Source organism: Vigna unguiculata, chromosome 1 (genome assembly GCF_037176805.1).
Source record: "Vigna unguiculata cultivar grain cowpea cultivar isolate G323 ecotype 2 chromosome 1, ASM3717680v1, whole genome shotgun sequence".
Taxonomy (NCBI): Eukaryota; Viridiplantae; Streptophyta; class Magnoliopsida; order Fabales; family Fabaceae; genus Vigna; species Vigna unguiculata.
In genome coordinates, this window is record NC_140792.1 from 696189 (window position 1) to 756975 (window position 60787).

Genomic DNA, 60787 nt, shown 5'->3' on the forward strand with positions numbered 1-60787 from the left:
TCAATATTTATTATATTTCCTCTTGTTTTTACTTTTATCATTTAAAACTTTTTATATGATTATAAATACTATTTTCAAGCATTTCAGTTTATTAATAAATATATTCATACGTTCAATAATATTAATCTAAACTTTTTTCAACTTTACAACATTAGCTTTCTCCTTTTCTATGTTTTTAATATTTTGGCCTTCTCAACTCTCACACACTCTTCAATTTTTTATGCTATTTTTTTTTTCAAAATTTTCATATATTAATGAACATAACTTTTAAACATTTTAATTTATTGATAAATATAATCATATTTTAAAAATTATTATTCAATATTGTATTTCATTTTTAGATATACTTTTTTGGCTTTTCCACACTTCTTAGACTTTAAACTTCTAAACTCTCTTGGATTTGTATTCCAACAATCGTTTCATATATTTCAAAGATTACATTAGTTTGTTAAAATAGCTAAATTATTATCAGGTTTAATGTTAGTTATACTTAATATCCTTTGAGGTTTTTTCTAGTTGATAAATATCATATTTAAAATCTGAGACTTTGAATCCTCAAATTTCTTCCAGCACCCCCATCAAATTTCTTCTTGCACCCCATCACAGGTAGTAGAGGTAGGAAAACTGTGATTTGGAAAAATATTTCTTAAATTGATTTAGTGTGTTCCGGAAAGTAAAATCTGGTTGATGGGATGCAACTTGATTCTCTCATTGACTTACTTCATTCACTTCCTAACACCATTGTCAAACTTGTGGTTGATCATTTGATTAGTAGTGTTTTAAAACTGGTTGAACTGTTTTATATTATCTTTTATCACATTTGATATAATAGTTATACATAGTTTAAAAGCAGTCTCCTGTATTATTTTACCAGAAATTTCAATTTACTGTGTTAGATTAACTAATTTCAAGTCAACAGAAAAGTTTGATGTTTTGCATAAGAATTTGTTTGATATGAATGAATTCCTAATAAAGCCATGGTTGATCTAAGAAAATGAAGTTTTATGAAAAACTGTGGTTAAGATGAACTGCATAACAGCAAAATAAGTTATGCAGCTCCCTTTAAAATTGTTCTTAGGTCCTTGCTTCAGTTATCTAAAGTAAACTTTGCATTTGTTAGAAAAGATAGAAAATTTGGACTCCCAACTCCTCTTTCTTACTATTGGGTTCTAACATATTATACATGTTCTCACAGATTCAATTTAAAAGTACATTAAGTTGAGGTAAAAAAAAAAAAAAAAAAAACTTGCATTTTATTTGAAAATGTAAAAGAAGGTAAGATTGTTGGAGCTTCTAGCCAGCTAGAAATGGATGCATGGTTTATCTGGTTTTTGGAAAGGCACAACTAATTGACCAATCTGCAAACGAACACTTGAGGTTCAGACTTTGTTTTGACCAACTTTGGAAAGATGATCTTGCATTGATTGAATGTTGTTACAAATATTGTGGGTGCATTCAGACATGATGTAAGAATTTGTTGAGGGGTGTTGGAGTTGGAAGTTTTCATAGGGAAGGGAATCGATGATGATGCACATTATATGCATGGATGGACCACAACTCTACCTCCTCAGTTAGGTTTGTGAGATTCAAATTCACACTCACACTTTTCATGATTTTATCAGTTTCTGTTCTCTTGTTGCTTCTTGTTCTTGTTTTTCAATTTGTATCTAAACAGCTCATAGTTCCTGTGATTGTTTGTGTGTGTTCAAATTAGTGGGGAATTCTGAATTCTTTAATCAGAATTTTAGGATGAAGACTGGAAAATGATACTGCCAAGTTCTGCATAATTTCAAAGTTTAGGAAAAAATATACAATGACTGTGTAAGATTGGTTTACATTTTCCCATATATAAAATTGACTTATATGTACCTGACATCAATCAATTCCCCCTTTAAGTGGAAAATGTTTCAAAATTAATTCTAGTCATTGCAGAATTATCAAAATGAAATTTAGCCAAATTGTATGGTAGGAAAACTAAAATACCTTTGTTGACTTTCGATGGGTGAAATGACAAAACTTGCCTTAGAAAATGTTGTCAGTGGAAACATACGTTGTTGGCCCTCATGATTTGTAATTGAATTTTAACTAAAAACAACATAAACTAATTATATTCAAACATTTAAAACCAAAATATTCAACACTAGGAATCTCAATTACCTTTTTTAAATTTTCAGGTTAAACTATTCTATTTTTAATCTATTTTCAGGTTAAATGAGTTATCTTGCAGTGTTTCTGATACTTCTGCCAATCTCATGTGCCGCTTCTACCTTGGTTGAGAAGAAATTCAATGAATGCTTGATGACAAAACTTGATGGGAATTCTGAATCCATTGAAAAAATAATATTCACCACATCCTCCTCACTGTATACACCAGTGTTGGAATCATTGGAACAGAATCCTAGATGGTTGAATTCTTCTAGGAAGCCTCTTATCATTCTGACACCTTTCCATGAAATAGAAATTCAAGCAGGCATCAGATGCAGCAGACAACTTGGGTTGCAGATTAGAATCAGAAGTGGTGGCCATGATTATGAAGGGCTATCATACCTTAGTAAGGACCCATTTGTGATGGTTGATCTCATCAACATGCGTTCCATTCAAGTTAACCTTGCTGATGAAACAGCTTGGGTTCAGGCTAGTGCATCATTGGGTGAACTTTACTACAAAATCTCAAAGGCTAGTAAAGTTCATGGTTTTCCTGCAGGAACCTGTCCAAGTGTAGGGATAGGTGGACATATCAGTGGAGGGGGACAGGGTGTCAAGTTGAGAAAACATGGCCTGGCAGCAGACCATGTTGTTGATGCTTACATCATTGATGCAAATGGGAATATTCATGATAGAAAATCAATGGGAGAAGATGTTTTCTGGGCCATAAGAGGAGGTAGTGCTACCAGCTATGGAGTCATCCTCGCATGGAAGATCAGGTTGGTCAGAGTTCCACCTATTGTTACAGTGTTCAATGTTGAAAGAACATTGGAGGAATGAGCCAACAATGTTATTCACAGGTGGCAATACACAGCACATGAACAGCATGAGGATCTTTTCATCAGAGAGAGTAGTTGCTCAGAATAGTGGTGACAAATCAAAAACATTTAAAGCAACCTTCAACTCTCTCTTCCTTGGAGGAATAGAGAGGTTGATACCACTGATGAATGAGAGTTTTCAAGAACTGGGATTGCAGGGCAAAGACTGCACTGAGATGAGTTGGATTCAATCAGTTTTGTTCTTTGGTGGATTCAACAAAGATGACCCTTTAGAACTCTTGCTCAACAGAACTACCTCATATAAAAGCTCTTTCAAGGCCAAGTCTGATTTTGTAAAGGAGCCAATACCAAAAACTGGCCTAGAAGGTGCTTGGAAAATTGTTTCTGAGGAAGATACATTAGCCATGCTGTTAATGGATCCATATGGTGGTAGAATGAATGAAACTTCAGAATCTGAAACCCCATTTCCCCACAGAAAGGGAAACTTGTATAACATACAGTACTTGGTGAAGTGGGAAGTGAATAGCAAGGAAGCATCCAAGAAGCATGAAGAATGGGCTAAAATGATTTACAAATACATGACTCCTTATGTGTCAAAATCTCCTAGAGCTTCCTACTTCAACTATAAGGATCTTGATTTAGGCCAAAACAAGCATCACAACACAAGCTACTCAAAGGCTAGTGTTTGGGGCAACAAGTACTTCAAGGGTAACTTCAGAAGATTGGCACAGAATTATCAAAATGAAATTTAGCCAAATTGTATGGTAAGAAAACTAAAATACCTTTGTGGACATTCGATGGGTGAAAGTTAGATTTTGTTTGACAAAACTTGCCATAGAAAATGTTGTCAGTGGAAACATACGTTATTGGCCCTCATGATTTGTAATTGAATTTTGACTAAAAACAACATAAACTAATTATATTCAAACATTTAAAACCAAAATATTCAACAACAATAGGAATCTCAATTACATTTTTTAAATTTTCAGGTTAAACTATTCTATTACTAACAAGATGCAAAACAAGTCATAACAATGCAGACTTTTTTCTCGCTTTAGACAAAAGAGTGATGTCAGTGAATCAAATATGGTTATAATTTGTCAAAGATACTGCAAAACATAATCAAATTATTCTATCAAGTGTCTTGGTCGATGTTGAATCTAATAAGCATAGTTTCTATCAAGAATAATTCTCAATTAAACAAAATCTCAGTGTGTCATAGCCACTGTTTCTGAATTTGACCTGGATTTGTTGAATGCAATAAATCAGCAAAATAACCAACATATACCTTTGACATGTGATGAAGAATGTCAAACATTATAATGACAGTCTAATAATGAAAAAGTTCACCTATGTATGCCCGAGCATTACACATGTATATATTATATATATGTATGTTATAAGATGTAAAATCATTGGTGTTTTCTTTGAAGAAAGAATCAGGGAATGAAATTTTACATGTGAGGTCCAAGGGGCATGCGACTCATGATTTCTTGGTACACTGATGAGCCATTTGGCAGGTTAAGGCCACCAACATGTTCAGGAATAGCCTCCACATTTGGCTCTCCCTTTGGCATCATGAAACCGTAATCGTTTGAAGGATTTTGCTGTTGTTGCTGTGCCAAGAATGGATGAACAGGCATGACAGGGAGCTTGGCTTGCATGTGGCCTAACCCTGACATTGCCAGATTTGATAGCAACGGTTGGTTCATGCCGAAGGAGAAGCCATGCGAATGAGCTAGCTGCTGTCTTCCGGGTAGGTTAAACGAGCCTAGGGACGGCCTCTCAAGCCTTCCCATGCCATTGTGTACTTGTGATGGTTCAGGTCTATGAACATGGCTGTGAAGAACACCGGAAGCTTGGTTGGCATTGGAAGCGTTAGCATTGACATGGCTGCTGGCACGAGCAGCAGGAACATCATGGTTGTGCTTTCCCTCATAAGTGGTGATCACGGATTTAAGATCGTGTGATGCTCTCTCCACATGTTTCCTTACTGTGCAGCCTGCATTTGTGCACTTGTAGTAACTCCTGCAGAAAAACAACTACATTCAGATTTTGACCCCAAAAGAAATTATGTATTGTTCTGTTGTAGAATGACCACCTTGGGTTGGGATTTCCTTTGACAACTTTTTGTCCATACTTGCGCCACCGATAACCATCATCGAGGATATCTACCTCACTGGTAGTTTGTACAACAACTCTAGGCTCACGGATGGCTCTAGTAGCTCCACTCAGGTCAGCATATGATTCCAGTTTCCTGAGAAAATAGATCATTGATTTCAATAGGTAAGACAGAGAAATATCAGTTTTTGAATGAAAAATAAAAGCTAATGGTATGTAAGTACCTTCTCTTAGACTCTGATTCATCTCCTTCCCCATCATAACCTAATGATACACTACCATGAGTGCCTTGATCATCTTCATCTTCTTCGTTAGAAAAAGTAGACGAGGCATCAACTGCCTCTCCTGAATCATTGAGAGTACCACCATTTTGCGTCTGCAAATTGGTGGACTGGTTGCAGTACTCGGGGCCAATAGACGCTGATGATGTTGCTTCAAGGTTTTCATGCTTCCAGTTAGCAGCTCCAACTATGTTTCCCTTTTGCACATTACCCCAGCCGATGTCACCGTCACCACCATTGTGTAGTTCAACATGTTCAGGGTTGTCAACTTGCATGTCAGTGTGAGGGTTAACCGAACCTATACCTGATCGGCGACTTGGAGGAGGTTTTGGATGGTTGTGTGTTCCCTTGTAGATGATCTCAGTTATGTGGCCTTCATGGGATCGTTCTACTTTCTTCTTAACTTGACAGTTTGGATGTGTGCACTTGTAGTAACTTCGAGGGTACTCGCTGCCTTTCACTTGTTTTTGGCCATATTTTCTCCAGTTATATCCATCATCAGATGGTGCACCCCCAACGCCACCAGTCACTGAATCTCCATTGCCTCTCTGATCTCCTTCTTCATCTCCATGCTCTTCAACTGGGGTAGAATGTTCAATGCCACCACCAACAGCATCAAAAGCCCTTTGATCAGCTCGAAACATTTTAATATCCTTTTCAGGAGGCGATTCGGCAAAGTCTGCCTGAAGATGAAGACCATTTTTGTTCTCAGTTTGAACTTTGACAGCATCGACACTTTGAGAATGAAAAGAATTTTCTGACTGAGCTGAAACCTCAATACCAGGATGGGATTGTTGAGGAAGTGTAGTTGGATTTATCTGCAAAACAGAGGACAGACTAAATGACCAAAAAGGAGAAACAGATATAAATATCATTGCCAAGACATACTGTCAAGTGTCAACTCACTACATACAACTCCATACTATATCTAATTTGAATCTAAATATCAATAATTGCATAAAAATGTGTGCTAATGACATGGGAATTTTGTCAGAAAATAGTATATAAATGTTGGTAATAAAAAAGTTATTAGAATGTGCTTACTTTTCTTCCAGCACCATGATAGAAAGAGGAGCCTGAGTCTGTTGCAGGCTTGAAAGCAAAGGATGATGTATAGATATCATCAAAGCCATTATTTTTACATTTTTCTGGAGCATCAGATGATAATTCTGAGTGCCGCATGTTGCCATTTGACATAAACAGAAACTTTCCAGTTGTTGGAGATGGCTGTGCCTGAAATTAGATAAATTAATAGCTCAATAGGAAGCAGAACAACGTCAACAGAACCAGGTATCAATTTCCTACAACAGCAGATAACCACTATTGGTCCATCTGGCATAAAGTAAAAGGAAAAGTGATAACTCAAGACTCTAAAATCTAAATTTGACACCATTTGTGTAGAAAGAACATAAAAAAAGTGCCTCATTTCACAGCATGCATGGGAGTAAGAACCAAAGCAATTTATAATTTCCATGTTAGAAAATGTGAGTAACACTATAAAATGAAAATCAAATCGAATAATAAGCACAGTCACATACCATTACCAAGACAACAGGGTCCTACCCATCATTTTTTTCAAAGTTGGAAGTACCAACATATATTTAGATATAACTCTATGTCTGAATGCACCAACTACTGCACAAAAAGTATATTGAAAAACGAAAAAGTCACAATGGGACATGATTTTTTTTAAGCTGTTCCAGAGTATACTTCAAAATTATGATGTCAGAAAAGATATAACATATTAAACAAACAGCATGCCCCTAATGAAATTTGAGGAGTTTAAGAAAGGACAGAAAAGAAACAAAAGGAAGAAAATGAAAACATGAAAATTCCAGGAAGTGAAACAGAAAGGGTCATCCAAAGGAAAACTTGAGATCACATAACAAAACCATTGTACAAGTTGAAGAAATGACATAGTATGAATCCTCAGGTTGTCCAAACTAAGACAAAAGTACTACATGGAGGAATTAAATACACAGTCATGCAAACTGTTGTCTATCCTACAAGACACAGACATCAGAAGAAATAACAGTGTGTGCTTTGTAGTGTAGCGTAGCATGCTAACAGCCAAATCTAGGATCTATCCTATATTCTTGAGGTTTGAAAGAATAAAAAACAAACTTGATAAACAAAAAACAGCACAAAAAAACAGAGCTCACCAGTGAATTTGCAAGGAACACTGGAGAATCTAAAAGTGTAGTAGGACTGAGACCTGGTGGGATGGTCAAGTAAGGAGACTGAATGTCAGAATTGAGTGAAAGATCAGTAGATCTAATGCCTTCAGTGTTCAACCTAGGAGCATTAAATCCAGCTCTAGCAGCCATTCTTTCCACAAGACCACCTCTGGAGTTAGGCTTTTGCTCAGTCTGAAAACTCAATTGGGCTACAGAATCTCCATCTTGTGCTGCATCCTGCATGTTTCCCTTTCCTGTTTCACTAGGCTCATGTGGTCCTGAAAAGAATTCCCCAGTTCTACCACTCCCAGAATGCTCTGAGATTGATCTTGTTACATTTTCTTCCTCCAACATTCTAGAGAAAAATGTTCTTGGACTTGGGCTAGCAAGACCCCAATCGCCAGAAAGGGCAACATTATCATCAATCCCAGCCATTCAGACCTCACCCCAGGAACACCTCACCTGAAAACAGAAAATTTTCTGAAAATAAGGCAAAAACATAGAAACCCCACCTTCAGCTCCTGCAACGAAAAATGACAAGAAAAAAAGCAAATGATTTTGTTTACAGACATATATGCAATTTGCTTAATTGGCTGACAAAATAAAGGACAACCCTGCCAACATGAATCACCAAGGACAACGCTTTCAACAATAAAAATTTCAAAAATCCATGCCCCCCACTTTTCTCATTCACCATTTGACAAAGTCTCGGAGTTATAGATTAAAAAAAGATCCTATTTTTCTTTCTTCTTCCGCTCCTCCCAACAAGAAAAAAAAAAAACACAAATGGGACAAAAAGGAACCCAATCCGAACAGACAAAACACGACCCAATTCATCAAACGCAACGAACAACAACATTGTTTCAGAATCGTTTAAATCATCAAACAAACGAGGTAAAAACACACAAAAAATAGAGAAAATAAAAAATTAAAAAGCAGAGAGGGAGAGAGAGGGAGAGAAAGAGACAAAAGAGAGAGAATGATGAATGAGTTTACCTAGAAAACAATGAATTATTGAGATTCCTGAAAGAGAACAACCCCGACCACTATAATCACCGCGACAGCAACAACATCAACGGTTGGAACCAGAGAAACGGATCCGATAAACCCGAACCCGACCCAACCAGTTATATGGGTTTTTGTTGGTTCTCTTTTTTTTTTTCCTTTTCTCGGTTAATGGAATTTGATCCCACTATGTTTTCTCACCATGCTGATGTTGTTGGTATCAGTTGTTTGTTGTCTCTGTCTCTCTCTCTGGCTGTGTTGTGTTGTGTTGTGCTTTGTTGTGTGTTTAGAAATAATTGTCCCAAAATATAGAAATGATTGTGCTGTTGAAGAAAGAGGAAAAAGAGGAAGAAGAGAAGGAGAATAGTTACAAAAAGATCCAATTTTTTTTATTGCATAAATGAAAAAATAAATAATTTTGAAAAGGTAAAATTAATTATGGCATTGTCGTTAATTTGGAAAATGAAAAAATGATTAGCACTGTTGTTAAAGCAAAAGGGTATAAGGACTTTGTGGGGAAGGTGGAAGAGAAAAAGAGAGATGATTGAGAAATGGTGGTGGACCTCAAAAATCAAAGGAATCTTTGACACACAAACATATCCTATCTTTAATTCTCTTTTCAGACACTTATTCATTCCCTTTCAATTCTTTCTTTTTCATTTTTATTTTTAATCAATAATAATAACACACCCAAATTCTTGTTTTTGTTTTCTTTTAGGACCTATGTTGCAACCATGGAGGATGTTAACACATTTTTTAATATATATTCTCTTCCATAAATTAAGATTAATTATAGATTACTACATTTCATTACTTTCATGTCTTATTTAATGTTTTTCTTTTCTGATTTTATACCTCTTAAGAAACTTCCATCGGTTATTATACAAACATGTTAAATATTATATATATTTATAATATATATATATATATATATATATATATATATATATATATATATATATATTCAAAAAGTGTGTTATTGTCTCTTTATAATAATTGAAAAAAAAATTGTAACCGTTTTTTTAGTTACAAATAATCCATGAAATATTTTTTTAATTTTATGACAAATATCTTTTATTATATCATCATAGATATTATTTTGTTGATTGAGAATTGGTAAGTATACTCATGTAAAATCTATATGACCATTTAATTATAAATAATTACGTATGACTGGGATCAAAGTGTTTAATTATATTTTAGGGTTTTGGAAAATTTTAGTTAGTATTTATTTTTATCTATGTTAATTTATTGTATAAAATGTGCCTCTCATTTTTGTGGGATAATAAATATATTTGTATCCCTACTAATTACCTATTGATGTGATATTTTAATTTAGTAGATTTACATTATTAACGAAATTATTACAAATTAGGTATTAAGAAAAAAACAAACACACAAATATATAATATGTATTTATAATTCTCTTTGAATTTCACAAAGATTTAAAATGGTGCGGTAGTACCAGATGTACCTTACTTCTTTGTATACACTTTTACAATTAATTTTTAAGAAAAAAAAATAATCACAATAACGACAAAACTCATGAGACAATTAATGAGAAGTTTATTGGAATCTATGTATGCACTTTTATAATTTATGATAAAGGAAAACATTTACAATTTAAAGTATTTATGACAAAGTCGAAGATCAAAACATGTCTCCTTGAAGCTTATGTGTCATGAGTGAGGAAACTTAAAGAACATGAAGATCATTGACACATTTGAAAAATAGTTTTTAGAAGAATTAATTTATGTTTCTATATTTTTGGACTTTGGGTTTTCTTCTAGATATTAGTTTATATTTTTATGTTTGGGGGCTTTTTGCTTTCTTTTAAAGTTTCTAAATTTTCTTAAACTTATATGCCTATATATACAAAGGTACCAAAAAGTAATGTAGACACTTTTAGTCATATATTAAATTTTATTTCCTTAAAGTGAGCATTCTCTTTGTTCTTGGCTTATGCCTCAGGTTCTTATCAAAGATTAATATATTTGTGACGAATCTTCATTTAACTTATCAATCTGCTAGATTGTAGCGCCCTCCATCCTTGTCTTCTCTGATTTATTTTTGTCGTCTGGAAGATTCAGATTCAGAAACGATCACACTTTTTCTTGGATATAATCGTATCAATTTATTTTCACGAAAAGAAAATACCCACAATAACTAAAGGCTGATTCGACACGTAAAATAAGGTTTGTTTGAGTCTGTGCATGCACTTTCACAATCAATTTATAGAAAAAGAAAATAATCACAATAACAGTGAGACTAATAAGACACTTAAAGAGAGTTTCTTGGAATCTGAAGAAAACAAAAATAAATTTATCATTCAATGCAGTAATCTGTGTTGTGTTAGGTCCAATATCAATTAGACAAATGTTCTATATTTGATATCAACAATTATGAGAGTGACAGTAATGACAATAAACACATGTTTTTTAGCATATTCATTATACACTTATGCTCATTGTATTTGTTGGAGTTATAAGGTTGAGCTTAAGTAATGTTGAAAGGGAAAGTGAGAGAGGTTATGCATTCAACTATCCTACTAACTATTATCCACAAGACCACTATTTACAACCTCCGCAACATCATTGAAGCCAAATATGGTTAACATATTGATCTTCCAATCATCAAACAACTTCTCGTCAAAGATCGGTAAGGCCCCCTATATAATACTCTCAGTTCCAGCCATGTCCACTGTGGCTTCCTCTCAAATCATTGCCCTCACTAAGCTTCTTCTAATGTTCTTGATGATTCAAGAAACTCACTCTTTGAAGAATCGCTCACACCATTCTATTTTCTGAACAATGTTTCAAAGAACACAATAAATTATTTTTTCTCACTCACAAGTTCTTGACTAACCTAACTCTCGATACCATATTAAAAACAGGGTTTATACACACAAAAAATATAGAAAATTATACTTTGTAACTCTTATTATTAGAATGTGGGAGAGGTTGCGTGTTCAACTTCTCCACTAACATAATATTTACCAATTGGGCTACATGAAAGCATAGGGGGATTATTAACCACAAACGACCGTATGAGTTAGACTTAAAGTTTACTTCTTAACATCGTATATCAAAGTCATGAGTTTAAGCCTATCCTAACGAAATTTATTGTTTGTTGAACCTATCTTTTCACCCGTTATCGGATTACCCATCAATGTTTAGCCTTATGCTCAAGATGTATATGCCTTGGCATGAGGACTGTGTTGGAGATTCCATATCGACTAGAGATAAGACGAGTTTACAATATATAAGTGGGTGTAAATATTACCTTACAAGTTGATTTTATTATGTTTTGTTATACTTAAATTTTATTTCTTAACACTAATTGTCACACTAATGAGAGGACGAGCTCACAAAGTTAAGAGAAGATAAAGGAAATTCTAGAAAAGGTTATAGGGATGATGATTTTTATAAAATGAAATTCGATTAACTTTAAATCTATTTATGGTTGATCTTTTTATGAATAAAATATTCAAGTTTCATTATTAAAACCATTATTAGTGTTAAGTTATCTTCTAGATCCTTAAAATTTAGATGTATTTAAATCTTTATTAAATATGTTTTTATAAAAAATAAGTCAAAAGAAACTAAATGCAATATTAAAAAAAATAATGTGAAAATAGCAACTTGTTTTCTTTCAATACCAAATAATAGTGAAAATATTATACTTAGATAACTTTTAAAATAAAGTTACAAACAAAAATAAATTAAGAGAGTTTCATATTAATTAGGATAGAAGACTAGTATTTACATTCTTATTATTATTTATGTTATTCATTGAGGTATTTCTTATTAATATTGATTCAAGTTTGGTTTAGTTACAAATTCATTTATTTTTACAATAAATATTTAAAAAACCCATATTGTAAATATTTTTGAAAAGCATGTGAAATAAATAATTTAATTAAAAATATTTCACCACAAATAAATCCTATTAAATTTAAAATTTAAAATGGGGACCATTGGTAGTGTTTATTTGGACTCAATTTTAGGGATTGGGTTGGTAGTTCCAATTTTTGTCACTTTGACTGCCACAATAATTGCTGGCCTTGTAGTCAATAATTTTGAGAAATGAGAAACCATGTGAGTGGAGTTAATTAACACTCATGTTGCATTATTAATTTAACTAATTACTAATTACCCTATTATTAGTGCTGCTTAATTTTACATTACAAAGTTTTTTTATTTTTTTCTGTAACAGTTAAAATAGGGTGAAATGTCACTTGTTCTCTGCTAATTTTGCTTAAGTAAGAATGACATGATGCGGTACCAACGAGATATTATGTACAAGTTCTTTCGGTAATTCTTTTATAAACATGTAACAATTATTAACAACTAATATGTATTTAATTATCCAAAACATTAGAAATGTAACTTTTTTCTTATAGATGTCAAAATGAGTTTCAACTCGTGAGTTAACTTGGCTCACCACGGGTTTGAGTCAGGTTGGATTGAGAAAACTTCAAATTTTTTAAAAGTTGGTTGAACTCAACCCGGCTCACTTAACCCACGGGTTAAATGGGTTCAAGTCGGGTTGAAGATGGGTTGACCCACTTAACCATCAACATTTTTTGACAATTTTTAATTTTTTTTTTTAAAATTTTTTAATAATTATTTATTACTTCTATTATATATGTTCACAATTTCATATTTTTAAATGTTATAATGTTGCTCAATAATATTTGAATAGTTTGAATGTTTAATTAATTTGATTGCCAAGTTATATATGTTGATACTTTAATCTTTAACTATAATCTTTATAGTAAATTATTCAAGCAACCGTCTTATAAACAATCTTTTCTAAATTAGCATGACAAAAATGTATAGTTTTTTTATTTATATTTTGTTGAATAACATGACAAAAAATTTGTAATATTAGTCATGTTTTCTTAGACTACGTGGATACTTTATTGGAAATAATTAATCATATATTGGTGGTGAGCATGATCAAGACATTGGTTCTTGATTTTACTATGATTGTTATCTCACGGGTTACTTAATTTTTTTAAAAATATTTGAATACTAATAAATAAATAAATAATTCTTTTTGTGTGAGTTGGTGAGCCAAGCTACTTAATCCATCAATCCGTGGTGAGTTGAACCGGATTATAAAATTTGTAGTTCACTCATTTTCAACTCGACTCGTGGTGAGCCAACCCGACATGTCTATCTTAAAATGAAATATATTTTATAATAAATTATTTATTTATATAAAATAATCAAAAGAGAGAATTCATGTAATTATTTTAAAGAATTGAACCCAATTATTTTCTATTAGATCTTAATCAAAACTTTGATTTGGTGAAAACTTTATGTTAATAATCTATTAGGACAACCATTGATATAAATATAACTAGACAACCATTGAGCTATTTATCAAACGAGATGAAAGCTACTTCATTGTGAAAAATATAATGGATCATTGTTCTGATTTTTGTTTAGAGAAAATTTCTAAAGTAAAAGATCATTATTCTTATACTATTATAATTTTATTCCATGTGTATATCTTCATCATATTTTAAGTAATAAATATTTTTTTTAATATTTAACAGTGATTCGAAAAAAATTATCTAGATAGTGTGACCAAAATTATAGATGTCACTTGAGTGAGTCAGTTTTTCAATATTTAATATATTACATTGTTAAAGACACAAAATTAATAATTACATCTTTTTAATAATAAACATCACAGTAGTCAACTTTCCTAAATTTATTTCTAAATAGGTACTTCAAATTTTAATGCCATTTCCATATATGTTTAAGTTTTAACATTGCTATAAATAAGTAAGTAAAACTTTAATTTTATTAATGTTAATCCTTAAACATTGTATTTTTCTTTTACATATTACTATATTTGTAAAGATAGAGTTAAGAATTACTAAAAATAAGAAATGTGGACATTTTATTTAACTTAAATATTAATCATTCGTAATCTTAAGGGTTTGTGAATGAAGACAAATTAACATAGCTAAACTTCGGAGTTCTCAATACTAAGCAAAATACTAAATTGCAAATCACAAAAGGGTATATGTTTTCATGATAATAAAAACCACATATGTTTTTTTTATAAATAGTTATAATAAATAAGCACTTTTAGAAAAAATAATTATTTATAAATTAAAATTAATTTGTAGACAGATTAAAGTAATCTTTTAAGTAAATAACATAAAATGGTTTCTACCATTTTTTATTTATTTTCTTTCTCTAAAGTACTTTGAGAAAGTTTAACTTTAATGGTATATTTTATCATTTAAATGTTACCATTTTGTTAATCTTATTATCTAATTTTTCTTTTTCTTGTATTTTACGTCAACCTTTTAATTTTCATGCATTATTAATTCATTGAATTTGTAACTGAATTATAATATATGTCATAAAAAATGAAAATAAAAATTATACATATAACTTTTATCTAGAAGAAAATTATTATTTTTTACAATAATATTACATAACAAAATAATAAAATTATAAAATAATAATATTTATGTCGTAAAACTTAGATTATAAAAAAAAGTATATACAAAAATATATAATTGTTTTGTATGAATGGAGGAATCTTAAACAATAAGCTCCACAAAAAAGGATAAATAGAAAATGACAAATAGATGGATTTTTTGGAGCAAACATATCTTACCAATTCTTTCTTCACATTCATTAGTAAAGCTTTAATTCGGTTTCATGTCTTTCATTAATCATTAATAGAAGAACTTATGGTTTGCTTTTTCTTTTACATTATGATGGTGATCTGATAGGAAAATTTCCTAACTTTGTTTATTAGTAATTTTTATTGAAAAATTTATGGACACCTTTAGCTAATTATGGGGATAAGTTTTAGGTATACATGAAAAAAATCGAAAGAGATGAAAAATAAATAGGTCAATGTTTAAAGTTAAGAAATTATATCTATTGTCTAGAGGGACACATTAAATAATTTTTTCTTTATCATTATTTTCATAACTCCTATTTTTTTTACTCTTATGATTTATTTTCTATGGTGATTTAGTGTGAGTCATTGATCTTTTCAAAGGAAAAGATAGTAGTACATTAATTAAGGATTAAATATGTTTTTTATCCTTTAACTTTAAGAGAATTTTATAATTAATCCATTTTGAAACTTTAGACCAATTTAGTCATTCAGCTTTCGAACTACGTGAATTTAGTCTTTTAAATCAAATTTTGTTAAATTTATTTGACATTTCAAACACGTTTCATAATAGTATTATTCGACTTAACATTAAAACAAAAATATGTCAAATAGTATAAACAACTCAAATACAATTTTGAAATGCGTACGAAACATCAAATAAACCTAACAAAATTTGATTCAAATGACTAAATTCACGTATTTCGAAATATGAATAACTAAATTGGTCCAAAGTTTTAAAATGGACTAATTCTAAAATTCACTAAAAGTTAAGAACCAAAAACATATTTAACCCATTAATTAATGACATACATTAAGTCACATCAAGAAGTAAAAGACGAAAGTAAAAAAGATGAGACTCGTACTGTCACTTTCCTTTGTCAAATTGGTTTAATACAATGGATAATATATTTATCGGTTAAAGTTGATTAATTTGTAAGACAAAGATTGTAATTCAAGTTGTGACTCTATTATTGAGTTGATGATTAAACCCTAAATACCAATTAAGGAACCCAATGTGAAACAACTTATGGTAATAATTTTTTTGAAAATAAAAGCACATTTATTGATAAAAACCAAAGATTATATAACTAGAAATGTTATGTAAGTTTGTGTGTTTAGCTTTTACTGAACAAGCAATAGAGGTGGGTGATGGACAAAGGTTTACTGAAAAGGACATAATAAAGAAAAAGTGGATAGAGATGGAAGATTAAAAGGGCACTCTAGGACCCAATTTTTATTATTGTCTTATGAGTCTCTCTACAATAGGGGAACAGTGCCCAATAATATAGGGCTACTGTCCCTAGAAGAAACAAAATATTTATTTTATATTTTTTAAAATTACTGTTTTATGAAACCAAGAAGATTAAAAAATAATGTGTTTTTTTTTGGGTAGAGAAAAAGAAAGCCAATTTTTTAAGTCCTACAATTTTATTTTTTTTGAAATTTTTACTTAGGAAATTTCAAGTTGTCTGCAGAAATTCCCATGAATTTTATAGCAGAAAAATCCTTAGCAGTTTCAATTTTAACTTTAAATTACTTCATGAGTTTTCTTGTCAATTTTTTTTTGTTACAAACTACACAACACACCTAAAATTGTTTGTTTCCAAATTGTGAGTTTTGGCTATAAATTGTTTCATAACAAATCATTAACAAATTTTAAAATTTCCTGCAATTTGTAAAACCCAGAGAAAATATAACATATAACTTAAAATCGATAAATAGGAAATTTAGAAGAAAATTCCTAACAAGAGTCACTGAAAAAAGTCCACAAGAATTTCAGGAAAATGCTCAGAGAGCACTTTTACAAGTCACCAAATGGGAGAAATTAGTAAAATTAGGGTTTTTTTTTTTCTTTTTTCTGAACTATCATTATAGGTTTGATTTTAGCCACAACAGATATAAGACAGAAAAAATGAAAATTCAGGATGTATAAATTGTTGACAAATGTTTTTTACATGTTACATTTAGAATATTTTCTAATTGACCCATAATATGAAATTTTGTACACTGGCACCATATGAAATTATACTCACCAAAAGTATTTAATTTATTGAATTTATATCAATTTTTTATTTGTTTTTAATTAAAAATTGAAATCTGTTTAACCCTTTAAGAAAGATCATATCATTTATATTTGGAAAATGTTTTTTTTACCACTTACACCCGTTGATAACTCACTTTTTAAGAGTATTTTGATCGTTAAAAAGTTAACTATTGTATTTATAAAAAAAAAGAATTTGAAAAGTGAAATAGTAATAATAAGGTGTGTAAAATTTTGTTGAGTGTGAAAATAACAGTACCCTAGTGGATACAGGGGTGACTGAATTAGACCAGAATTGATTAATCCATCATTATGATTGCAAAATAAGGTAACAATGGGCCAGGAGAACAATATCTCCAATAATTAGAGCAAATTAAAATCATTACACTTGACCTACTAATTAGAGTCTGAATTATTAAATCATAAGTTTCAATGTCAGTGTAAATTTTTGTAAAAAATTATTACTATGGTGAATTATCTACATTTAAACTCTTAGATTCAAAAATTAGTTTTTTTTAAATATGTTTATAATTTTGGACACAAAATTAAAATTCGTCTTAATTTTAACTCAAAATTTTAACTCAAATTTAGAAATTAATAGATATAATTATTCTAATCTACCGATGTTAAAGCTTTTGATTTCAAATTTTGAAATATTTTTAACCCAAATTTTAAAAATTAATAAATACGGTTATTATAATCTAATAATGTTAAATTTCTTGTGTTAATCAGTATGTTTTATACTGATATTTGAGTTTAAATATATCAAATTGTATAAAAAACCTAGTGTTTAAATATGTCTGTATAAATAACCAAATAACCCAACCACTGTATCCGGTTGATTCAAGATACATAATGCAAGGAGCAAAATAGAATCATCACAAGAAGTAGAATTCTACTGCATTATGATGGTGATCTTTCTTTAAAGTTCAAAATATACCAGTCAACATTACATGATTCGCAATTTCGTCCTTTAGATTTCAAAACGAATAACTATGCAAGATGGTTCTATATCTGTATACCAATTAGTCTTCCCAAATGACAGCTAATCCATTTGAAAACAGTGGCAAATACCATTCACAGACAAAATTTTGACCAAACACGTTACTTTAAGTGGCAAAGTCGATCAAACTTTGGACAAATGTGAGCCATGATGAACATTATCTCACACATGAAAGGAATTTTCAGGACCATCTTGCTGTTTTTAAGACTATTGGCATTTTCCTTCTTTTGAACTTTGAGCATCGCAAGCAGCTATAACTATAAATTGAGTTTCAGAAAAATCCTCTTCTGCATTGCCACTCTCCACAATCCTGTAATGATTTTTAATGATAACACTTTTGGTTTCCATTAGTGAAATTAAACTTAAACTCTGATTAGAAAAAATATTTAAGACACTTCTTCTAGATCTTGCCGGAATAGGAATACATAAAAGTTTCAAATTCACTCATATTTTCTTTATATTGTAAAGACATGTTGCCAAACTTGAATATTTAAAGCATTGCATTATTATGATGAAGATTGGTTTCTGCACGTGCTTTGTGTAACAGGAATGGATTAAGAGAATGAAATAGTCTAACTACAAGTTCAATAAGCAGGGTGGTCCACAAAAGGAGTAAAATTAGTTCATCACTTCATGGTGTTTGGAAATATCAGTGACGTGCAATTTATAACAAGTCATAAGACACACATTGTATGCTAGGAAATCAGGAAGCATCAGAGTCTGGGCAAAAAAGCATTACCATTGTATATAAAGGTACAAGTGTAAGTAAAAAAAACATAGCTGCATGAAGACGAGTGCGACCTACTGAGTTCACAGATCTTACATGCGCAACTTCCCTGTGGTTTTTAAGCACTTCAATATTCTAAAATGCGACGAAAATGAAATGATAAAGAACAGTACCACTGAATGCTGGTAACTTCTCCATTCAAGTAATTGCCATAGCACCTCCAGCACTGACACTAGCATAGCTTTCTCTCATCATCATAGGGCAATAGTAGGGAAAAGCTTCCACCAGCTACGGAGAGTACAGTTTAGAGCATTGGGGTATCTGCGTAGATATTAACCCTGTTAACCTTCGACTAGCGAGGCATGATATTTAACCTCCAGGATCATTAAAATGTTAATACAAGAAATATTTCTCCTTATCCTATGAATTTATCAAATATGCATTGTAAAAAGGTTATGAGGATTCTATTTAAAATGAGTAGTCGATAAGAAACCTGAAAAATAGAAACGTGTCTATTATTGACATTCAAATTTCAACCTCTATTTGATCTTACATAACGAATGATCATTTGGTGTTAATCCCTATAATATTATGCAGTTATAGTTCCATACAAGTGAAGAAAAAAGCATGCGCAAATAAACAGTAAAACCGTAGCAGATTTCATTTATATACACAACAGATTCTAGATTTCTACAAAAAATAAAATTTGCCACTTGCAATATGAACCAAAACACAAAATGAGCAAAACTGTGGTAATATCAGAACCCAATGGGAATGACAAACAAGACCGTCGGCAAAAGTGGGGTTGATGATGGAGTAACAGAAGTTCATACGAAAAAAATGTATATATCTACCAGTTTCAAGTGACTGAACACTAAATCAGCACAAAAGTAACATACAAAACTCTGTTTATAACCTCAAGTCTCATCCTTCCATGATTGCCTTGGATCTCTTGGTCTCCCTGTATGTCTTATATACAGAAAAGAAAGTGCAAGAACCCTCCTCCAATTTCAGGTAGGAGAGATAAGTGTCACCAGAATTGTCAATTCTGTCCAGCAACACTCCAAATGTTGAAAACCTTTCTATTTCCTCCTCAACTGTCAAAGGGCTTTGAGTCTGAAGGTAAATATCCTATTTTCATGCTTCATCAATGACACTGTCTCTCAGAGAGAAGCTATCAAGCGTATCATTATCTGTGTCAACCTGAAGCTCTTTGAACATGGCCATCACTTGTATCATGGTCGGCCGACGGTAGGGCCTCTCATCTAGACACTCAAAGGCAATTCTCAAATATTGAAAAAGTTCACTTTCACCAGATGTTTGCACAATTAAATCAGGATCAAGTATTTCATTAATTCTCTTCTCTTTGTAAAGCTTCTTAGACCAACCAACAAGATTGTTGTCATCACCAAACTCGGAAGAGTCGATTGGCCTTCTACCTGATAGAAGCTCAAGCAGTATGACACCATAGCTATAGACATCCCCTTTAGCTGTACATCGAAAACTCTGGTAGTACTCAGGGGGTACATAACCTGGTGTTCCGGCAAGTGTGCTGACAGTTAGATGAGTATCGAGGGCATTGACCAATCTTGCCATGCCAAAATCAGAAACTCTAGCCTCGAAATTTTCATCAAGTAGAATGTTGCTGGACTTCATGTCCCTGTGTATAATGTGAGGAATGCAACTATGATGAAGAAATGCAAGACCTCTTGCTGACCCAATGGCAATCTTTTTTCTTGCACCCCAATCAAGATTTGAACCTCCTCCTTTTGCCCTTTCATGTAAAACAGCCTCAAGACTTCCCCATTTCATGAACTCGTACACAAGAAGCCTCTCCTCCCCAACTTTACAGTAACCCAGCAGCTGAACCAGGTTCCTATGCTTAATCTTCCCAATAGTTTCCATCTCAGCCATGAACTCCCTATCTCCCTGACCCGTCACATGAATGAGCTTCTTGATGGCAACAACACAGCCATCTTTCAGCTTAGCCTTGTACACTTCACCAAATCCCCCAGAGCCGATCAAACTCTCAGCACTGAAACCATTAGTAGCCTCGAGAAGATGTGCGAACGTCAGCTTCCGCAGTGGCTTCTCAAAGGTGGCAACATTGATGCTCAGAGGCTCAGGAAAGCTGGAAAGCTTCCAACTACTGCTCCCCGAAGTGGGAAGACTCTCTATATACTTTTCTCTAATCTCCTCCTTCCTCTGAGACTTCCTCACCCTGTACAAAGCCAACACAAGCCCAAGCGCAAACAAGAGGAAGCAAAGCAAACCAATGACAACCCCAGCTGCTACAGGCTGCTTCTTCTTCCAACCCCCAACACCCACTGAGCGGTTCTTCAAAGCACTACACGATGGCAGCGGCAGGCCACAAAGGCCAGAGTTGTTCTCGTATCTAGAAGCTGGAAAAGTAGTCAACTGACCTCCAGAAGGAATGGAGCCGGTGAGATTATTATTAGAGACGTCAAGGTCACTGAGAAAAGAAAGGCTCTCCAATGAACCAGGGATGGATCCATTGAGACTATTATGTGACAGATCAAGCACCCCAATTGCTTTCAAACCACCAAAACTATCTGGAATGTTCCCACTCAGCCTATTGTGCCCCAAATTCAACACCTGCAAATAGGCCATGCCACCCATATTCCCAGGAATAGTCCCAGACAACAAGTTGTAGGAAAGGTCAAGGTAGATCATGCTCCCATTGGAAGAAAAAGTATACACGGTCCAACCGGAGTAAATCCGCGTCAATGGGCACGAATGCACCATGGGAAAACCTTCAAGCCTCTCCGTTCTGATATCCTCAAACTCAACCAACCCACCAGCACCCCTGCAACTAGTCCCACCCTCGTTCCTCACAAACGCAAACTGCTTCCCTGAAACCTTGCCCGGGATAACCAATCCCGCTTGATCAGCAAGCTCAAACGGGATATTCCCAGTTAGGTTATTGCTATTCAAATCTAACCATATCAACTTCCCACACTTGCCTATCTCCGGTGGAATCCTCCCACTCAGCGAGTTGTTCCCCAGCTGGAGAATCGCCAATGCGTTCAATTTCCCAATCCCAGAAGGTATCGTTCCGGTCAACCTGTTGCTCGCCAGCGACACCCATATCATGTTGGTGCAATTGGCAATTGACTTTGGAATTGACCCAGAAATGAAGTTATTGTTGAGAATCAAAGTCTCCAAGTTCCCTCCTTTAACACAAATTCCTTCTGGGATTTCCCCAGTGAGATTATTCGCCCACATAATCAAATCAGAGAGGTTAGGCAAAGCCCAAACCTCCCACGGAATCGAACCGTTCAAGCTGTTAAAGCTGAAATCAACGGTTCTCAAATTCTTACAATCACCGAGCTGTGACGGCACCGTCCCGGAAAAGTAATTGCCCGCCAGGATCAACTTCTCCAACTCGGAAGGGCAAAAGAACGACGGAACATTGCCGTTTAACCGGTTCGAGCTCAAGTCAAGCACCCGAAGCCGTTTCAGGTTAACAAGCGACAACGGAACCTGTCCCGTTAGGTTATTAAACGCGGCGTTTAGATACTCAAGACTCTGAAGCTTGCTAACCACGGACACGAGGAAGTTCCCAGAGAGATAGTTCCTCGCGAGGTTCAAACTCCGCAGAGAAGAACAGTTCACGAAGCTCAAAGGCAACTCACCAGAAAGCTTGTTCTCGGAGAGATCAAGTTCCACGAGACTTCCACAGAGGCTTCCGAGCTCGCTCGGAATCTCGCCGGAGAATTTGTTGCGGTCGAGAAACAGAGACTTCAAGCTCCTCAAACTCCGAAGAATCTCCCCGGGAATCTCGGCTACGAACTCATTGCGAGAAAGATCCAGAACCTCGAGCATATCACAGCTGCTCAACCCGCGCGGAAACTCGTCCCCGGAGAGCGCATTGCGCGAGAAGCTCAACCGCGTCAGGCTCCCGCACGACGCGAAATCCAGCCGCGAGAAGTTGTTGAACGAGAAATCGAGAACCCGAACGGCGTCATTCACGAGCTGAGGCGGCACCGACCCGGAGAGAAGGTTGTAGGAGAGGTCCAAGGTGGAGAGGTTCGCGCTTCGAGAAACGAGCGACCCGCTGAGTTGACCCGCGAGTCTGTTGTCGGAGAAGTTCAGATAAACGAGAGCGGAGCTCGCGAGAGCGGAGACGAGAAGGTTCACGTCGGAGACGAGGTTTCTGGACAGGTCGAGTTGGGCCAGGGAAAGCCCAGAGCCAGGCCCAGGGCCGAGCCCAGCGGTGATGAGATTATTCGAGAGGTTTAAGTAAGCGAGGCGGTTACATGGAGTTAGGTTTGCGAAAGGAAACTTGCCGGAGAAGTTGTTGAGAGAGAGGTCTAGTGTTTGAAGCGAGCAAAACGGCGAAACGCTGAGATTGAAAGCGGAGAAGGAGTTACCACGTAGGAGGAGGGTGCTTAGCGAGGGGAGGGACGTGAGTGTGGGGAGGTGGAGGGTGCCGGAGAGGTCGGCGCCGGCGAGGTCGATGGCGGTGACGCGGCGTGGCTCGGGCGAGCAGGTGACGCCGCGCCACGCGCAGGGGGACGGCGCGTGGGGGAGCCAGTCGGAGAGGAAGCCGCGGGGGTCGGAGGAAACGTGGAACTGCTTGAAGCGGAGGAGGAGAAGCGCGTCGTCGTGGGAGGTTGATGCTGTTTCTGATTCTGCTTCTGCGATTGTTACTGTAACGAATAACGCAATAATCAGAAGAAGGTAGCTAACAATTACTACTGTTGGTGGTTCTTCTCGTGGTGACCACGACATGTTCCTCGTGAGGTATGGTTTCGCTCTTTTCATTTGGGGTTTTTTCACTCTCGCTTCATGGAAAAATTAATGATTAGTTTTAGCTTATGCGTCTGCGTAATACGATATGCACATGCTTATGCTCCCTTCGCATTCATCAATATTTCCAAACCCAACTAAATCACTGTGTGGTGTGTGCCTCCGTGCGTGCGTAAGTGAGTCCAAATCCAAAACTGCAAGGAATTTATTTTCTTTATCTTGTTTTTGTCTTTTCCTTCATTTTGTATTGGCACGAATACAAATATTACAAATATAAATAATAAATATACTAAACTCGAAGAGATAGATAGCGTTATGGCAATTAACGATTATAAATTATAATTATAATGATAAATTATAATTTTTTTGTGTCTTGTCCCGAATTTCAGACTTGTGTGGCTGTACGCGTACCTACCCTGAGCTAATAGGTTTGATTTTGGGGTTGCTTTTTCAACGTTTTCTTTACGGGGAGAAAAGAAAGAAAGGACTTGCTGGGGAAGCTGAAATTACGTGAGAGGAGGAATCGTTTTTAAATCACAAATATATAACTATTATAAATTATTATAAGTATAAAAAAATATTAATTTTGTCCATTCTTTTAAAAAAAGTGGTCCAAATGGCTTTTCGGTTTCAAAGACGTAATTATCACCCAAACTTTGGGTTTTGAAATTGTGGAAACGGGGAACCCGGTGTCAAAATTAGAGGAAAGAGGGTTATGCAACCTACTACTACCCTAGTTTAACAGTGACACGTAATCCGTGTCAAATTAATGTAAAATTGATTTTATAACGTGAAATTTTTGTATGGTTAGTTTCTAAAAATTAAAGGACAAAAGATTTACTATAAATGAAAATCGATTAATTATTATTTTTATATTGGAAAATTAATTTGACCGGAATCAATTTTCTAATACTAAACTAAATACAATCTATTCCTTTTCTATTTTACAATTTTTCTTACAATTTCATTTTATAAAATTAAACTAAATTTAAAATTGATTTCTCTTAATCAAAATTGTTGTTTGTAAGATGCTTCCATAATATATCTGGCATTAAACCTACGTTAATCATCTACTGTTTCTATGAGAGAGTATTGATGATGGAAATCATAATGAAGGACATAGAGAAATCGTGTGTTTGGGGAGCTTGCAATAATTTCCCTGTAAAAGTAGTTGAAATGGGCATTTATTATTTGTTTCTCACACACCACGTATGCTACAGATGTAAAAAAAAAAAAATTGAATAAAAATAGAAGCTTGGTTATATATACGCAGAAAGGGTTCTGGAAAATAGCTTTTGGAATTTGACAGACAGTGGGTTGCAGCAGGTACGATGTTCAGGTCCTGTCTAGTAGCACTGTGCTAAATAAAAACAATCGCTAGATTTGTGGGGATGTTTCGGCTTTCAAGCAAGACAAATATACACAACAGTTCTTCATCATGTGCACCACCAACCATGGTGGGGTAAGGTAAGATAAACACTGAAATGAAGATCAACCTCAACTTTACTTCAAAATAAACGAACAAGTGTTGCCACTTTGATTTTTACAGAATATATCTTTCTAACAATTAGGGTTTAACAGTAAGCAACTATGGTAAGAAGAAGAATAAATAGCTGGGGAAATGTCGATTTCCAAGAAGAAAATATTTCACCTGAAAAATATAAAGTAAAATTTCAATCGGTTAATTTTCTATTTTGGTATTTGTTTTTGATTTTGTAAAGAAATGATAATTTAATTTTTCAGTTTTTTTTTATTTCAATTTAGTCTGTTAGTTTAATTTTTCATAAACAGTATTAAATTCAAGAAAATCATTTTTCAAAAATTTTATTAAATTAAAAAACACAAATTCACACGTGAAACTTATTTTAACTCTATTCATAACAAATTAACAAATTAAATGACTTAAAATAATGAAAAAAAAAAATAAGAAACCATTTTATATTTCTTAATAAAATATTAAAAAATAATGATTTAGCCCTTTGAATTAATACATAAATATGGACAATGAATGAAAGAATATAAAAAGAGAGAGAGGTGAAGGAGAAAAAAAAGAGAAAAAAAAGAAAAAAAAAAGGGTAAAACACGAGGACAGGTTACGGAGAATAAGGGAAAGTGGTGCCCCCACTAATGAAGATTTTCTTACTTTAATTGCTCATCTATCAAGGTTCAGTCAAACTTTGGATTTGGATTTGGATTTATCTCCAACCACATGCCACACCTATCTCTCTTAATCATTATTTAATTTCAATTACATTTTCATTCAAAACAATTAACAATTAGGGTACCTCCATGCTCCAACACCATTTTCAAATTCTGTTTAAATTAGACTCAATCAAATCAAACTTATGTAGCCTAATTAAGTCTTATGGAATCCATCAAAAGTTCAAAGTTGTATTTTGAAGTGTACTCTCTGGTAATTTTCAATGCAATTTTTTTTTCTTCTATTCATGGGTTCTTCAATGGTATTTATTGGCAAGGTTCTTTATTTCTCATCGAGGATAACATACAAGGTTTAATTACTCGTTATAAAAATATTCACTTTTAGTTACTCGAGTAGCTTTTATAATTACAACAATTTTCTCTCTTACTTTCTATATTTAAAAATACATGTGGAATTAAGGGATTAAAAATTCTTTGCAGAGATTGAAATAAGATACTTATGCATTTGGAAAACTACAAGAAAACGTTTTTATAATTATAAGAATTCCAATCATATTTACCCTTTCAATTAAATTTACCTCTAAAGGGTGAAATATTATATATATATATATATATATATATTAAATATTATGAGATATCACACGAGAATTAAATTTTAAATAGAACATGTTGTTTGTAAAGACTTAGAAAATGAAGACTTAGAAAATGGTCCAAGACTATTGATGATTTTTAAAATATGATATTGAATTATTTTATTAATAAAATGTTAAAATTACATATATATTTTTATTGAATCTCATTTTATACGAATCCTGGTTTTTTTAGATTTTTTTTCTAAGCTTTTTATCTAATTTCTTTCTAGACCGTTAATCTCATTCTTCGTCGTTTTGAAGAACAAAATTGATCATAGCAAATATATATATATATATATATATATATATATATATATATATACTCAATTAGAGTGAAGAACAAAGTAAGTTTGCTTTTTATCTTTTTTTTTATGTTATTTTGTTTTTTGGGTTGTACTTGGGTTGGGATTCAAAGCATATGACTCAAATTTACAATAATTCAAAGTGAATCTTTGTTTGTCTATGATCATAACAATATGCTTAGATTTGTAATTGAAATTTTAGTTTTATAGTTAGATCATCTTGTGGGAAATAAAGCTATAAGGAACAATTATGAGTTAAGGAGCTATATATTTAAGGTAAGGGAGACTATTATTTGTTATTGCTCTTTATACTTGTTCCTGCAGAAAACAAACAAGATAAGTTAGGCACAAGCGTCACCTATGCAGTTTTGCTAAGTGTACTAAGGTAGCCGGCCTAAACCAACTCATTCACACACACGCGCACACACACACACACACACACACACACACACACACACACACACACACACACACACACACACACACACACACACACACACACACACACACACACACACACACACACACACACACACACACACACACACACACACACACACACACACACACACACACACACACACACACACACACACACACACATATATATCTTTTTATTTTGTACTAAAATGAAGTGTTTTGTTCTTATTTATTTCATTTATTTATGTGAGTGACTTTTAATTCTACATTTTTCTGTGCTTTTTTAAAAAGAACAAAGAATATACTTAAATACAAGTTAATACATTTCAAAATCATAATAGAATAAACACATCATACTTTCATGGAATAACTTTTATTTAACATTCTATGTAATAGTCTCATTAAAATTTGGAAATAAACATATTTAATCAACATTGATGGAGATTCCACATCAATCAATTATACTTTAGATTATATAAATAAAGTGGATGCAAATTAAACTTTACAAGCTAGTTTTGAAATGTTGAATTACATTTAAAGTCTTAAGATAATAACACAGTCATCTAAGGTGTATCCTAATAAGATTTATTTAGATTTAATGAACACAAACTTTATCGATAAGAAAATCACTTCTTAATAAACATCATGGAAATTTAAAATAAAAATAGAATATCATTCAAACACAATTTAGTTACATGAGGAATACATAATACATAATAAATATATACAACATTTTAACAATACCACACCACATATATATACACAAACGCTCACTCATAATCACTCACAATCTTAAAGGTAAAGTACAAATATTTGAATGTATCACAATTAGAGAATGGCACATTTACTATTTGCTTGGTGAAGATCCCATCTGAGTTTTTGAATTTCTTTATTTGATGAAATTTGAAAGGATTTATAATTTTCCTCAGCTGCACGTCTAGCACTCTTTTCTTCTTCTAACAATTGCCTAAGCTTGCCAAGTTCTTCCTCCAACTTTGATTTCATCTATATATTAAAATAAAAATATTATTTCAAAAAGTAGAATAAATAAAATTAAGAAAGTGATAACATGTTTAACCTTCAACTAGTAAATAAAAAAAAATGTTGTGAAATAAATATGAGATAATATAATGTATAGTGATGTACCTCACGAGCCATTCGTTCAAGCATAATATCATATCTTCTTTGTAGACGCCTTTTCATTCTAGCTGTTTCTGCTTTTTCAGTTGCACTTGCTCTTTCCTACAACATCAAGTGATGAATTTGAATATATTACATATTATTTAGAAAAATATCAATATTAAAAAAAAAACTTTCAATATTTATGAAAATTTCACCTTCAATCTTTTGAACATCTCATTTGTAAAGGGCTGTCCCCCATTTTTCAATATAACTCCATCTACAAGATTGAGAAGTTGTTGAACTTGTTTCCATCGCTTATTTTCATCGGTAGTCCTATTATTGAAAAGCACTTTACGATTGCCACACGAAACAATTATATCCTACAAAAATGTTCCAATTCCACATTAATCATCAAAATTTTATAGTTAATTGTGAACTTAATACACAAAGAAGTTTGTATTTCAACATATTAAATAAATTGTATTAAAAGTAGCAATATCAACCATTACTTTGATACAACAAAGGTACAATGTTATTTGTTTATTAAATTTTGAAATTTTAATTTAAAATGTATACAAATTTTAAGAAATAAAGTTTATATTAATCTATAGTTATTTTGATGCTAATATGTGTTGTTTTTTTTGCAATTTGATCAACAATATAAGTTTGACTAATAGATTAATTAAAAATCCACTACAAGAAAATCTTTAAATAGGAATCAATTTTAGAGACAAAAAATAATTGGTTACTATAGTGATTATTTTAGATACTAATTTATAAACTTAAAAATATTGGTCTCTAAAATAGTCACTATTACAAAATTCTAATTAGTGACTAATTAGACTCTAAATTGGTCACTAATGTACTAATGTTAACTATTAATTGGTAGCCAAAACTATGATAGCTGATCAATTTAAAGAATTTAATTAATCACTAATTATAATTTTTTATTCATAATAGTGACTATTTTAGAGACTAATATTTTTAGTTTATAAATTAATATCTAAATTAATTGCTATGGTGACCAATTAATTTTTGTCTCTAAGATTGATCGTTATGTAAAGATTTTCTTGTAATGAACAATAAACATGTTAAATATGTTTATCTATTATATCTTACAAATATATAACATTTAATGTTATTATATATATATATATATATATAACCTTAAAAAATAAGTCTTGATTATTAAAAAAATTATAATCACAAATATATATAATATAATTTTTTTTGTTGATTAGTAATAAAAAATGCATTTATTGTTTAATCTTTGATTGTTTGAATATATAGTTATTTATATTTATAATTTTTATTTCTTACAATAATTAGAATACACACTTAATAATAAGAATGAAAGTATATATTGGTGAAGGTGATGATGGTTAAAAACCTGGAGAGTTTTTTCAGGTTGATTAGCTAAGTAATCTTCAAATGTCTGTCGATCAGCTTTTAAGTCATCTTTTCCGGTGAAGACTAGAATCATGTAGTCAACAATTTTTTCTCCAAATAAAGTTTTCAAAGTAAGAAAAGTAGCATGTTCTTCTTCTGAGAAACGAGCTCTACAAGAATATACTAAAACGACAGCATGAATGCCATCTTTAGCCATATCAATACATTTGACTATTTCATCTCCAACAGCTTTAGTTCCATCAAATAGTCCTACAAAATTTGTTAAGTTTTAGATCCATAATTAAAAATATTTATATTCTTCCAAATATAATTGTTTGTTATTTTAGTCGTAATATTGAATATGAATTTAAGTTTTAAATTTGTATATGATAAAATTAGAAAGAGCATGGACATAAATTTAACTTACATGAAATGTATAAACATATATTGAGTGATAATGTATTATTATTATTATTCACCTGGAGTATCAATAATATTAATAATTTGTCCATCTTTTGTAGTCGTTTTTCGCATTTCAGAAACCCGTGTTACACCAGATGCACCCGTCCTTGACTCAAAGTGTCTTTCTCCAAGAATAATATTTCCTGTTGCACTTTTTCCATTACCAGTGCGTCCAACTAAAACTAGTGTCTTTTCCTTAATTTGTGCCATTATAATAAATTAGAATTACACTGCAAAGAAAAAGAAGTATGATAAATAAAAAATTTAAACACAAAATAAACATGGATTCTATAGGAAATAAATAAGATGAAACATTCAAATTCAAATAAGATCTAAAAGTGTGATTTAAATCAACACTTAGTTATAATATGATAAATTTTGTTATGAATAGAAACTTGAATTAGTGATGACTTACCCGAAATATGTTGAAGAAATTTGTGAATATGTGATGTAAATCACAAATTTAGAAAAATAAGAGGGAAAATATAGAATGTATTTCAAATGCTCTTTCTAGTTTCAATGATATGATAACTTGAACTTTTTAACATTAAAGTCCTTTTATATTTGCACTAGAAACAAACTTCACATAGAAAACATGCAAACAAAAAGCCAAGCATCTAATAAAATAAAATCAAAGTGTGTTTGAGAGTAACAAGAAAATAATAATCCTAAACTTAATACACTAAAAAAGGAATAAATAGAACAAGTTGAAATGGTAGGTTAGAGTAAAAAAATATATAGGTTTCATTTATACAAGATGAAGATAGCCATTCAATATAGAGAATATTCATAAGTGGTTCCAAATTACAAATATAGGTTAATGTTAGTCTTATTTTGACATATACCAACTCATATTTATGATTCTTATTGACTTTAGTTGTGCACTATTCACTAAAAAATTGTTTGAAAAATAATAAAGATAGAATTCTTTGTTGATTTTAGTTGTGTACCATTGGTTAAAAAATTGTTTGAAAAATAATAAAGATAACAAATTTAAGTTAGACTTTGTAACATCCTTAATAAAGAACTAAGAGTAACATCCAACAATAAAGGAATGATCAATATGCAAAGCTAACAAAGAGGAAATTTAACAATTTTAAAACTACAAAAGAAAGATGACTAAATTGAGAGTAAAGTAACTTAATAGAGAAGATTAGGAAAACCTTGAAAAGATTGAGAGAAAAGAATATTCATACTTGTAAAAACAAAATTTTAGTAACATAAAACATGAAATATAAGTTAAAGAGTATTTTTTTTAAGGAGACTTAAATAAATGAGAACATAATTTAAGATAATTAAAGTTAATTATCACTATAAAATATTATTTTAGTATGGGGTCATGGATATATACATTGACTGATTTTGAATAATATGTTTTGAGAGTCAAAATAATACACTTAACATTTATATATTTAATTAATGTCGCTAATACAATAAAAATAAATATATATTTTAATATAATTGTAACTACAAAAAGAAGTCACACATATATAAAGATTATCCTTTGTTTCTTTAGATCTTGTTAACAAATCAATAATTCAATAATTGAATCATAACTAAATTTTTCAATGTACATAACTATATTGGCATGGTTATGAGTTCAAACCTTGGTAGAACCAAATTAAGTTTTCTTTTATCCAAAATTAGTTTTGGCATGAATGTGAAAGGGCAAAAAAACCCTAGGAGCCAAGAGGGACTAGAAAACAACCACTAATGGACCTTCAATGACAATTAAACTCTAAGTTAATGTCATTTTCTTTTTCCTTCATCATTGCCAATTAAGACAACCATTAGTGACCAATTAAGGAAAAGAAGGAGTGGTTTAGTGGCTGACATAGTTGCATAGTCAGAGGGATACGAATTTTGAGAGGGTGCAGTGAGAATTTGCGTGCAATTGGAAGCTGGATTGAAGGGAAGGGCTAGGCGGCCTAGTGATAAAAGAGGAACTCTTAAGAATACCCATTTTTAACAAAGGAATCTAGGTTAAGGGAGCTGGAACCGTACTTTGCATTTTCGTATTGTTAATTGCATGGAATGTATGATCAATTGAATGTATATACTCTACCTGTTTGTGCATTTTCGCGTTTTCTGGAATTTTCCAGAAACTGCTGGCGGGTATTCATCACTCGTCAGGCGACTCATCATTTTTGGGGAGTTTTGGGTTTCAGAGGTGGAACCGCCTAGCGGCACGGGCTTGGCCGCCAAGCGACGCATGGCTTTGTACCCAGTTTCTGGGTTTTCTGGATGAAGGGTCTGGTTGTGTTGATTGACCCGCCAGGCAACGCGAGCCTTTTAGTTTGATTATAACGTTCTGTACGTTATGGGATGACTCCGATCGGAGGAAGAGTTAGTTTCATTTGTTAAGTGATGATTTAATATCAAATTTCCTTGAAGTTTGCATAATTGAATGTTAAATTTGATGGAACAGTGCAAAAATTGGATAGGGTTGGAAAGCCTTGGAGTGTGATTGCTGCGAGTTCAATTGGGGGTGGAATTCTAGCGGAAATTGGTAAGGTTTGAGTGTGGGTTGTACGCAAGTCTGAATGTAAGGGAATCCGTGTGAGGATTGGAGGAAATGGACAGAGAGAAGACAAACTGGTGAATTTTTGGGAGTTCTCGCAAGGTGGAGCAAATTCTAGGTTGCCCAGAAATCTTACACACCGTCTGGCGGCACGGGGCTTGCCGCCAAGCGCCATCGTAGAGGTAGCTATCTTAGCGTGACTACAGGGGTTGTGATGGTTTTGTGATCCTGGAAAGTTAGGTGCTTAATAAGTGCAGGGTTAGAGACAATATTTAGATATAGGCCTTGGTGATGACTTATACAATTGAGAAGGGAGAATTAATTCATCATTTTCTGAAGTGAGGGATTTTATAATGCAATAGGCATAGGGGAATATGGAATGATATTCAGTGAAGTGTAAATGGTGAGTTTCAGTGATTAGTTAGATAATACAGGGAATTCATTACAATGTGCTAGTGATATGAGAAATAAGAGCTCATACAAATATATAAAATCGGATGAATCCAAGTAAACTTGTTAGACCTTGGAAGAGATTAATATCTTTAGGTAAATCTGACCCATGGGGAATTGAGGTGATATCAGTAGTGGTTCATTCTATGGCAAAAGGGGTTCATATCATTTGTAGAAGGCATATGATTGAGTTGGGAATAAGTGATACTAAGGATGACTGTTAACACAATTTGAATCTAAGAACTCTTGGCTTGGTAATTCTGTTGGTGATAGAGCATTGTAGGCACTTTTGGTGTGCACAAGACATGGCAATGGAACAGGTTGAGTGAAACTGTGAGTGAGGGTGTGAGAAAGTAAGCCAAAACCTAAACCAGATTTCGCATTTTTGCAACTACTGATATGACGCCTGGCGGTGGGGTACGAACCACTAGGCGATATCGAGGCGATAAGTGCAGGGCAATGAGGGATGAGGCTCTTGGCGCCTGGCAGTATGCGTCCCCCGCCAGGCGGTCTGGAAGTGGGATGCGCCTGACACCTCGTGAGCAGCGCTAGGCGATTTTGCTGCAACCTGAATTTTGTTCTTGGCATTTCTTGCGTGATCTACAAAGCTTCTAAGATATCCTAAAGGTTGGCTTGCTGGTGTTCCTTAAGTTGTGGCTCAGAACGTATCCCTTGAGTTATGGCTCGGGATAGAGGTAAAGCACGTGACATTCCTTGAGTTGTGACTCAGAATGGCATCCCTCGTGTTGGTATCGCGCAGCAGAATGTTTTAAGCGTTTGGACAAAAACCAAGAGGAGGGTGAATTGGTTTCTTAATAAAAATTGTGCTTTTAAAATTTTCCTTTTTAATATCAAAGATCAATTAAAATTATTTCCTTTATTTTAATAAACACAATAAAATAAAGAGAGTAGATAAGAGAAAATTGCACAAAGTATTTATATTGGTTCGGATCAAAAGACCTTACGTCCAGTTGTTAATCTCTCAAAAACGAGATTAACTCAATCACTAAAATAAACCAAACTTACAATCAATGATAAGAAAGATTAGGGTTTAGAAAACACCTCTCTTGAATCACACGAGATGAAGATACCTCCCTTGAAATCCACAAGGGATGAAAACACCTTCCTTGAATCACACAAGGAATGAACACCTCCTTTGAATCACACAAAGGATGACTGGCTTCTCCTAGCAATAGGAGCAACACTCAATCATTCAAGATCACACTTGATGAAAGTTATCGCTCTACCCACACTAGGTTTTTCAAAGCCTTCCCATAGAGAGTTCTCAAGTACTCAGACTTCTCTAACTTCTGTATATGATAATGAAAGCCTACCACTCTATTTATAGAAGCCTATTTAGAAATTAGGTTAAGAATATGAAAAGTTAAGTCATAATTGCCATAGATAATCGATTATCATAAGTGATAATTGATTATCACATAAACTTTTCTAAAAACTTTTTCTCGTTGTGATAATCTATTATCAGTCAAGATAATCTATTATCAGCAGGTGATAATTGATTATCAGTAATTGATTATCAACATGGATAATCGATTATCATAGAGACTTTTCCCAAAAATTAGTTTTAATTAAGATAATCGATTATCACTAAGAATAATCGATTATTCTAGTGAGGTTTACAAATAAATAAAATTCCCTTGGTGCTCTACTACTTAGGTTTTGCCTTTTGACTCTTGACATGCTAATTTAACTATTTTAAATAACAAACACAAATTACAAGACTTAAACAACTAAACCCTTAAGTCTTCAATGCATCTCTTGAATCAAAGCATTCTTTTAAGTCTTCAACATTTTTCCATGCATCATCATCAAGTCTTCCATACTTCTTCATAAGTCATCATCATCATCATCATCATCATCAAAACTCCTTATTGGAAGAAGATGCCCATCTTCTTCTTTTTGTCAACACCTCGAGTTGTGGCTCGGGATGGCGGATGAACACAACGAACTCTTGAGTTGTGGCTCAGGTTGGCGAGGGTTGCCGATGTGAGTGTGCAGGTTGTGGCTCGTACGGCGGGTCCATATAGATTGCCCTCCTTGGTATAAGACCAATGAGTTTGGTAGTCTTGGGACTTACAAATATTACTCGTATTGGGAACTCCACCTAGAGTTACAGTGTGTGATCCGTAGCATGGTTTCCCGCACGTGTTCTATCGGTTGTGGCCGATAGGTTTGGCAGCAAGACATCTTGAGATACTCATTAGAAGACGTAGAACACAATTAGTATGGTTGTAGCTGTGTGATATGAAATCAAAGGATGGAATTCCTTGGGTGTGATTCTGTTATATGTATACATATATATGTGTGTGTGTGTATGTGTGTTGCAGGTAGATCTGGTGAGGCATAGAGATGGAGCAGGGGCTAGCTGGGAGATTTTTATAGCGTTGTTTTTATTATGGATTTTACGGATTGTACCATTTGATTATGAACATGGATTTGTTTTATAAATGAGTCATAAAGTTTTTGAGATACTTTTAATTGAAATAAAGTTATAAATTTTTCCGCATTTTTGGAAAATGATGTTTTAATAGATGAAGCTGATGTAAGAATTCTTTATTTATTTATTTAAATTTGTAATATCCGGTCAGGATGTTACAATGTGAGTTTCTAGATTTACTTGCTTGAAGTTTGATGGTTTATGGGTTTACTTCCTACGTAGCATTTGTAGGTTCCTGAGTTTACTTTCTATGTAGCATTTGTAGGTTCCTGAGTTTATTTTCTATGTAACATTTGTTGGTTTTTGGGTATTTTGTCTGCTTAGCGTGTATGGGTTCCTGGATTTACCTTCTGTTTCTCATTTGTGGTTTCTGGGTTTACTTTTACTTTATACTTAGTGTGTGTGGGTTTCTAAGTTTCAAATGCACATGCCTCTGTCTGATGATGCTGATTGGGTGTGTGGTAATGTGATGTTGTGATCTTAGAATGATGAAAGTTGTTAAGTGTGACTAAGTTTGATCCATGTCTCACACAAAGAAAGCTCAACAAAAACGATCACATAAAGATTAGTGAAATTAAAAACAACAATTAAAAAATAAAAAAATAATCATTTTAATTTAAAAGATAAAAATGAAAAATAATTATGAACACCAAAAACAAAAATCTCTAGCATTAAGTATAATACATAAGTATAAATAAAGGGGATGTAAAAATTAAAAATAAAAATGTTATACAAATTAACCAACATTAATCAACATATTGACGTATTAAATTAAGACAAAATAGTCTGAATTTTTTATGAAAAATATTACAAATTTGATTTTAGAAGTTGCTCACTTTATGTGTATAAAGTCAGAACTCAAAGTTTCTTAATAACTTCGACCAATTTTTGATTAATCATCTTTTTGGTTCACTAGAAGCTACACAAAAGAAGACACGGCAGAGTAAGAAGAAAGAGTGTTCCTGAAACGTTTCTTTCTTTTCACGCTCAAATCTTGAAGCCCCAACAAACCCTAACCTGAGTCCGATTCCAGTATAAACCCTAAACCCCCAAATTCGTTGGTCATGGCTTCATCTTCGAGTAGCGGATTGACGTTCAAGCTGCATCCTCTAGTAATAGTAAACATCTCCGACCATTACACGAGGGTCAAGTCTCAGATGAACCCAACCCTCGCACCACAGCACACCAACAACGCCGCGGCACCCAACGGCGGCGACGGCGTCGTTTCGCCCCTCCCTCCCCGGGTCTATGGATGTGTCATAGGAGTGCAGAAGGGCCGCACCGTGGAGATCTTCAACAGCTTCGAACTCCTCTACGATCCTTCCACTCATTCCCTCGATCGCACCTTCCTCGAGAAGAAGCAAGAACTCTGTTTAGTATTCCTTTCTTTCTCTCTCTCTCTCTCCCTTTCAAGTTTTTTAATTTTATGTTAAGTTTAGTTCAGTGTTTTTTTTAATGGTTCGCGGCGTCAACATTTTTTATTCTGTTATCGATCGCAATTGTGTTGGCACTTTTCCACAATTTCATTGTACATAAGGATCTCAACGAAATCATGAGCGCAGTTTAAAACCTTTAACGACCTTGACCTAACATTGGCGTTGTGTGGTTTACAATTTTGGCGTGGCGTTAATTTCTCAGCTTCGTTTTTGACAATGAGCAGGGTCTATTTGGAACAACTTCTCCGTAAGCCCTGATTTGACAAGAAAATAAGAAGGAAAAATGAGACGAGCTTCTGCTACTTAAAATTAGCTAATTTGTGGAAACTTTCTTAGACACGAAGAAGTTTATCCTAGCGGATCTCATAATTTTTTTTTTCTCTCTCAAATTTGTGTTCTATTTATTTGATGATTTTGGATATGTTGATTTTATTGGAAGCTGTCATTTTTTCCAGATAAGAAGGTGTTCCCACACTTCTACATACTGGGATGGTATTCGACTGGGAGTGATGCGGAGGAATCAGACATGCATATTCACAAAGCTGTAAGTTTGTGTTATTTCAATTGATCTCAATTTGAGTATTCCTGAGGTTGATAGGTTGGTTTGGGTTCACGAGGGTATTTTAGTTGTTTTGATAGTGTTTTATTAAGGCAGGGGAGTTTAATGCTTACGGAATCTTACAAAACCAGTTCTGTTAGATTAGATTTATTGCCTAGAGATCTCCAACAAAACTTCCTCACGCTGAGGACATCTTGAGTGTGAGAATCAATGGGGGCCCTATAGTGTGTGGCATGATAAGTCTAGCAAAATAATACCAATCTTAGATTTATAACTTTGATATCATATTAGTGGCTATGGTACCATATTATTAATCAAGTTTACTCTTAACTCAACATCATAAAACTGACTTTGTAAGATAAGACTTGTCTTCACTTATGTACTAAAAATTAGTTTTATCTCTAATCAACGTGGGATTAAGATGTTTGGGAGAAATTCAATGCCGAAGAAAGAGGAATAGATGCTTCTTGATGATGATTTATTTGATATATGTTTTGAATTAGGATATGATAAATTGAAATCTAGTTAGAGAAAAAAGCTAGCTTAAAATTGGGCTTAGGTTGAAGCAAACAGATGTTTATAATTATCTTCAATTTTGATCCCAACATAATTATCTTCAGCATTATCTAATAGGAAATATCCCTCCTCTTCCCCTTCAGAGAAGGTCTTGTCAAACTTAAGTAACTCTTCTAACTTAGAGCTATCAAATTGCAATTCATTTTGTGAACCCCAAATTGAATCTTCTCTTTGCCCCTCCTTACTTGTGGGGATAAAGTTTCACCTAGAGCTTTCTTAGAAGCATGGGAAGATCCGATAACAATACCATCACTTGATGGTTGCTTTCCTTAAATGCTTGTTATTATCTGTTTATAAATTCTTGACTCTCCAACTCTTAGAGAATTAAGAGTGGGATCATCTTCAAAAACCAACTCTTTGATAGTAAAGGATATGATTCCAAAATGAAGGCATATGAACAACTTTGTAGCTTCCCTCCCCATAGCTTCCTTAGACAGCTTGTTCCATCCATCTAAAGTTAACATATTTTTCAAATTAATTTTACAAGTGCAACTTTCACCATTTTTTTCTTCCATGTTTTCTAGTGTCATTGTCATGCTCTATGGCCTTTTATAAGACCTTACTGCCCTATTATTACGAAGTGTCATCACTATGCTGAACATGAATGTAGTTTCCTTTAATGCTATATTGTAGCTTCTATTTTGTACAGGTTAATGAGGACATATCCCTGGTTTTGATTTTTATTTACAATAGTTTACATTTTTGTGCCTTTGTTTATTTGAAATTCTCTTCCCGTCATTATTCAGATAATGAATACATTGAAATTCAAGTTGCTGTAGTTTCTGATTATTGTGAACCTCTGCTGGAACAGCTGATGGATATCAATGAAAGTCCAGTTTATGTTCTTCTCAATCCTTCTATCAATCACTCTCAGAAGGATCTCCCAGTCAGTATTTATGAAAGTGGTACATAATCTCTACCATTTCGTTGCCTATTATGTAATTTTTTCAATCTCAGCTGCAAAATTGAAAAAGAAAAAATTAACTAGGAAAGATTTTAGTTACTTGTACTGTATTTCCATTCTTTTATTTACAATGATTCTTTTAATATGAGAATAATTTTTTTCGGAAAAAAATGAAGTACAAAAGGTTGGAGGATAAAAAATCCTCAACAAGGGGTAATAAACCAGTGGCAGTGACGTATGTTTAACACAGACCATGTGATGAACAGTGAACACCAAAGCATTCTAATTTAGAGGTGAGAAACACTTTTGATGATTAAGGCATTGCTTTCGAACAGCAAAAGCCATTGAATCTCTCATATGGCACATTGCCACAAGATTTTACTTCCTAAACCTTGAAAACTAACTTGTGAAAACTAATCCATTGAACTAGGAATAATTGACTAACCAACTGCTCAACAAGATGCCATTTTCTTTAAAGGAATTGCACAGTTATGTGTGTGAGGCGGTATCAGACATGGATGATACATGACACGTCTTGGGAGATTGATCTATTTGAGGCTGTGTAACCTACTACATGAGTTATTTCTATTGTGTAAAGTTGTTCAAGCAATATTTGACCTAAGTAGTAGTATTATGAATTCCAAATTTTCTTTTCTAAAAGAAAATCTTCCCGGTATGGGATAATGTATGTGAAACTGAGAATAAGAGTAGAAAGGAGAAACAACAGAAAAAGGTTTCAGTTCGTCGTCAATATTAGAAGAAAAGGGGCAACATCAAATGATATAGTGCTTCCAGATGAGTTTTAAAAGGGCCAATTTGAAGAAATTTACTCTACCAAACAACTTAATTAGGGGTTTCAGCTTTAGATTCACTGTCACAGCTGCTAGTGGCTGCGAACTCCTACTGTGACAACTGCCGTCATGCCCGCTATGCTGAAATGCGATGTGATAGTTTCATAGGAGCACAGAACATCTACTTTACACTGGTTCTACAGTGCCACAGTTATTCAGTGCAGTTGCCATTTTGTATGTTATCATCTAGAAGGAAATAATTCTACAAACTCCCATTAGACCATGACAATATTGAAATATCTTTGAACAAAGCCACTGTTAAACCATCAGAATGAGGAACTTTACCTTCAGTGCTTAGCCAAGTCTCAACAGCTTTCGTACTTACTCTTCAATGAAGAGATTCTTCTTTAGTTCTCTCCAACCAAACAACATTGTCATCTGAAATGGGGATCAATCCAAGCTTACCATTAAAGTTCTACAATAATTCTCTTTTGATTAAGGTTCGAGTTGAGGGTGGTGACTTCATTTGCAACACCTCCAATATCACTAATTAACCTGCCCTTGAGTTGTTTGATCAAACACTTGTTCTTCCATTTGCCATCATGATAGTTTTGCATTTGCATTCCTGCCTAGAGACCTATTAATCCTTGATTTTATTCCAAAAGTTTATTTTAAAATTCGGAAATTTTCTCTAAATTGACATAGCTGTCTGGGTATAGAATTGTTAGCTTTGCTTGCATAAATGAGTATGTTATTGCTGATAACTATTCAAAAGTAATCTATTTTGGCATTTTCTTTTGGTGGGTTGGTGAATTTATTTACTCTATGTGAACTTTCAATTTCATAAATAGGATTATAGGAATAAAATTGCCCACAACTCTTAAATGTGCCTATGCTGTGCTTTGCTTTCCTCATATCTTTATCTAGCTGATCCTTAAGTAAAAGGTGAGGGTTGTATTAGGTAGTCTACAAACAACTAAAACATTGTTGAATATACTTGTATGGATTAATCAGATAATAGTGTTAATGGTAGGCTGTTATGCCGAAGAAACACCCATATTATGACTTCTGCACATTGTCATTGACACCTAGGTGTGTGGTGAAAAATAAGCAAGGGTCCTTTTTCATGAGAAAGTGTGGGCAATGGAGTTACTTGATGTGAGGAGGATTTGTTTTGGACTGTAGTTTTGATTTTAATTTAGTTACACCTGTGGGTATTCAATGGAAACCATAGCTACTATGATTAAGAGGACAAATTCTGTGTTCACAAGAAATCAAGGGGATAGGAGAAACTCAAAGGAACTAAATACCCCTGGATTTATTTGGGGTACACTGGAAAAATTAAATCAAGAAATGGGGGTGGGTATAAATTGTAGAAAAGTATTTGAGAGTTATTTTTTGGATATGAAAAAGTTAGGAGATTGGATCATAGTTCTAAAGCTTGTAGAGGAAGGGGAGACCTTTCATATGATGAGTACTGCTATACACCCCAGGTATGATTAGAAGAGCATGGCAAAATAAAATTCTGGGAGGATTTAAATGCTATAATTCAGGGAATACCACCAGGAATTAGTTTTACCTAGGTGAGGATCTAAATTGCCATGTAGGGAGTACACCTTGTCCGTAATAGGTTTAGAAGGGGTTATTAATATTATGCAAATGTAGAAATGTAAATCTATCCTAGATTTTTTATTGGCGTATCTTTACAGTAGCTTACACTTCATTTGGGAAGAGGAAAGAGTATGTTATCATCTACAAAATTGGGTATCGTGCTCTCAACTTGTAAATTTTCAGAATCAAAGAGAAAAGTTTGCTTGCATTATAATGTCATACCTGGGGAGATGATGCCTACCCAACACAGAGCCTTGGTCATGGAGAAAGAGTTGTGAAGAAATTCTTATTGATCCATATCAGGAGATTTGTAGGCTAATTTGACAAATTCTTTTTTTCCCCTTCTTTTCGTTTGAACTTTTCTGCTTTCTATTCTTTGTAATAAAGGACTGTGTTTTTATTTTATTGGTATATATTTGGTCGATTCTTTGTTGTCATATTGCCTGCTGCTTATTGTACTGAGGAAATTGTCTGCTGGTGCTTGTAATTACAATTTGCTACTACAGAACTACATGTCATAGATGGGATTCCACAACTTATCTTTGTTCTCTCAAGCTATACTATTGAGGTTGGTTTTATGACTTCTGTTGTACCCTTTTTCACATTTTAAATCACTATTCCTCAGCTAATTGATTGACTTGGATTTCTTTCTCTCCCCCTCTTGCTTTGTTGAAGACTGTTGAAGCAGAGCGAATATCAGTTGATCATGTTGCTCATCTTAAGCCATCTGATGGTGGTTCAGCGGCAACACAACGTGAGTGTTTTTTTCTTGTCTTTTATTTGCATCATGGTCTTATTATCTTTCTTTATTAAGCCTTTGGAGTAGGGAAAAGTTTTGATTTATTCTTATTGTTAGGTAACTATACTTATGTTATTATATTCTTCTATAGAAGTTTACATTGCTTGTCACAAGTCTGGATGAAGGGTAGACTGGTTTTGGGCAGTTAATAGTCAACATGATATCTGTTGAATATATTACAACCTTGTTCAACTAAGATCAGGGAGGGTCTGAGTATGTAAATGATAAGTACCCAAGCACTTGAGGAACCCACCCTCAAAAGCGCTACCTTAAGGGGAAGAACCAAACACTTAAATATTCCCACCTAGCCTCCCATACTACTAGACGTGGGACTTGGACACCCCATAATTCCCATGTTCCTGTCAATAAAACACTTAATTTGGAAGATCTTCACATTAAAATGAGTGGACAAAGATCTAAGTTTCCTGAATTTTGGTCTTTGTGGAAGTCAATGGTGTTGGTTATCTGACTGCACCTAGTGGGATAAGGTTTGGATTTTGTAGTTGTATCTAACGATATGTCATACTTTCTTATTGCAGTGGCTGCTCACCTTACTGGTATACACAGTGCCATCAAAATGCTTCATAGCAGAATAAAGGTGCTAAATCACTATCTTCTTGCAATGCAAAAAGGTACGAGGGTATCCTCTCTACGAAAGTAGCATTTGACAATAAGATATTCTTTGCTATTAGAAAATTTTCAAGACTAATAAAAATAATTATTCTTTTGATCTGTCAACTTTGAATGCCTTTCAAGTTGCCACATCTTTATTAATATAGTGTTTAAAAAGTAAATAAAGGTGAGAAATTATATACAGAATAACACTTGAGTATTTGGCTTAGTTTCAAAGTGTATATTTCTCTATTATTGCCGAGAGGGTTTCAAAGTGTATATTTGTCTATTATTGCCAAGAGGGTGACTAGCAAATAAAATCTTCTACATATATCATAAGTTGAATTATTTTGATAAGTTAGAGACCAGATTCTGTTTGAAATTATAATAGATGTATGATTAGGATCAAGGGGAATCACAGTAGCAGGGGATTTTTCTAGTTATCACTGCCATATACCTTATTGCACGACTTCCTAATTTAGAAAATTAGATCCTCAGTTACAAATTATATTATACTAATTTTAGGATGGATCAACGAATCATACGCACACATGAATTTGCTGAAGTTTTGAAATAAACTCTTTTATTAAGTATCTTTTTGTGGAGTTTCTTCCTCAAATGCTTCTTAAATTGTGAGAAATGTTAAAACTTTTATTTTTAGTGAAAACAACAAATTATCTTTAAGGTTTTCAGAAATGGTTTGTCGAAGTAAGAAATCCGGTTTTAGTTCCATGGCATGGTTTTAAGTATTTATATTCATATTTACAAATCACGTTTCAAAACAGTATATTATATGTGATTATGTGAGCAATATTTCCATTTCCTGCTTGAACTATAAATCATACATGTTCATATATTGAAACTCCAATAAATGTGATCATTAATCTTACTGTTTTAAAGCAGGGGACGTTCCTTGTGAAAATTCACTATTAAGACAAGTGTCAAGTCTCCTGAGACGATTACCTGCTATTGAATCCGGGAAATTTCAAGATGATTTCTTAATGGTATTTTCATTTTAAATTTTGGACTTGATGGCATGCTTGTTGGTGTGTTAAAATTAGCCTTTGTAATGAGCAAAGATGGTCATTAAACTTGGTTCCTCTTATTACTTGGAATCATTTGAGCAACCGTCATGAACTGTGATGGGCATCCTTCTTTAAGCTAGAGAGTGGGCTTATGGCTTCCTAAATCCTAATGACACAGAACAGATATAACAAGTGAAAGCTATGTGGGTGCAGGTCTTTTTATTAAGTACCCTAGGCTAGCAGTGTGATTAGTATATAGAGGACATAAATATGCTTCACCCATTAATCACATGCATAGTATTCCCCCCTACAAGTTGGATTATAGATGCTACTCATGCCCAAATTGTTATGGAAGTAATTATACCTACTTGGTAAGATGTTTCTCCAGTTCTACCGTGGTTCGTGGATACAAGTACTTGTCGAATTTCCCCAAATTGTGTGTCATTTTGCTTCTGTTGGTTAATTCATAAGTAACTGGCTTCAGGGTAATGTGAACAAAACTTCCTAGGTAGAGATTCATGAACCCAATCTCTGCAAGAAATCCACCAACCATATGCATCATTCATTTGTTTGGTTAAATAATGATATTTAGAGTTGGTTGTGATGAAGATTTCATATTTCTGCAGTACGAGGGCTTAGCTCTATTGTGAACTTAATATTGCAGTTGGAGTCTAAATGCTTATATGATCTTTTGTTTTACTTACAATATTTCCCTCCTCTGTAGGAGTACAATGATACCTTATTGATTAGTTACCTGGCAATGCTTACCAACTGCTCAAGGTATGACCTGTACTTTGTCTTTTTTCTCTTTCAGGTTTTATAATTTTACTTTTTCTCCTCTTTTATAACAAGAAAAAGCTCCAAGTGTTTGTTTTAGCCAAACTTCCTTGGAAATCAGTGTGGTGGGATAATTTTTTGTAGTTATCCAATAAAGCAATGGTCAGAAACACCATTACCAATTTGTAACTTTTTCTTCCATTTTACTCTGCCTGCCATTCCATACCTGTACAATTCACAAGGAGAAACAGAAGCTTCTTCTGTTAGAGGTGCATGCTATGGGAGGGAGTTTGAGTCATTTTATATACATAAATGGATTCTACTATGACATTATGATCGATCTTTTATTGTAGAATCATGAAGCTCAATCTGTGTCATGAATCCTCCCTTTTAGTCTAACGATCTCAATACTTTCTTCACTTTTTGCTTTATAAAATTGTTGTCATATTAACCCAATATATTCCAATATGTATAAATATATATATTTCCAGAAAAGAAATGTGAAACTTTCAGTTCTAAAGTCTGTGACCTTGAATGGACATAGTATTAACAAATTTTCATTTTTATCTTCGTGTAGTGGAATGAATGAGCTGGTGGACAAATTTAATACCGCTTATGATAGGCATACCAGAAGGGGTGGACGAACTGCTTTTATGTGAGAGCTACTTGGTTCCTTTTTTCTGGTGGACATCCTCAGAGCACTTTTCCAACTTTGTAGGCTTAGATTTTTTTTTTTCAACTCTTTTTGCTGGTTAGGCACTTGTTATTGAAGCTTAGTATTGCTTTGATTTAAGAGAATAGGGAGAAAAGGAAAAAAAGAAGGAAAGTCACCATATGATTGCTCCCTCCAACTAAAAAAAAAAAAAAGTATTTGTTTTAGCATGTTTCTATGAAAAATTTGCGATGCAGGGGGGACAAAGAGTTGTAGGAGAAGATGTGAATTTTCATTGTGATTCTTTGATGAGTCACCATCCTTCATATTCGTGCTTCGAGACCAAATTCTTTTGGAGGAGTACAACTCTTAAATAGGTCAAGAGGAACATATGGTGGAAGAAATTACAGTCACAGTATTGAGTCAATCTGTAGTTATTTTTGTTGAACAATTATAATCATTATTATACTTATTAACTGTGAAGTGTTTGTCAGGAGAGTTTCTTGACATTGGTATGCACATATAAATGGTTTTAAAAATTCGTAGTAATAATTATTCTTTTTACAATTTTCTTTTACATATAATTATACAGATAGAAGAAGGTCAAGACAGTTTAAAGCATACAATTTTTAAGTGAAATAACAAAATTGTTCTGTTGTTGAATTGTCAAATCTTTCATTGTACAATGACTGGTGAGGAAAGTATCAGGGTTGTACAACGCACGGGAGTCATTAGGAAATTAATGAAAAACTAATTTGGTAAAAACAACTTAATATTTTGATAACATAAACTAATGAAAAATCTAATAAATAAATAAAAAAACTTTTAATTTGTGAGTCGTATTGGTAAAAAATTTTCTACTTATGATGCTTTGATATTTCAACTTGAATCACTTTTTGAATGATAATTAGTTTTATTGACAAAAAGTAATTAGTCAATTATATAGTAATTAATTTAGGTGTTAATTTAAAAATTAAAAATTATTGACAATTAACATAGTTCTCGCAACCAAAAAAATTATAAATTTATAGTTCCAAAAAATTATAATTTGTCTCTAAATTTATAATTAAAATAGTTTTTATTATGAAATAGTTTTTAAAGTTTTGGCAACCAAAATAATTGGTCTCTAATTAGAAAATCACTCTTTAACATATTTTTGGTTACTAAAATTGATCATTATTTAAGAGTTTTTTTGTAATAGTACTTTTATGATGACAATAACTTGTATTTTTTATGTTGACAACTTTAGTTAGGGTTGGACAAAATAAACCAAGCTGCAATGCACTACCAAAAACTATATTGAACTAAAAACACAACTCGCATGAATCGCATTGAATTGAAAAATAGTTCAGACGAACTGAACTGAACTGTTTTTCTTAAAAATAAACTGGACTGATCTGCACTACACTGAACTGTACTACACTATATTATGAACTGAACTAAACTGTTATAAACTGAATTGTTTTATGAATTGCACTACGTAAGAACTGAACTGCACTATTTTTGCACTGAACTACACTAATTTTTAACTTAACTACACTATTTTTGAATCGAATTGCATTGATTTTGAAAAAACTTCACTATTTTTGAATCGAATTGTACTATTTTTGAATTGAACTGAAATGCATAGTAGTTACCACCAAGACTCATCTGAATTGAACTGAACTGCACTAAACTGAACAGTACCATAATATGAACTGAATTGAACTGTTATAAACTGAACTGCTTTCCAAATTGCACTATTTTGAACTGCAATGCACTACTTTTGAACTACATTGCACTATTTTTGAATCGTTTTTGAATTGAATTGCACTAATGTTGAACCAAACTACACTATTTTTTATCCGAACTATACTATTTTTGAATTGAATTGTACTACTTTTGTACTGAAATACACTATTTTTAACCTAAATTGTACTATTTTGAACCAAACTACACTAATTTTATTCTATGTGATTATAACAATCTAACTTTTATAATTTAAAAGTTTTTATGAAATAATACTTAAAAGTGTTTAAAAAACTACAAGATCATACACAACATGATACATTTTGTATTTTAGAAATTCTATTTAAAATAAACATAGTATTTCAATACACCAATGCTAAAATATTAATATATCTTAATACATAATTTATAATTTATGTAACTAAAAATTAATTATTTAACTAAAAATTAGTAAAATATATTAACTTTTATAATTTTATATATTTTTATTTTAGGTAACTAAAATTAAATCGGAAACTAAATTAAAAATATGACAAATTTATATTTTTACATTTTTTCTTAAAAACATAATATATTTACAATTTTGTTTCTAAATATAACATATTTATATATTTATAAGTGTATCATTAATTTCATATAAATAAAATTTAATTTTTATTTATTATATATACTTTGCAAATAAATTTGAATTCTCGCTGATAGTGGTAATTATTTTATAAACATCCTTTTAAAAATATTATTATTATTCTTGCTGAATTCATTTATTTATAGCTAGAGTATAGTCATATTTATATTCTTCTATAATTATTCTACTCTTTGACAACTTAATTAATTGTTTACAACATCAACAGAGTAAATTAAATATACATTAAACAATGTATTAACCAAAATCAATTTGTGAAATAATATTACAATTTCCAAATATCAATTTCTTTAAAAACAAAAAGTATTATTCTTACAAAATATGGAAATTAAAATGTAATAATATTAAACTAGAAAAAAGAAAAATTCATTTAAAATTCACGTCTACCAAACCAAATTCTAAATTGATCGAAATTAACTAAATAGCTAATTTCGGGTGGTAATCCATCGTAATTGAGATGGTGGTTTAGTTAGGTATATAAAGAATAAATTTGGATAATATTGTAAAAAGAAAAATATTTAGTTCATGCTAAAGCTTTTGTTACAGGAGTCAAGTGGCAGTAATAGGAATCAGTTTCGCTTACAACATTAAAAAAATAAAGGAAGAGTTCAGTACAGTTATGTGAGTAGTTAACTGTTATGGGTTTAGTTTTTCAAAACTTAAACTAATAAATAGTATAATTCAATTTTCCTATTAATGGTTCAGTTAGTTTTAGTTTAATAAAGTTCAATTAACTATAGTTCAGTGAAGTTAAGGTTTTTTTTCTCAGCCCTAACTTTAGTACATATAATTTTAATTTGGATCCACATAATAATAATCATATATTTATTATGTTTTTATACATTTTTCAATATTCATATATTACGTATTTATCACGTATCGTATCTTATTATTTTCAAAATCGACATATCGGATACGTGTCATCTCCGATACACATATCGTATCTGTGCATCATAGTTCTCTACCCTTCAATATAACCCTAAAATATTTAAAATTAGAGGCTGTAAATTTCTCTTCCATCATAAATAATCATACATTTTATTTATTTGAATCATACATTTTATTGTTCGGAATACAGTGCTTTGAATGGTAAAATACATCACACATTTTTCACACAGATAATTGTATATATATACACACACAGAAATAGCCTTACAAATAGTGCTAAACTCAGAGAACGTGGCAACTAGATATTACTTGTCGGAGCATAGGTTGTAGTCGGGGCATAGATGGTCTTCTATTCGCTGACTCAAGATTAGATCTCAAAGTTTGAATTTCATTATTCAACATAGCTTGTGTTAACTTAAAATTTTCTTCAATCTTAAGTCTTTCAACTCTTTCTTCTTCCAACTTTTCCGAAAGATTTATAGTTTGTTGATTCAGCTTTGACCCTTCCTATATATTAGAATAAAATTATCATTTGCAATAACAGAAGAACAATAATAAAGTAATATTTAATATTCATACTCATATTTTTTTTCATATATGCAAATACTTATACACGAGTATATTATTATTTTTATTATGTTGTAGAAGCATATTTATTGCTTAAGTTATGATATCGTCTAATATAATACTGAAAAAATACTTAAAATTACAAATGACAAAATCAATTCCCCCTACTAAGTTGATCAATCTAACACGATGAAATAAAATGACTTCAACTTGATCTAACCAATATCTCCTTTCATAAGTCAAAAGTTTTGTTTTAGCTCATCATATGCTTTTGTTTGCATTTACATTTTATTATTTAGTTTAATATCATTTTGTGGAGTATCTTTTAATCAAATTTAAGAAATATTTTCAGAATTTATAAACTCTTTACCTGTGATTTCACAAATGTTTTATTTGTATATGGTTGTCCATTATTCTTTAATATAACCATGTTCACAAGATTGAGAAGCTGCTGAACTTGTTGTAGTTGCTTTGTTTCATCCTTAGTTTTGTTATCAAATAGCACTTTGCGATTATCACATTGGTGTAAAATATGCTACAACAATAATGGAACAATATTAGAATTCTATCAAAATCATCAAAATTCTAAATATGTAATCAAAAAATAACATAAAATTGTATTAATAGGATGACTAATAGTTAAACATGTAATTGAACAATATGTCAATAATATGATAATTCTTGGTTTATTTAAATATAATTTGCAGTTACTTTGATTATATATATATATATATATATATGTGTGTGTGTTAAGTTATTTTTTCAATGACAACTACTATAGATTTAGGAATAACGAGAATAAACAATTGTACATATTCATTTAAATCATAATACAATAAGATACCTTAAGAGTCTGGGGACATTCTTCACCTAAATAATCATCCAATGTCACTTTGTTATATTCAAGCTCATCTCCTCCAGTGAAAACTATGATCATGTAATCAATTATTTTGTGTCCAAATAATGTTTGCAAGACACGTAAAGTAGCTTGTTCCTCTTCAGAAAAACGAGTTCTAACAGAAAACACCACAAGAATTGCATGAATTCCATCTTTAGCCAAATCCAAACACTTAATCATTTCTTTCTCAACATAATCACTTCCATCAAATAGTCCTACAAAATATAGAAGACAAGACATAATTACTTTAACTAAAAGCAAAACAATCAAAACTTAAAAAAAACATACTTTTCAAAGATAGAAAAACAACATTAATATATATATATATATATATATATATATATATATATATTATACACACGTTCATAGACATAAATCATTGTTATTGTTAATGACTAAAAATTTAAAACTAATTTTTCAAAAGATAAAAAATTATAAGAACAAAATCAAGGAATTAAAACTAAAAACATTTTATTTTTGGCCTTCAAAATATATTTAAGCATCAAAACAAGACAAACGTATCAAATAACAAAAGTGGGATTTTAGTAACACTCTTTCTAATATATTTATTGTGATGTTGGGTAGGTTTATTTTTCAGTTGTTTTGATTTAGATGTAATTTTCATTATATTTTAGTTAATAAAAAACATAATATTGTTAACATTTATAAATATTCAAATAATCGAGGTAATTAAATTTGTTTTAATATAAATCAAATACAAATTATACAATGAATTATAAGTAAGAGATTACCTGGAGTGTTAATAACATTAATAATTGATCCATCTTTTGTGACATTTTTTTGTATTTCACAAATACGTGACATACTAGAAGAATATCTATTTGATTTAAAAACATTTCTTCCGAGAATGCTATTTGCAGTTGCACTTTTGCCATTTCCAGTTCGTCCAACTAAAACTAGAGTCTTCTCTTCATTACACAAGGATTTGCGTTCTATCATATCAAATTCAGGTTGCAACTGCAGGTTAAAAATAACATAAATAAACAATAACAAATAATATGTTGAAACAATTACAAAATTATTTTAAAACATGAATTATATATAATGACATATGTTATCAAACATTGAAAACCATTTTATACTTGTTCAATGAAAACCTAAACTTGTTTAAGAAAGTACAAATAAAAACAAAGCATAGTGGAAAGTATAAGCAAATTGTGATTGAAAGTAACACATAATAATATAGATGCTGAAAAGGAATTAATTGCACAATGATAATTTTAAGTTAGAATCAAAAGATATGTGAAATCTACCTTTTCAAAGACTTCAAAAATTTGAAAAAATATGTGAAAGAAAGTTAAACTTTGTAAAGTGTTAGAGTTAGATTCACAAGTAACTTTGCATGGTAATATAATTGGAAATTTCCAAGTTAATCCATGTCATTGTCCTAAGCTTATATAATATAAATTTCCAAGTTCATTTCAAACTCATTTAATATGAAATTAATGAAAAACTATAAGCACATTTATTATCAACTTTGTAAAAAAAAACCTTAATATTTTGATAACATAAATTAATAAAAGAACTTTGAATTTGTGAAGCTCAATTGGTAAAAATTTCTCCACCCACACTATGACCCTATTATATTTAAAATTAGAGACTCAAAATTTCTCACAGATCATAAATAATCATACATTTTACTTATTCAAATATAATACTTTGAATGGTAAAATACACAAGTGTATACAAAATACTTGAGCATCGAAGATAAAATAATGTTAAATTAGAGAATGTGATAGTTAGAAATTACTTGTCGTGGTACACGTGGCCTTCTACTCGTTGGCCTTCTATTTGTTGACTCAAGATTATACTTCAAAGTTTGAATTTCATCATTCATCATAGTTTGTGTTAACTTTCCATTTTCCTCAATCTTAAGTCTTTCAACTCTTTCTTCTTCCAATCTTTTCAAAAGATTTGAACTTTCTTGTTTCAATTTTGATCCTTCCTATAAATTGAAATAAAATTATAGTTTATAATAACAAAAGAACAATATCAAAGTAATATTAAATATTCAAACTCATATTTTTTTATATGTGCAAATACTTACATATGATTATATTTTTATTACATTGTAGAAGTATATTTATTAAAATTTTCAATTTTTGTACTTTTTTTCGGTTTATTAAACTTTTAAGGGCATGATAACAAATACCAAGAAAAAGTTAAGAAATTAAAATGTCAATATTTTTTTTAATAATATATGCAAAATAACATTATTTTAATTTATTTTTTACATCACCACTCCATAAAAATCAACTAATCAGAACAAGAACAAAAAAATTCAAAATTATTTCATAACCCCGGTAGCACAAATAAGGAGTTTCTAGTCATCACAATATAACATATTAATCTTAACATAACTAACATGCTAAACTACACAAAAAATCACTTCAACTTAATTTGTAATCATTCTTTTATTTTAAAAAGTCAAGAAAAACCTAAGAAAGTTTGGATTTGCATTTTAGTTTTTTTTCTTAAAGATTTTCTTTTGTAGTGCCAATTTTTATAAAATTTCAAAGAAATATTCATAATTTATAATTTTTTTTACCTGTGATTTTACAAATGTTTTATTCGTATATGGTTGTCCATTATTCTTTGATATGATCATATTCATAAGATTGAGAAGTTGTTGAACTTGTTGTAGTTGCTTTGTTACATCTTTAGTCTTGTTATCAAAAAGCACTTTGCGATTGTCACATTGGAGTAGAACATCCTACAACAATATTAAAACTCTATCAAAATCATCAAATTTCTAAAGTTCTATACAATCTAAGAAATTAAGACAATATATTAAATAAATGAGTAAGAGTTATGCTTGTTATCGAATAATATCTCTATAATATAATAATTTTTGATTATTTAAATATAATTTATGTACACATTTGTGAGTTAAATATATAACTATATTTTTTAATCATATATTAAAAAAATTAAATCAAATATATAGAGAAAGAGAGACAAGGGTGAGAATTTTAAGGTAAGAAGTTAGAACTAAACTTGAATGATGCAACTATAGACATATTGTTATGATTAAGAGTTTATTAATATTCATATAGTCACATGCATTTATTTTTTTAATTTTTTACAATATGTATAATAACAAGAATTATCAAGAATAATGAGAATAAACAAAATTAAATATATAAATTTATAATAATTGTAAGATACCTTAAGAGGTTGTGGACATCCTTGACCTATATAATCATCTAGCGTCTCTCCATTATATTCAAGTTCATCTCCACCAGTGAAGACTATAATCATGTAGTCAACAATTTTTTGTCCAAACAAAGTTTGCAAGACACTTAAAATAATTTGTTCCTCTTCAGAAAACCGAGTTCTAACAGAGAATACCACAAGAATTGCATGAATTCCATCTTTAGCCAAATCAATACATTTGATTATTTCTTTTTCGATAGAATCACTTCCATCAAATAGTCCTACAAAATATATTAGTTTTTTAGATTTAAGATTAAATTTTTTATATTGATACAACTATGCAACTTATGTCTCACCAAAATAAATCACTATAATTTTGAATCGTTGAATGATTTTTACTAAAAACAAAAAAAGTAGCTTAAAGAAATAATTATACCTTTCAAACAAAATAAAACAAAATTAGAATATATGCTTGTAGACATAAACCTTTGTTGTTATTATTTGAAAAGTAGAAAACAAGAACAAAAAAATGTGATGAATTTTTTTTCAAATATAAAAGAAAAAAAAAGAGATTGAGGAAAATTGGTACTAGTACTCTTTCTGATATGTTTACTGTGATGCTAACAAGAGTAGAGATGTCAAAATGAGTTTCGACCTCTGAGCCAACTCGGCTCACCATGGGTTTGAGCCGGGTTGGGTTGAGAAAAATTCAGTTTTTTCAAAAGTGTGTTGAACTCAACCTGGCTCACTTAACTCACAGGTTGAAGGTAGGGTTAACCCACCAACATTTTTTTACAATTTTTTTAATTTTTTAATAATTATTTACTACTCCTATTTATATAGGTTCATAATTTCATATTTTTAAATGCTGGAATATTTCTCAATAATATTTGAATAGTTTGAATGTTTAATTAATTTGATTGTGAAGTTATATATATATTGATATTTTAATCTTTAACTATAATATTCATAGTAAATTACTCAAGCAACCATCCTATAAACAAATTTTTCTAGATTAGCATGACAAAAATGTGTAGTTTTTTTTTGTTTAGATTTGTTGAATAGCATGACAGAAAGTATGAAATATTAGTCATGTTTTCTTGGATTATACGGATACTTTCTTAGAAATAATTCATCATTTATCAGTTCTTTATTTTACTGTGATTGTCATCTCATTAGTTGCTTAAAAAATTATTTAAATATTTGAATACTTAAAAATAAATATTTTTTTTTCGTGGGTTGGTGAGTCAACCCACTTAACCCACCAACCCGTGGTGGATTGAGCTGGGTTGCAAAATTTCTGGCTCACCATAAAATGAGTCGGGTTAGGTTCACTCATTTTCAACCCGGCTCGTGGTGAGCCAACCCGTGTGAGCCGGGTTGGCTCACTTTGACATGTCTAGACAAGATAAACAAGTGTTTTGTAATATTGAATAAGTTTGATTTGTAAGTTGTATTGATTCAAGAGTGAGAATTATTAAACTATGTAATTTTCAATAAAATTTAGCTAATAAGACAGAATATTATTAGCATATTGAAATAATAAAAAATAGCACTTTAACTTAAATCAAATATAAATTATATAATGAATTATATGTAATTCGAATTACCTGGAGTGTCAATAACATTAATAATGAATCCATCTTTTGTGACGGTTTTTTGTAGTTCACACATACGAGTTCTTGATTTAAAAGCCTTTTTATTGAGAATGCTATTTCCAGTTGAACTTTTACCATTTCCGGTTCGTCCAACTAAAACTAATGTCTTCTCTTTATTAGACAAGGAAATTTGTTCCATTATATCAAATTCAAGTTGCAACTGCATATTAAAAATCACAAAAAAAAAAATAATAACAAATAATATGTTAAAACAATTAAGAAAATAAAATATTTTGAAGCACAAAATATAGTGCATATATAATTATAATTATAATGACCTTTAAATAATTTGAGAAACTTGGTTTTGTTTGAATTATCTAATTTTGATAACCATTTTATAGTTGCTCAAATAAGAAACTAAACTTGTTTAAAAGCATACAAATGAAAATAAAGCACATTAAAAAGAATAACCAAAGTGTGAATGAAAGTAACAAGATAATAATATACCTTTGAATAATTTGAGAAACTTGGTTTTGTTTGAATTATCTAACTTTGATAACCATTTTATAGTTGCTCAAATAAGAAACTAAACTCGTTCAAAGCGTACAAATGAAAATAAAGCACATTAAAAAGAATAATCAAAGTGTGGATGAAAGTAACAAGATAATAATATACTTGTTTGAAAGTATCAAGATAATAATATACCTAATATGATATATGAAAAAGGAATTACTAGTGCAATGATAATTCTAAGTTTCAATAAGAAGAAATGGAAAAGGAATTAATAGTGTAATGGCAATTCTAAGTTTCAATAAGAAGAAATTTTGCAAGTTACTTTTTGTAGAAACATGAAACCTATATCTTCAATACTTAAAAAAAAAAAAATATGTGAAAGAAAGAAAGTTAAAGTTTGCAAAGTCTCCAAGTTAGATTCACAATCATCTTAATAATTTCAAATAAATATTCCATTTCGAAATGCACTTCGTTAGCAATTCTAGCAGATTTATATTCTTGTGTAAAACAAATTTATTTATATTTATTATTAATTTTTAAGTGTGTGTACATATCTAAAACTAAATTTTTTAATGATATTAATATTAATATATTTGAATGGGATTAAATTTTGAAATCTGTAAATATATAATAATATTATATATCATTATTATCATTTCTTGAATTTTTAATATAATTATATACAATTTTCACTTATCAATTTGTAAGTTTGTATCGAAGGACATATGATTGTTCTTATAAAGCATATTATACTTACCAAGTGAATCTACCCTCTTTTCAATTTTTTTAAAAACAAACTAAAAAATCACGAAATGAATACCAACAAATCTATATCTTGATCTTCTAATTTATTAAGACAAAATTATAAATCAAGCCACATAATTTTAATATGTTAGAAATAAGGTTGATATGTTAAAATAACTAAAATTTATATTTTAAATGATTTTATTCAATTTAAAATTTGTTTTAATCCATTAAAATTGAATAAGTTTGCCTAATTTTATTTTAAGTTTAAGTAATTTCAATCACTTCATTCATGATTTAAATAAAGGGTTAAATATGTTTTTTGTCCTTCAACTTTTAGTAAATATTTGAATTAGTCCATCTTGAAAATCTTGAACCAATTTAATCTCTCAACTTTGTAAATGCATGAATTTAGTCATTTTAACCAAATTTTATTAAGTTGAATTGACGTTTCAAACACATTCATTATAGCATTTTAGTTTGTTTACACAATTTGACACATTTTAGTTTCAATATTAGTTGAAAAACATGTTTGAAACATCAAATAAACTTAAAAAAAAATGGTTTAAATGACTAAATCCATACATTTCTAAATATGAGGAACGGAATTGGTTCAAAGCTTCTAAGAAGCACTAATTTCAATCTTCACGTTGAAGGACAAAAACATATTTAACTCTTAAATAAATTAAAAGGTTAATTTTTTGCAAACCTCACTAAATCATAATTCAAACTATCTAACTCTTTCATATAAACTTGCACTTATAACATAATATTAACACATTAAAAGACATTAATTATGCATCTTATGATTATCATCAATGGTGCACAATTGAAACTAAGGTATCCTGTACTTTTATTAATGATCACTCATAAAAATTCTTAATAAGTGCATAAATAGTATTCCCAACTACAATCTGAATATAAGTGAATCCTTCATTATAATTATAATAAAAGTTGGACATTTGAAACCATATACGATGGAAGAGGGGGTGACAATGGTTTATGAGTAAGGGGTTAACTTTTCAATTTTATTTTTGTATCTTAAATGGGTAAAATATTAAAACAAAAATAAAATTATAATAAACATCATCAACCAAAGTTTCACATTCGTGCCATTATGATCACATACATTTTTTATCATCAATTTGAAAAAAAAAAAAATACATAAAGCCATTTTTTAAAACGTGAGACAAATTTGAGAATATTCAAAATAGTAGGACGAGTGAAAAATATCTCAAATAGTGAGACAAAATAAACTATTAAACATTAAAGATTAAAACAAATTGGTTGGTTATAGTAAGTCTGAAAGTGTTTCTTGAATATGATAGGTTAGCTCGTCTTGTCCCATGTTTTACTAACTATCAAACATATTAACTTTTGGGGTTAAATATGTTTTTGGTCTTTTAACTTTTAGTGAAAATTGAAATTAGTCTCTCTTGAAAACCTGGAACCAATTTAGTCACTTATCTTAAAAAATGTGTGAATTTAGTCATTTAAACCAAATCTTTTTAAGTTTATTTGACATTTTAAATGCGTTTCTCATCTAACACTGAAGCGAATGTGTCAAACGATGTAAACAAACTAAAATACTATAATGAAATGTATTTGAAACGTAAGATAAACTCAATAAAATTTTGTTAAAAGGACTAAATCCTCACATTTACAGAGTTAGGAAACTAAATTGGTTCAGGGTTTCTAAGAAAGACTAATTTCAATTTTCACTAAAAATTTGAAGGACAATAACGTATTTAACCCTAACATTTGTAATCTCTGAATAAAAGTAAGAAAAATTTGCAAACATTAAATATTAAAGATTAAAAAAAGTTATTAAACAATCTTATACTTGTGGCTCAAAACAAGTTATTAAACATTAAAGATAAAAGAAACTTGGTTAGGCCACATGAAAACCTAACTTGAAATCTTTGGAAACTTTTAGTTAGTGGATTCCACGTGTGTTCTTGAGGCTATCTTCATTTTCTATTTTTCCAAGTTTTTTGAAAGACAATTATACTTTTCTTTCATTTTTAACTTAATCTTCGAGTTATCTTTTTTGTTCTTTTATCGCTCTTTTGGTTTAGGTATACTATTTTCTTGTTACATTCAAACACACTTCGATTTTACTTAAGATGCTTGATTATTTTTATGTATTTTTCTTGAGTACACGACAATTATTAGAATTGGACATTTTATATAATGATATAATTGAAATTTAATATAACCATATATATATATATATATATATATATATATATATATATATATATATATATATATATATATATCATCCTTTTTATTTTAGTGTGTGCATCATGATTTTACATCACACACGAATTTCTTCAAAATATTTATAGGCATGAAATCATTACATCATTTTATCTTTTGATAGCAAATTACTCAATGGTATTACTTAATTTAACACAATTACTTGTTGATTTTGAGAGACACTTTATATCTTAAAGCTTATTTCATTCCCAAATGATTCACCTTAATTATCTATTATCCATAGAATCATGTTTATTTTGTTTATATATTTATAATTTATAATATTTTTTCTTTATAATGTAAACTGAATTTAATATAATAATGAAATCTTCCTTGTCTAGTGAGGTGAAGACACTAGTTTTAATAGAACGTATTGGTAATGACATTAATGTAACAAGAACTAATATTATTAACCAATGTAATAGGTAAAAAATAAATTATGTAAAATGTAGTTTTTGTATTAATGATCAAAGGAAAGCTTCAAGTCAAGTATAAGTTCCTCCGGTGAAAGAAATGTTTGTGAATTTTAAACAAATGTTATAAAAGATGGACCACTATTAATATTATTGACACTCGAAGTGAACATCATAAATAGTCACTCAATATAGATTTTACACTTGATTTAAGTTAATTTATGTGTGTCCTCCTTTAAATTTTATCATAAATAAACTTAACACTAATATATATATATATATATATATATATATATATATATATATATTTATATTTATATTGTTATTATATGTTTTGGTCTTTATCTTAATATTTTATTAGTAAAAGTGTTTTCTTTTAAATATTGAAATTAATTTTATTTTTTAATTTAAATTAAAAAATACTTATTTTAAACTTACAAGTGTCACCTTACATTACCATTTTTAATATTTTAAAAAAAATTATAAGTTTATAAGATTGCCTACTCCAACTAAAATGGCATACACATTTAATTAGTTTTAAAAATTCATAGCAATAACAATTCATTTCATAATTTTCTTTTACAAATGATTAAATAGATAGATGGTTATATAACATTTTAAAGCATACAATTTTTAAATGAAATCACAAAATTATTTTATTATGTAACGGTCAAATGTTGCATTGTACAATAACTAGTGAGGAAGAATGTGAGATTTATGGATTGTACAAGGCACGGAAGTCATCTACGTACTATCTTAATTAGGCGTCTTAATTGCTTGTGATACATGACAATTTAAATGCTCTATTATTATTATTATTATTATTATTATTATTATTATTATTATTATTATTATTATATCGTGCTAGAGAAAATGTTGGTAAATTTCCTTGAAGTCAATCCATGTATAGATGATAGTTTGTCTAATAAATTTTTCTTTTTGAACAAATGAGTCACACAATTTGATGTGAGTTCACCTTACAATTTTAATTGAATTAAGATATTTGTGTTAATGTTTCTTAAGAAAGTTTGAAGAAGATTCACACTGGACATTAAGATAATCAAAATGTTATCTAGATGTGAATATACATTTAAAAGGAACTCAAAGAGAAGAGTAAAAGATTCAATTGAAACCAAGAAATCAAGACAATAAAAAAAAAACAATAATAGCATAAGCATACAAGAACAAAAAACATAAGAATATGAAAATGAATGGAACAAAAGATGGAAAGACAAGAACGAAAAAGTGAAGGAGAAAAAAGGTGATCACGCCACTTGAGTACTAAGCCACCCAAGATGAGTGGTGGTGTGGCCATTTAAATCTTAGCTCAAGATGAGACTAAAGGGAGCTCAAAAACACTCAAAGAAAGACTCTCTCAAATTCCTCCTCTAGAAATGGTTGAACATAATAACTTTATTATTCAAAATATTCAACCCTTTACCAAAGGTGAGAAGGTTCTCTTAAATAGGCTAAGAGAGAGACCTCCTATAAATACAAAACACGATGACTATCTAGAAAAATCCAAAAGTATCTTCTAGAAAATTCTAATGATGAAGGATTCTAATGAATATTCTCCACTTATTACCTAATCATCTGATGAAGGATTGACCCCAACCAAGGATGGAGGCACATGCTTAAGAAGACTAAGCATGTTTAGAAAGGAAGTTCACTAATCCTTCATCCCTTTCATTTGTGTTTGTTATTTTTGATTCCGTAAGTTGACTTAGTTGAATCAATTTTAGTTGACTTGTTGACCTTTGACTAGGTTTGACTTGTTGACTATAGTTGACTTGACTTAAGCCAACATGCTAATTTATGTTTATTTGCTTTGTAGGTTAATTAGGAGTAAGAAAGCAATGCTAGGTGGCGCATGGTGATTGGAGAGCATAAATGATGTGGAGGAGAGAGTAAAGCAAAGGCATAAAG

General features: G+C 31.2%; 5 protein-coding genes and 1 pseudogene across 8 annotated transcripts; 2 read left to right on the plus strand and 4 right to left on the minus strand.

The window, feature by feature from the left end:
* Positions 1–2138: 2138 nt before the first annotated feature.
* On the plus strand, positions 2139–3736 carry LOC114182685 (berberine bridge enzyme-like 22 pseudogene; annotated as a pseudogene).
* A 513-nt stretch (positions 3737–4249) lies between these two features.
* On the minus strand, positions 4250–9103 carry WRKY2 (WRKY DNA-binding protein 2). Of its 3 annotated transcripts, none has more exons than XM_028069571.2 (6): positions 8560–9103; positions 7549–8025; positions 6431–6619; positions 5330–6204; positions 5086–5241; positions 4250–5012 (listed from the first exon to the last, which is right to left on the minus strand). In XM_028069571.2, exons 2-6 carry the CDS (start codon positions 7996–7998, stop codon positions 4439–4441), a joined length of 2244 nt encoding a protein of 747 aa, XP_027925372.2. In that variant the 5' UTR covers positions 7999–8025; positions 8560–9103; the 3' UTR covers positions 4250–4438. The 3 variants fall into 3 exon arrangements, with proteins under 3 accessions (XP_027925372.2, XP_027925381.2, XP_027925388.2); XM_028069580.2 differs by having other exon boundaries at positions 7549–8084; positions 8560–8885; XM_028069587.2 differs by lacking the exon at positions 8560–9103 and adding an exon at positions 8134–8528.
* A 9808-nt stretch (positions 9104–18911) lies between these two features.
* On the minus strand, positions 18912–23964 carry BRL1 (BRI1 like). Of its 2 annotated transcripts, none has more exons than XM_028062638.2 (2): positions 19916–23964; positions 18912–19320 (listed from the first exon to the last, which is right to left on the minus strand). In XM_028062638.2, exon 1 carries the CDS (start codon positions 23785–23787, stop codon positions 20137–20139), a length of 3651 nt encoding a protein of 1216 aa, XP_027918439.2. In that variant the 5' UTR covers positions 23788–23964; the 3' UTR covers positions 18912–19320; positions 19916–20136. The 2 variants fall into 2 exon arrangements, with proteins under 2 accessions (XP_027918439.2, XP_027918447.2); XM_028062646.2 differs by having other exon boundaries at positions 19899–23964.
* Positions 23965–27934: 3970 nt separating this feature from the next.
* LOC114194671 (immune-associated nucleotide-binding protein 9-like) lies at positions 27935–30812 on the minus strand. Its single transcript, XM_028085036.2, has 6 exons — positions 30675–30812; positions 30277–30489; positions 29799–30067; positions 28624–28788; positions 28433–28528; positions 27935–28291 (listed from the first exon to the last, which is right to left on the minus strand). Exons 2-6 carry the CDS (start codon positions 30467–30469, stop codon positions 28115–28117), a joined length of 900 nt encoding a protein of 299 aa, XP_027940837.2. The 5' UTR covers positions 30470–30489; positions 30675–30812; the 3' UTR covers positions 27935–28114.
* Positions 30813–36564: 5752 nt separating this feature from the next.
* CSN6A (COP9 signalosome subunit 6A) lies at positions 36565–45982 on the plus strand. The gene is made up of 9 exons (XM_028066185.2): positions 36565–37059; positions 37580–37668; positions 39071–39164; positions 42072–42133; positions 42241–42319; positions 42904–42996; positions 43880–43980; positions 44726–44781; positions 45356–45982. Exons 1-9 carry the CDS (start codon positions 36753–36755, stop codon positions 45435–45437), a joined length of 963 nt encoding a protein of 320 aa, XP_027921986.1. The 5' UTR covers positions 36565–36752; the 3' UTR covers positions 45438–45982.
* Positions 45983–48820: 2838 nt separating this feature from the next.
* On the minus strand, positions 48821–55513 carry LOC114174140 (uncharacterized). Its single transcript, XM_028058912.2, has 9 exons — positions 55437–55513; positions 54942–55149; positions 53344–53612; positions 52724–52888; positions 51926–52120; positions 50907–51132; positions 50101–50369; positions 49627–49791; positions 48821–49196 (listed from the first exon to the last, which is right to left on the minus strand). The coding sequence occupies exons 2-9, from the start codon at positions 55126–55128 to the stop codon at positions 48972–48974; spliced, it is 1701 nt and encodes a 566-aa protein (XP_027914713.2). The 5' UTR covers positions 55129–55149; positions 55437–55513; the 3' UTR covers positions 48821–48971.
* Positions 55514–60787: the final 5274 nt, after the last annotated feature.

Excerpts from the sequence above, each read along its gene's own strand:
- WRKY2 (XM_028069571.2), bottom strand. The coding sequence starts at position 7,998 with ATGGCTGGGATTGATGATAATGTTGCCCTTTCTGGCGATTGGGGTCTT. Across the intron at positions 6,205-6,430 it reads ATCATGGTGCTGGAAGAAAA|ATAAATCCAACTACACTTCC; the intron begins GTAAGCACATTC and ends TCTGTTTTGCAG. Across the intron at positions 5,242-5,329 it reads GAATCAGAGTCTAAGAGAAG|GAAACTGGAATCATATGCTG; the intron begins GTACTTACATAC and ends CTATTTTCTCAG.
- BRL1 (XM_028062638.2), bottom strand. The coding sequence starts at position 23,787 with ATGAAAAGAGCGAAACCATACCTCACGAGGAACATGTCGTGGTCACCA.
- LOC114194671 (XM_028085036.2), bottom strand. The coding sequence starts at position 30,469 with ATGGCACAAATTAAGGAAAAGACACTAGTTTTAGTTGGACGCACTGGT. Across the intron at positions 28,789-29,798 it reads AACCTGAAAAAACTCTCCAG|GATATAATTGTTTCGTGTGG; the intron begins GTTTTTAACCAT and ends ACATTTTTGTAG. Across the intron at positions 28,292-28,432 it reads TTGAACGAATGGCTCGTGAG|ATGAAATCAAAGTTGGAGGA; the intron begins GTACATCACTAT and ends TTTAATATATAG.
- CSN6A (XM_028066185.2), top strand. The coding sequence starts at position 36,753 with ATGGCTTCATCTTCGAGTAGCGGATTGACGTTCAAGCTGCATCCTCTA. Across the intron at positions 37,669-39,070 it reads ACATGCATATTCACAAAGCT|CTGATGGATATCAATGAAAG; the intron begins GTAAGTTTGTGT and ends CTGCTGGAACAG. Across the intron at positions 39,165-42,071 it reads AGTCAGTATTTATGAAAGTG|AACTACATGTCATAGATGGG; the intron begins GTACATAATCTC and ends TTGCTACTACAG.
- LOC114174140 (XM_028058912.2), bottom strand. The coding sequence starts at position 55,128 with ATGGAACAAATTTCCTTGTCTAATAAAGAGAAGACATTAGTTTTAGTT. Across the intron at positions 51,133-51,925 it reads GGCCACGTGTACCACGACAA|TTGCAACCTGAATTTGATAT; the intron begins GTAATTTCTAAC and ends TTTAACCTGCAG. Across the intron at positions 50,370-50,906 it reads TAATGTTATTAACACTCCAG|GACTATTTGATGGAAGTGAT; the intron begins GTAATCTCTTAC and ends TATATTTTGTAG.